We start from the raw sequence: 70,478 nt of genomic DNA on the forward strand, positions 1-70,478 counted from the left end.
AAAAATAAACATTATGTGACATGCTGCACCCTTCTATGAGCCAGTGAATCAAACCTGTTTGCCGTTAATTTAATTTGGTCTACTCAGACCGTCTTTTGCAACACAAGCTTGATCTACACATAACCCAAGTTAGTTTTTCAGATCTGAAACTGTCTCAGACCTGCTTTGATCCGTCCTGCAAAAACTCCCCATGAATTTCTCGACCCTGAAGCTCTTCACAAAGTCGTTCTCATGCATGAGATGTTAGAACAGTTTTGAGTTCTGTTCAGACTTGCGAAATTCACCAACCCGAAACTGTGCAAGTTTACTGTTTATCCTCTCACCAAGGAAAACTCTCCTCCATTACTTTGCCCTCAACACAACAAAGCGATGCATATTTCAAACATCAAATTTCAAATTTAAACCTTACTGAACTTGAAGAAAGGCTTTAGGAGATGACCCACCTAACCTAGCATGCCGGCCCACAGTGAGCTTTAACATCTTATCACATAATTTACAGCATGAAAGGAAATGACAAATTTTAGAAAGATGACGACAGAACTCCCAATCCAGGACAATATGTACATAAAATGTTAAAATAAAACGTGGTCCTGTCCTGCCAACATTGGTCAGATGGACCTACCTCTTGGTTCATATCCAGCCCAATTACATGACCCATGAGCAGGAGCAGCTTACCAACAAAAGGAAGGTGTCCTGCCAAACTGTGTTCCTCATTTATGAGGTGTCCCCATCCACAGATGTGCACCAAATCTGAGAGGGACCACCTTGACTGCTCAAAACCCAGGGTTCTCTGCAGCATACTCATTATGAATGGTGGGACATGCCTTGAGGTTATATACCATTTTTTTTTCCCATGTAAACATCCTGCATGGCATTCCACATTCAAAATCATGGTATATAAATCCATTGTTTAACCAAACAGTGATTTTCAATAGCGATCCAGCAGCATGAATTTCATATTTCATACCTACAGTAATTGTTGTACGTATCGTACGATACGAGGCTGTATTGTATAATACGTATCGTCATGTTTCAAAAATGAGATACGATACACCACTTGTATCGTAAACAGGTGGTGTAACGTGCCTATATCTCACGTATTGTATGGTACAATGCCCTTCATGGTACGATACAATTACGATACAATTAGGATACATTTACGATACGTTGATTTTTTATGATTTTTTTTCGAATTTTTTTCTATTTTTTCTGATTATTTTTTTAAAAATACGATACAGTTACAATTCGTTGCGATATTTTAAGATATAACGTATCTTAAGGCCAGACCGATACGGCTTATGATACGCTTTTTACAACATTGTGTAATGCATCATGATTATAAGGTCCGACCAAGGGAAAAGGAGGTTGGATCTTAAATCCGTGGATCTGAGATTTTCGCATGGTGATCTAGCGGGGGAAGTCCTGCAGTTTGATTCTCGTGGGCAGTAGGCTGAAATTTACGCATAAAGATTGTTTAATTCTTCATGGATGTCACAGTTTCTGACGGCACAAATTATAAGAGCTTGTTTTTCATTGGGAGAACACTTGCCTTTCTTCTAATGAAGTGTTCCTGCTGCAGGCGAAGGGACCCGTGCATTCTAATCAAACATGGAACCACTGAATGCCTCTATTTTATTCGGGTAGAAGACTTTCCGCACATTATTCCATTCATTTTAGATCTGCCATGAAACACAAGAGAAGACACTGTGCTCCAAACAAGTGTCCTATTGTAACAATCAAATTTACCTCTAAGGAAGCATTCAACTGTTCTAATTCTGTTCTCGAAACAAGTGTTTGATTCTAACAATCAAACAAGGGAACGAGATAAAACATTTCAAAGCTCCTCGAATTTGTCCATTGATCTGACTGAGAAAAACATAACAGCAGTGACTGAAATTGACATTTTAAAAAGTTCCAGGGGCAATTACGTCAAATGCAAGCAATACCAACATCCCTCGTAAGGCATAAAATTTTTGTGGGGAGCTTTTGTAGAAGACCAGGCCGGCAGATTCCTCTTTTGCTTTTGCCGACTGCCTTTTGCTTTTTCTCCAAATCCCACAACCTGTTCCCAAGTCTTTAATTTTATTTTACTCACATAAAATTTTTTCTTAAAAATTTATTAATGCCAACAAATTTTTCTTAAAAATTTATTAATGCCAACAAACTGTTCTTTTCGCTCAAAAACAGTACAAATTACTATACTTCAGATCAAATTCATTGTACATAAAATGACATAAACAGCCTTCTACCAAAATATGGTGCCCCCATTGAGGGACCATTCGCTGCTTTTCTCCACGCGACTCTCTCCTGACTGTTTTGTCATCAGCCACTAAAGGAAAAGAAAAGTTACCACGCTAGGAGGCCTAGGCTTGAGGATGAGATAAGGTTCGAAAATTTTAACCTAACTTGGTCTGTCTTGGACCTGCCTAGTGGATTCCTTTAGCAAATTGGGTCGCCACCGCTGAGCCTGGTGCTTGGTTTGATATGGAACTTGATTGTCTATTTCCACCTTACAGTGTCATCCAGTTTTGAGACGTAAATTCCAGGCAAAGGAAATGAGAAATGATTCTTAGTTTGGATTCAGCTTCATCATACTTAAAATAGCCTTCTATGTGAATCAATTTTGTGGTCATATAAAGACTAACTCAACACAGTAACTGATACATCCAGTAATGCTTTTTAATATTTAGAACTACCAACCAAAAAATGTTGCCGTTTTAGAGATTCATTAAAGGTGGATGAAATTTGAATTCGGTACATCTTGGCGTTCCGCGTTTGACTAGGTTTGGTGGAATATCATGAACTTTGGAGTTGGAAAATTTCAAAGTTTACTTGATGGTGTGATTCAATTCAAAACAGTTTGAGCCACAAGGGCCGAACATCATGTAATTTGAATGCAAAGAACGCCGCTACAGAAGGTCCAGGACTAGATGTGCAAGTTGGTCACAGACGGTGTAGTAGTACTTTTGTCATTTTCATTTGTGCTGCTGCTTCCTGTAGGAGTTTGGGCCGTTCCTTTGTCTCTGTGTGTGGCTGATCATCCTCTTAGACTAGCTGCTGATCTTCACCTCTGTAAGCCATTGCCTAGTGAACTACCAAATTAGATGTGACCCTTCCTCAGTTGTATTCCTCCTTTTTTGCTCCTTAACCTATAGAGTATTAAGCAGTTCCTCACTGATTCAACTTTCCTTGCATTGGGCTGTTAACCTATTCGGTTGATCTCGTCTAAACAAATTGCAGTTCTAAGCAAAATCTTAGCAAACTAACTGATGGTAGTTGCTTAATTGTTCTAACAAAATGAAGTTAATGAAAACAATAACCAAGTTAGAGGGCACAAAATGGTTTAATGATCAACATGATAACCATCTTCCTGTTACAACAACTTTTTTCTTTTTTTATGTTAACTACGTCGGCGTAAAATCCTGAAAGTCATATCTGTATCCTTCTAGGGTTCTACCTTGTTTTAGGATTTGGATGAACTTAAAGTGCAGTTTTTAACTAAGAGTGTTGTGATTACCACCATTTACACTCACTCTGTTCACTCTGTACAAGTGTAGGAGTAACACACAGCTGACACAAAATTCCAACATTCAAATTAGTGAAAAGGTTTAAAACAAAAAACAAAAGAAGGAAGTACCATTTTATTTGTTAATTTCTGGCTCGTTTTAACTGGAGGTTGCCGTGTATGTAGTGCAGTATCTCCTGGTGTGAGAGATGTGGGGAGTAAGGGTAGTCTGGTCGGTTTGAAATTTCAACGGCAATTTCGACATTTGAAAGAATCACGGGACTTAATATGGGGAAGATCTTTTCTTTACTGCAGGCACTCTCTCTCTCTCTCTGCCTGTTGGCGGATCGCTTCTTTTCTGCGGTTGTTTCTTAAAAAAAAAAGAAAAATCTGTAAAATTTCCTTCTTTTTCCCTTTCCCGTCTTTGGCTTTTGAATATGAAGGAATGAGTTAATAACAGCGAAGTAGCAAGTGATACGTCCCATTCGTTCCTTCTTCCTCCCTGCCATCTTATACTGAGTATTATATTTGCTTTCATCTCTCTCTCTCTCTCTCTCTCTCTCTCTCTCTCCACCTGATGCTGCTACCACATAGCTCCACGGCCTTCGTCAGTTGACCGTTGCGCCTCTCTCTCCGTCTCCCCCTCTGATACACAGATGCACACACGGAAACAGTAATGAGGCCTGCAACAAGTTTCTTGTGAAAGGTATGGACATTTTCTTTTTCTGTGAAAACGCTTCTTTTTTTGAATATTAGAAATTTATGCACGCGCAGCGCCTGGCCTTAATCATCTTTGTGTTTACTGTTTAGTTTCCCATTTCTTGCGGAGGTATAACATTTTTTTTTGGAGAAAATCCTTTCTTCCTGAGCTTCGTTTTTGAAATTTAGAACTTCTTATGCAGCTACGCGTGGTGTTAATCTTCCTTCTGTTTGGTATTCTATAAACGTTTGATCAAAATGGTGTTTTTGTACCTCTGCATTTCTCTCTCTCGCACGTCTTTTTTGTTTGCATTTTTTCCGTCTTTCGGTTCAATGCCGCGGTTATTGAGGATCATTTTTCCGTTTATTGGTTGCTAAGATTCCTGCCATCAATGAGTTTTCTAACTTTTGAGTGCTGCAGCTTTGAATTTTGAAGTTTGAACGCAAATCGTGCTCGGAAAAGCAGTAGTATGCTACGGAAAAGGCTTTATCTCCCTTCCCCAGAAAAAAAAAACACCTGTTGCTTTTTCCCCTTCGCCTGCGATGGAATATTTCAAAGTTTTACTGAAGATCTCATTGACCGGTTTACTCAATCATTTCATTCACTGAATCGCACTATCCTGTTCTTCTGTTTTTTCTGCTAGCCGATGAAGTATTGGTTTCCGCTATTACTTTAGCTCTGGTTTTAAAAGGGCCCACATTTCCCCTTTTGGGGGGAGTTTACAAGATAACTATGCATTTTCTCATCCTGGTTATATGGAAAGGTTTTTTGGTAAAGTAAACCGGTTGTTATTTTGCAAATGATGAGGATACGTGTGTTGGTGATAATCTGATTATCTACCAGATGATGATTTTCAAATTATTGTTTTGTCGAATCTTCTAAATTATAGAGTCGGATGCCTTTCTAGCCAAGCCACTTAACATTTTCTAGAAAGAAAAAACTATACCCAACTTGGGCTTTTTTCCTTAAATTTCTTTTTACTGAATTGGTTCCAAATTTTCTGTAGGTGTTGCCAGTTCGCGTTGATGCTTTGATTTTTATGTTCGTTTAAGAAGATTGCAGACAAAGAGGTTTTCCAGCTGCCTTTAGTTTTAAGGTAAATGTTTTCTTCTACAAGTGCATATCAGAGCCTTCTCTATACGTCCCATAGGTAACAAGGAAATTGTTCACAAGCAATCTCGGTTTGAAACTCGAGATTCTGTACTTTGCTTCATTGTCCTTCTTGTGCCTGTTTGTTTCTTTGGAAGGCAACCTTCGTATATCTTAAAATGTATTGTAAAATGTCTAGATCTTCATACAGTTGAAGTTAAGGTTCTTATTTTGGCTTATATTTATGGCTTTGATACTTAGATAAGAAGTATCAACTTCCTAGAAGTTCCTTGTCATTTCGTCGAAAGAGCTTACTTTTGATTATTTTAGAACATGATTTTATTATTGAAGAAACCAATCATATAGCTTACAAATCCAATCTTCCAAATGAGCAGCTGAGAGAACCATATGAGTTACAGGCGGTGGCATCTCTTTCATATAGAGGAATCTGGTTTCGATTCCAGTTTGGCAAATTCATAGAGGAAATAAGGATGGGATGCTCAAATTCTAAGTTGGATGATGAAGAGGTTGTCAAAATCTGCAGCGAAAGAAAGAAATTTGTCAAGCAGGCCATTCAACAGAGGATTCTATTTGCCACAGGCCATGTAGCCTATATCCAAGCTCTGAAACGGGTTTCAGCTGCTCTTCGAGAGTTTGCTGCTGGGGAAGAGAATCACGGGTTCATCTTTGAATTTACACCAACAAAATCTAAGCCTGAAACTATCACACTTGATTCACAATCCTTATCACCGAGTCCCATCAAACGTGAAACTGTTACAAATTATTTGAGGGCAGGTGCAAATCCATCAGTTCCAATAGAGGAAAGACCTCAATCTCCAGAGATCTTGAGGGTTGAATCTTATTCTCCATCTTATTACCGGAATGGAGGCGATGGTTTCTTCAGTGCACAATATCCTCTTTATTCATCGTTTTTTGGTGCACCGTACAACAAACGAAGCCCGCCTCCATTATCTCCACCTCGGTCTTCTCAATGGGACTTTTTCTGGAATCCCTTTTCATCTTTGGATTCCCAGATGTATCCCCCAAATAACAGCTTCTGTGGAATGACTGAGGATGAGATCAGAGGGATAGACAAGGTTCGTGAAGAAGAAGGGATTCCTGATTTAGAAGATGCAGTTGACGATGCTAAGAAAGACGAGATGCAGGAGGAGAAGGTGGAAGAGGATGCAGCAAGTAGTGAACCAACACTTCCAGATGAAACCTGCGAGGCAGAAAATGCGAAGCCATCATCAACCAAATCTTCTGAAGAAATCTCAGATTCCCTGTCTGACATTGTGATCGAATTTGGTCATGGCAAGATGGAACTTAGTGCTCACCCTGCTAACAGCGTTGAAGTATCAGAATTACGAAAGTCGGCAAAGCAGGGCGTGACAAGTGCAGAGGCTCCTGCTAACAAAACAGAAGCTGTGGTATTCTTTGACCAAGGCCCAGCAAACTTCTTTGAAGTCATTAAGAACATGGAAAATCAATTCATCATGGCATGTGACTGTGCTAATGAGGTAGCTACGATGTTGGAAGCAAGTAAAGTGCAACACTTCGCTGCAACTGAGCTAACAGGTTAGTATGCAAATCAGCAATTTTGAAACAGCTAGCCTGATATCTGCTAGTTTCATTTGCAAATACCACTGATGTGAATCATCTTGGAAGTACCATGCACTTAGCCGTGTTGGCGTAATTCTCATTGGCAATGGATAATCCTAACCGAATTGCAAGCTTTGAGACATCATCATATACAGATTTTGAGCATAAATTTTAGCCTCTCATTGTTTTGGACTAAACTATTTCTCTTCTTTCTTTGATGAGTGATAAACCTACCATGAACTAACGTTGGAACCTTGGTGTTCTTAAGATGTTGAATATGAGTTTCTTTCTTTAGCGAGTGTGGAAGACTTAGTTTGCCTTAATAGCTTACCTTAAAAATACTGAACTCTGAAGTTCTTTGGCACGATGGTGCAAACTCTGAACCATTTTGATTTTCTTCAGGTGTTAAAATTCTGAATCCAATTGCCTTGATTCGTTCTGCATCTTCTCGTTCATCATCTTCAAGAACTTTCCAAGCTTCTTCAAGTTCCAGGGACGATGATTGTGATACAATTAGTGACTTTTCTGAGGATCCTTGTATGCTTTCTGGAAGCCACAGGTCAACATTGGATAGACTGTACGCATGGGAGAAAAAGCTCTATGAAGAAGTCAAGGTACTCCTTATTTTTCCCCTCTTAGTTTCTGTCAAACAGCCTTTTATAATGTAAACGCAAATTAGGTGCACTGTTTATGTACCAGACCTATGTGTCTGAAGCAAGGAGCACAAAGGAAAGTTGTAACAAAAGCATGACGAATCTGGTAAAACTAGACATTCAGGAAACTGGAAAAATTGAGGCGCTCTAAATGTCTTAAATTTGGCATATCAATTGATTTTGGTATACAGTATATTCCGCCAATGTAGTTAATTGTCCATATCTGTTTTGCTGTCTGCAACAGGCTGGGGAGCGAATTCGCATAACATACGAAAAAAAGCGTAAGCAAATGAAAGAACATGACAGGAAGGGAGAGGACCCCTTCTTAGTTGATAAAACCAGACTTTCAATCAGAGATCTCCGCAACCGTATAAAAGTTTCTTTACAGTCAGTTGAGTCTATCTCAAGGAGGATTGAGACTTTGAGGGACGAAGAACTTCAGCCACAGCTAATGGAGCTGATTCACGGGTATGGTGATCATTTAGAAGTTAGTAAATTGAACATTTTATTCCATGACAGAGACTCAGAGAGTCTATAACTGGAGAAAAGGAATAAGCGTGCGCATTCTTCATCAAGTTGCCCACCATATGGATATACAGAATTTTTTATGCTCCTTGAATGTTGAAGTATCTAAATTCAAGAGTTCTCGTCTTCATTGTTCTTTTTCTTCTTTTCAAATAGGTTGGCAAGGATGTGGAGAGGAATGGCAGAGTGTCACCAAGCTCAGAAGCAGATCATGCTAGAAGCCAGCCAGCACACTCTACTCCCTTGGGTTCCTGCAGGTGTCTCGCCTGAATCTCATCAGCGGGCCACTTCAAAGCTCGAGGCGGAGCTCGTGAATTGGCAGACCACCTTCAGCAACTGGGCAGAGGCTCAACGTGCTTACGTCCGTTCCCTCCTTGGCTGGGTACTCAACTGCCTACGCCTCCAATCAGAAAGCTCGTTCACGCTGCCCAACTCGCCGCACCGCCTCGGTGCACCACCAATCGTCACGATTACGGCTCGTTGGGCTGCCATGTTTGATGAGTTATCAGAAGCTCCGGCTGTCAGCCAGCTGAGAAATTTCTCGGTGAACGTCCGAGATCTCTACGACCAACAATGTGAGGATTTGAAGCAAAGACGGAGGTCCGATCAAGTTGTCAGGAACCTGGAGGCCAAACTGCAAATGACCAACCTCTTGCTCGATCAGATCGAATCCGGCGCATTGCCGGAATCCGGCGGTGCCGCAGCAGAGCAGGAGCTGGCTATTGAGACTTTTCAAAAGCAGTTGGAGGACGAGAAGGCAACGCAAAGGGACTTAACCGAACGATCGGCGGAAACGGCCGTCAGTGTTGTTTGCACCGGATTGACATCGGTGGTCGACGCCGTTTCAGAGTTCGCCGCTAAGTCTGCCGAAGGATACGGCGAGCTCGAGAAGGTGTGCGAGAAGATGAGGCAGATGGCGGGTGGAAGATCTAACGGTCAGTCATAGGTCTGCGATTTGCAGAACGGTGCCTGTAACTTTACAGAACGGGTGAAAAAATCCCTTCTCGTTTAGCCGTCCTTCAATGGTCATTAATCACTATGTATAAAAAGCAATTAGCGTTATTCCATTTATTTTTTCCTTCAAATTTCAAAGTAGCCTTCAAGCTTGTTATGACATCCCACCATTGCATCTTTAATAACTTGTGTTCAGTTCAACCATGGTAAATTTAACTCGACGGTGGTTAAAATAATCGCTTGAAATACATCGAAAATATTAGGTGGTGATTGGAAACTTTCAAAATCTGAGTGAGTTTTATATTATTGGAAAAACCTGAGCGTGTTTTTGTTGTTAAGTTTTCATTCTAAAATATCCACAATTTAACAATTTGCACCATAAAAATAGTGCAAGCATGCTTTCAGTAATATGCACTTCGTGCTGGAAATCGGTCATCTGTTAACCAAAGGCTTTGAAATTCCTTTCGCAATTGACCCAATTAAACTTACCTCTCATATATATATATATAGCCAAATTAAAGTTTTAAAATTTTGACTAGGATTGAAATAGCTTTTTTCAAAAATTTTATATAAAACAAGTAAAATATTCTAAAATTTACTTGTAAATTTAAAAGATTTTTTTTTTTTTTGAGGTGGGGTGAGAGCCCAAGCGGGTCCAATCTTGGCTCCGCCCCTAGTAAGGCCCTTCAGCCAACAAAAGGGGGCAGACTTTGATGCTTGTCTCTCTTATGGGCGGGCAGAGCACAAGTGTCGCCTCATCTGCTAAACTATAACCCTTATGTACTGTTCTTTGTTTCAACATAACATTCAAAGGAGCATATCACTTGCGTATAGGAAAAAAAATACAAATTTTGCTAGTTCCATTTTAATTGGATCTTTCTTCGTCAGAGTCAGCCTTGAATTTGAATTTGGACTTGAAATTTTGAAACCAAAGGTGGAATTGATGGGGTAAGATATGACTTTTATATAAGTTGAATTAGATCCTATTGGATTTCAAGCTCAAATTTGGTTTCAAGTACTTAGATCATATATCGAATCTAAGTCCAATGGTAGTTCAGATTCTTTTTGCCTTTTCAGATCTGACTAGATGGATTTGAGTTAAAGTCATTAATCAAATCTTCGTGACCCATTTATTCCCTATTTATATGGTTTGTCCTATCATCCAAGTAAAAATAGAAACTCATATGGCATGAGAAAATATCCAGTATTAGAACTTAGAATTTCGATATCCTGAAACTTTAAGACTTCCACTCTCAAAGAACAGTAAAAAGAAATGATTGGTGGGGAAATATTGCTTTACTTTTAATATTTAATATAAATATATTGGCATGCAGTAAAAGGAAAAGTACGATAAATATGAATACGAAATCTAAATTGAGAAAAAACTTGGAATTGTTTTTAGCATCCTAATTTTCACGATATATGCAACAGCTTTTTCAGAATCTGCATATTTAAAGTTTGTCATGATTTTACAATTGACCGACATTTGAATATCTCCTGAGAGAAGTAGCAAGCCTGATGAGCAGCCGCCGGCGGAATTTGCGACCGATGACCGAAGCATTCAGTAAAATGCCCGAAATTGATCCGGATCAGGATCTGGACTTGGGCCGGACCCGGTGGCAGCCCTAGAAGTCGTTTCAATTTTCAGGGACTTGGCAGAACCCTTCTTCAACCTCTCAAACACCACTCTCATGGCTGTGGAGAAGCTTGTACATGTCTTCCTAACCACGCTTTCCCTCCAGTTTTCTTAGATTTTCTCCGTTTTCCACTCCAAACCCCAGTGTTCATCGTCTAATGGTTTCTCTGTCCTCCTACCCATTTGCATTTTTTAGCTAAATCCCCTCCAAAGTTCTTCTTCCTATCTTTCTGAGCGCATTGAAGTATGGGCGATCGTGGGCAGTCTGAGAATCTCGTTCTCGTGGCCAGAAAACCATGTTTTGGACTCCCAACGGGATGCCCGTCTTGCTTGCCTGTCTATATTTACCTCAAATTCTCCGGCATGCCATTCGAAGTTTGTTTCGATACTTCAAAACCGGATTCAGGTTAGTCGGTACCCTTCATGTGAACAAAAGAATATATGAGCGGTATTTTCTTGCTTAGTTAGATGTTGTCCATTTTAAATTTTTTGTACGATGTTACATCTGAAACTCTGAATTTACCATGTGATCACATATAATTTATGTCCAGGGGAATATCGAGATTGCGTGTAATTTGTGTCTAGGAATCTCAAAAGTAGTTCTCGGTTTGTAATACTGCTTGTCAGCTTTCAGTTTTAGCTTGATCATGGTAGTATTTATGTATGTCGATTTTAGCTTGATTTATATTGCCAAATTTATTTATGTTGGGTTGTGGGGTCTGTGGAATAATGAGGAGACAGGGAAGTGAGGTTGAGGAGGAGAAGGGATTTGTTGGTTGCCTGTTACATCTTCATATTGGTGGTCGGCCGAGTTTTCAATTTGGTGCTCTATTTTCATTGATTTTTTTTTTTTTTTGGGGGAGGGGGCGCGTTTGTCCTAATAGCATCACAATTTGCCAAGCGCTGGACAATAGTATTTCTTAGAAATCCTTTCTGTTCTATATTTTCTATTTTTCTGTTCTGGGCAACAGAATTGTTGCATGGCTGGAGGAGGAGCTTTCTAGTGAGTTCTACACTTTTATCTGTTATCTCTTGGAGTTTGGAGCATTTCTCTTGTTAATTTTCTTTATAAGGCCATAAAGGGCTGAGAAGATAATGAACTCGAATATAGTAAAAATATATATTCCGTTGCTGATAAAGAAAGAAGCCATATATTGTGATCTACCAATATTATCTTACTGGAAATGTGTTATTTAGTTAACATTATCACGTTTCCCTTTTAGTTGATGTTTGTGAAACATCTGATAATATCATAATACTGTGGCTCCAGTGATGAAGCCAGAAAATTTCTTTCTAAGGAGAACTAATAATTCAATTGAAACTTTTAAGGGGCATCCATTGTGTAAATAAGTAAATCTATATGAGGTGCTAATGCATAAATAAGCAATTTATGTGGTCTGGTGTGGATTGCCTATATCAGCCCACATGTGCCTCTGCTCTGGTGCCATAATATAGTCATAGAATAGATATGGTTAAAATACACCCAAATAATACTTTTCTAAGTTGAAAAAGGAATTTTATTGAAAATGCAAGGGAGACTTATTGAAAGAGCTTTACCATCTTGAGGAAATGTGCTTTGAAAGGGCACATCGCCGTGCTTGGGCCACTCTGGAAGCTGCAGTTGGCCTCATTCTTGGCAAATTTTATATGGTGTGCAATATCTGCAAATGATACAGTTTGAGGAAGCGTCCTCCATAAATGCTTCATTGGTGCTTCTTTGTCATTGGCTTCTTCCCAGTTTCTGTTTCTATTGGACTTGACGAGTTCTCATTCTAGCTGTTGCTTCTCCTTGTTTTCTCATTTGCTTCACTTTTTGTTGACTTTTGATGAGATCAGAAGGCATTATCCTAGCAGGTATTAGGCTGGTGGAGAGGCATCATGCTAGGGCTCTTATCCCTTATTTTAGCTGCTGTCTGACAGGGATACTCTGTGTTGATTATTGTTCTGTAACCTTCATATAGAAATCATATTGGAAACATCACAAAAATGGTTTCCTCTCCATATCTTCACCTGTATGTAAGTAACATAATGTAGCTGTCAAAAGTTCGCAAAAATATCGTCAACTATTTCAGAAGGCCTATTTGTCATTTTCAAAAGTCATCCTTCTTTCTTTTAATGTTTGAACAATCTTTCTCAGCAACAGAGTTTGATTTTTAGATGTCTTAGTCAATGTCATCGATGCGAAGTAGATACATTCATGATGTAGTTGGTATCAGCTTATGCAGTTATCTTTTGCCTTTGCTGCCTTTTTTACACTACCACGTGGATTTGAGGTGTTTTCTGTGGCCTTACATGTTCCACGAGTTAGATAAGAGTTTATAAGACATAGCAAGAGAAGTGCAGGCGGTCCTCTGTGACTTGCCAAGAGAACAGCTTGTGAGAGCCATACACATCCACATGCATGCACTAGAATCCGGACATGTTTATATGTTTTATTGTTTTCTAAATCATTAACTCATGAGTTATTCTTAAATGTGTTCCAATACAAAGTCTGGTTCTTATATTGCCTCATTATCTTTGTTTTTCACATCTTCCATGATTTTTTTAAACTGAGATTTGAGGAGGGAGGCAGTTAAGTTCTTGTTTAGTCTGTATATTATGTGAATAGCATTTGGAGATTTTCCATTTTGTTCTTGCTTTTCATGGACAAAACTTGATCTTTTATTGGTCCACTTTTTTGTCATCTTGCTGCCTCTATCATCATTTTCTTTGGATCTGGTCCACTTATTCTTATCTCTTTTTGTGTTATTTCTTCACCTATCTTGTCAAGCTTTACCTTTATAAATGGCAATCTAGGTACTATTTTTTGACATATATTCACTAAACATCCTCGGTTATAGTTTTTCAGTCATTCATTTTTTTTTTAATCTTTTGGTTGCAAGATTACTCATGAGTAAATTGAGTATTTCAAGCTGCTTATGCATGCATATTTTGATATTCAAGTGAAGAACTTAAGCAAAGGCGTTTATGGGATTTTCAAGATGTGTTAAATATCTTGTTCTCTAATGGTAATTGTAGTCGTGATGCACTAATTTTGAGCTCTATGATTTTGTCATTTCGTTTTTTTTTTTTTTTTTTTTTTTAGTGCATGTACTGGTATGTGTTTGGCGTGAAATTAGGTAATTGATGCAAGCTATGCCGCTTCTTGATAATGATGATGCTTCTCTATCTCATGCTTATTATTTATGAATTTGCACATTTGCATCCTGATTGAGGTGCCTCCATGTTTTGGTCATGTGTGTGTGATACGCTTCTGTCTCTGCAGAAGACATACCATCAGTGGAATATGGTGATTATGTAGCATTCAACAGTGAAAAGGGTGGAACTATTGAAGGATTGAAAGAAGATGGAATCCTTGATATGGATTCAAAACTTCTTAGTCACTCAATTCCTGAGTGGTTAGCAATGAAGGCAATGATTGATTCATGGCTTGCAGATGCTTTAGCTTATGAACTCTGGATCGGTTCTGGTGGTAGTGCAGTTCGTCAAATCTATTACTCTGATCTCCCTTGGATAATTGGGAAGGCTCTTCACTGGAAGCAAACTCAAGCTGCGAAGCAAAGGCTTGGGATCACAATGTCTAATACTGCTGAAAGAGAGGCTGAGGTATACAATTTCAGCTCGCATATTGATGATTGATGTTTCGTCTCTTCAGACAGTTTAGCATGTAAGACTGTCTTACTCTGAAGAAAAAGTTGTTTTGTTTAATTTGTAATAGAAAAAATCATACTCAATTTCTTGTTTAAATAACATTTATTTCTTTAAATGTAATTTGTTATCTTGATTTTTCTTTGAAACGAAAGCTAAAACTGGTCTTTCAACACCTAATTTAGTACCTGACTGGAGAAGTTTAATTGCTGGGAGAGTTTATCTAAGTGCATCTGAAAATACCCTCCAACATCTTTGTTATTGCTGCCTGGCCGGAAAACATAGAAACTGCATACTTCAGCTTGCATTCTCTTATTGAGGTCTAAATGACATTTGGAGTTTTTATCTAAGTGTTATTCTCAATCAATCACTCCCTTCAGAATCTCACTGTTTCTAGGTGCTCAAAGGATTTTGCAAGCATCATCAAAATGCCCCTAAAAGATTGCACACACTGTGGTCTGCAGGTCTACTATTGTTTCCAGCTGGTTGGCTCCTCTTTATGGGTCAAAATTATCCGAATAGTAGCCAACAAGCAATGTTAGCACCAATTGTTTAACACAGTTGTTTTGCATAGATTTTCAGGAAGGCTACAAAAGCATATGAGGCACTCTCTGCAAAACTAGGGGAGAACAATTTTTTCTTTGAGGATAGGTATACTAAAAATTACATTCTTGTTTCATTCTCTAATCTCTATGTATTCCAGTCTGGTTTTAAAACTTGACTAAACAAGTTTGAGTTACCTCAGTTGCTTTTATGTTTTTCAGGCCAACAAGTTTGGATGCTGCTATGCTTGGGCATACGCTGTTCGTTCTTCATGCTCTATCTGTGAGTTCTCCATATGGACATTCTGTATCTAATACGTGTACCAGTACGCTTGATGCTAGAAGAGAAATGTAGTCATTTATGTATTGGTGTTTGTAATGCTGATTTGCATTTCTGTTGTTTTCTAAAGCATTTTGTAACTCTTCACAACTTTATTGTTTTGTCTTCTGTGAAACTTCTTGCATATTGCAAACCAAAGATTCTTCTTTTACTGATGACTTCATCTAATAACCTAGGATTCATCTACATTGAGGTCTCAGCTCACAAGACATGAAAATCTTGTCAGATATTCAGAGAACCTCAAGGTAGAGTTCTTGGAAGATAGTTCAACATCTGTTCCCAGATCTCCTTTTGAACCATCAACATCATCAATGCCAAGCAGAAAATCTGCACCATACGGAAGTAAGTATGAGATAACCGTCCAGCTAGAAGTGTAATTTAGAGAATATATTTATTGGTCGTGATTGTTTCGTGTCCTTTTGTGAAAAGGTTGAGCTATGAACTCTGCAATTTTTTGTTTGGTCGTGATTTTTTTTGGACACTTAAATCTTTTCTTTGTCAAATGTAGAAAGTGCTGTACCACTTTCATTTTCTGACTATGCTCAAGTTCCCCATTAGTGTTCTTGGACGTTCATCCATGTTTATGGAAGTGCTAACCCACATGTTCATCATGACACTAATGTTCAGCTAGTAAACCCAAGAGCAAGCCTAAGAAGGAAAAGACAGAAGAAGAGAAGGCATTCCGCAGAAGAGCAAAGTATTTCTTGTTAACGCAGCTTGTCGCTGTTCTTGTTTTTTTGACACTTATGGGTGGCTCGGAGGAAGCAGATATAGAGGTTGATGATGATGAAGGCATTGATTACGAGGACTAGGCTGGTGTGGTTGCCTTCTCCCCTCCCCTCCAAGCGTCAAATTTATTATTGAGTCTGGTTCTCTGTCAATTCATCAAAGATATTTAAATTATTGTAAGGTAGCTACTGTTCAGGATTTTTGGTTGAATTACAGATTCATTTGTCGTGATCTTCCTTCATGTCTTCATATTTCATACTTGTGACCGGAATCATGGTTAGACACTAAATTAGTTAAATCTCTGCTTCATGGCAGGCAGATTTGTAGGGTCTTGATCCAGTTTCAAGCGCTCAACTTGAGAATCCTTCAACCATGGGGGACTCGGTTGTGAATCTTTCTGAGCTTGCCTGTCCTTGTAGCTCATGGCTTGGCCTGTGCCGTGGGCTAAACTTGGCTTGATCCTTGGTTATGCAAATTTTCTGTTTGAATCAGATATTAGACACATCCATTTTCCCATTCAAAACATCCAAATACATCATACGCTGTGCTTCCGGAGGGAAAGACCTCGGATGCAATTCGAATCAGAGTTGGGTTTCACTTGTCAGAGCTAATTCTGACATGGGCCAATATTTAAATTCTAATTCAGTTTACTCCTCGTGCAAACCTATATCCAAATGCACATCCAAAGTGCATATATTTTACCATTTTATGTCACATCCATTACTTTATAGGGAAGTCCTAGATTCAGTAATGTCTCAGCATTCTTGGGCTTGGATTGGTTATCCTCAATTGGGCCTTTTTTGGTCCAGATATAACAGAATTGGTTCGAATCTGACCCCTTTTCTCCACTAGATCTGAGCAACGTCAATATACATACATTATATATATATATTGTAGTTTTTGTTTTTCATGTAACAGACACTGAAACTCGCAAATGAACCCTCTCTTCTGGACAATGGTTGCCAAGTAGCCGGCCTCTGCTTAGTTAAAATGCATGCGTTGGATATGGAACGGCTAAAATTTTGCTGAGTTCTTACTTGAAGTTATTAGATTTTACCTGAAATCAAAGCTAGTTGCTATTTAGGTGCAGCTCATGATACTGTAAGCAACTTGGCCATTACCTTTAGCTGGCCTTGGATACTACTAACCGCTTTGCTCCTTCTAATGTACAACACACTCCTAAGATTATTGCTCACCAAGCTCGCTCTGGACTCTCATGGAAAATTGCAGGGAGCCCAAAGGGTGGTGGATCAGGGAATGCCCTATCTTTTGCCTCTCTCACGAAGCATATGAAAAAGTCCCACTCTCAGGGGAAGGATCTCCATTCCCAGATGGCCCTCATCTTTCAGGTGCCCCCTTTATGGCCAATCGACCCAGGAGACTATCGGGCCCTGCTCATAGATATTTTTCTTTCCCCTCCTTGCTTCCAGTGAAAGACAAGCAAGTGCAAAGCAACATTCTGTCTACTCCATCTAGCCAGGACCTCACTATGGAAGTCGATCCTGGCGAGTTGAGTGCTGATAGCAAGCTTGCCCCTTCCCTGCTGAAGGAGGAAACATAATCCCTCCTGGCTGATCCTCATCTGCCTTGTTGATTGAAGGTACTACCCTTTCGCCCCTTCCTTTTATGAAGATCTTGAATTGGAATATCAGAGGGCTGGTCCGGAAGGAAGCCCAACGTGCGGTTTATAATTCTTTACATGTGAAAAGTCCTGACATAGTGTTTTTACTAGATTCTATGCTTTCTGGTAATCACATTGCTACTTTCTTTAATAGACATAGCAAGTATAATTTTGTTTCGAACCATGACCAAGCAGATGGTCGGGCTCGTGTTATTGCAGGATGGAACCCCACAACCATCGAGTTGTAGACATTATTCTTTGCAGGGATTGGATCAGTCTTATTGACAAGAAGCGTAACGGGTCCCCAACTTTTGCTACTTTGGAGGCTACCTTCACCCTCATCGATTCACCCATCAAGCTGCTCTTTGTACTCTTAGCAACTCTTCAAAAACTTGGTCCTCCCTGTTGGTGTGATTGGGGACTTTAATGCCGTCAGAGACAATAATGATAAAAGTGGTTGAGCCCATAATTCATCCTCTTGCAATGACTTCAATAAGTTCATAGCAGACAATAATTTCAGCATTGTTGACGACCCCAGTGACATTTCACCTGGAGCAATAATAGGAGAAACTCAGCTACGATCTTGTGGAAATTGGACTGGGCAATGGTCAACGCCGCTTGGGTGCTTCAAGTTGGGGATCAGAATAGTCTTCAAATATTACCTAGGTGTGCTTCGGACCACAGTATTCTGGTGCTCCGCTCTGTTAAAGTCTCTTATAGGAATCCTTTAAGAGGTTAGTTTAAGTTTAAGTTTAAATTCCTTAAGAATTGGAGCTTGAGAGATGAGTGTGTGGAAGTCATTTGCGAAGGTTGGAGCTATCAAGCCTTAGGGTGTGCCTTCATCCGTGTTCTATCCAAGCTTGAGGTTACTCGCAGCAAACTTTCAGCTTGGAAGCTTGGAATAATCTGCATTACGGGAATATTCCCCAAAAAATTGACTCCCTTCATAAAGAGCTTAATGTTGTTCAAGCAAGAATGGATAGTGGGGACTTATCCTTATCTGGCCTTGAGTATTGCATCAGACTTGAGTTGCAAGCTACTTTAAAGGAAGAAGAGCTGCTTTGGGCCCAAAAAGCCAAAATTAATTGGCTGAAAAATGGCGATCGTAACACAAAATTTTATCAACAGGTTGCATCAGAGAGAAAATCTAGGCAGTCTCTTTCTACTATATTTGTGGGGGACCTTACCATTGAGGCTCAAGACCAGATCAATGATGAATGTACCAAATTCTTTAAGGCGCTTCTTTGTGAAGATGCTGCCACTGGTTCTATGTTTGATCATTTAAGCCCTAGTCCTATTGTTTCTAGGGAAGAAAATTTAGAGCTCCTTGCTCTTATCTCAGACTCAGAAATCAAACATGCAGTCTTTAGTTCTAAGGCTGATAGTGTTCTAGGACCTGACGGCTTCTCGGCTTTCTTCTACCAATGCTATTGGCACATTGTTCGAGACGATGTCACCAGGGCGATTAAGGAATTCTTTGAAACAGGTCGACTAGTCAAGAAGATCAACAGATCCATTCTAGTGCTTATCCCTAAGCATCAAGGCACTTGCTCGCCGCAAGACTTCAGGCCGATTGCGCTCTGTAACTCTCTTTATAAATTCATCACCAGTCATTTGCTTCCGTATGAGACCTATTCTGGCCAGAATTATTGCAGATTCACAAGGAGCCTTTACCAAGGGCAGAAAATTACATGATCAGGTTGCCATGGCTCACGAGGTTGTAAATTTCATGTTTGTCCATTATGTCCTGTCTGTGTGCTACCAATTGGACTTATCAAAGGCCTATGATCGAGTGAACTGGAATTTTCTTAGAAACTCCCTTCTCTCGCTGGGCTTTCATGATACTTGGATTGCACGCATTATGACATGCATCTCAATAGTTTCAATTGCGATTTTAGTCAATGTGTGGTGAGTCAATACTTTCATAACTCTCGTGGCCTCAGACAAGGTGATCCAATGTCACCACTCCTCTTGATTGGTATCATGGAGTGTCTCCATAGGCGTATTCTGCATAGTGTAAACACGAATAAGCTTTGCGGGCCAACTATACCAAGGGTCGAGAAAGCGCCTGTGGAACTATTCTTTGCTTATGATATAATTTTCTTCCTCCCACTTAAAGTGAAGTTTCTTCAAGAAATTAAAGGTATTATGAGTGATTTCGAAATGAAATCTGGTATGAAAGTTAATGATGCTAAGTTGAGAATAGTAACTTTCAATGCCCATGAAGACTTGAGCAACATGGTTGTGGCCTCTCTTCCTCTTAATTACCTGGGGCTTCCCCTTTTTATTGGAAAATTTAGCCCATATCTTTGCCAACCCCTTATTACGGAAGCTCAAAGGAAGCTGGCAGCATGGAAGGCCTCGCTACTATCTTATGCGGGTAGACTCTGCTTACTTCAATCCTCTTTTATACCTCCAATATTTTTTTGGTGTTCCCCCTTCAAACTTTCGAAAAAGATTATTCAGGTTCTCGTGCCCCTTGCAGCTAATTTTTATGGGCCTCTAACCTTGGACGCCGCAAACAACATTTAGTTGCATGGAATAAACTTTGCAGACCGAAAGGAGAGGGTGGTGTGGGGCTTAGAAGCATTAAAGATCTTAACAGAGCCTACTTAGGAAATCTTGTTCTGCAGGTCAGTCATACAACTTTTTCTTAGGCTTCCCTTGCCTCAAAGAAATATCTCAGCAACCACAGTCTATGGACACGTAAGGGTAAGGCAAAAGATTCTTCGTTCTGGAGATGTATAGAATGGGGTTGGGACGCCATTAAAAAGGAGGTCAGATGGTCTGTGGGAAATGGATTTACAGCTCGAGTGTGGTTGGATGATTGGGGGAAAGACATTTTGCTGTTCAAAGTCCATTCCTTTGAGTTCTATACTTTAGCGACCATGCATGCTTTTTCTATTGCAGAGTTAAAGCTTGCCATTCAACACAACTTAGATGATAAACGATTGGCTAAGGATGTTCTTCCCAATCTAAGTTCTATCCACCTTTCTCAATCTCTTGATTCGTGGCAATGGAAGAGCTTAGATTGGGATAATGTTTCTTGGCAGCTTATTTGGGAGGATATCCAAAAAAAATGGAACACTTTTTATTGGAAAAAGACTATCTGAGATGTTGCGATTCCACCAAGGGCCCAATGATATGCATACATCGCGAGCGAAGGAAAGTTGAGCACTATGGACAGCCTCCAACGTAGAGGGTTTCATCTGCCGAATAGATGCCCTCTTTGTCTTTCTGATGAGGAGTCTATTAATCACCTATTTTTTCATTGTCCGATCACTTCTTTGGCATCTCATCCTTACAAAATTCCCGAAACCCTATGTTACTTTGAGATCGTTTCCACAAGGTATCTAGTGGTGGATCCCTCCTCTTTCAAGAGAGGATGGTTGAGCCGGTGTTGGCGAATTACCTTTCTAGTAGTAATTTGGAAAATTTGGGCATGGAGAAACTCATTAGTTTTTGAAGATCGTCCTATATATGCGACACAAAATATTGACAAAATGTAGAACGAGTGTTCCTTGATCTATCAATCTCTCAATTCGCCACCAGATCAGAGAAGAGAGATTTCACTTTGGGTTAAAACAAGCTTTCTTCTTGGCTTAAGTCTCCTTAAAGCATATTATGAGGTTCTAATTCAGATAGTTACTTCGAAAGTGGGTGATTTTGTTAAAGTTGGAGCACTGATCTCTACCAAAAGGCAGATTCGGAACAAGGAAGCGCTTCCTGGTTTCCTTTTCACATTCACTTCCCAACCTCTCTTCCATGAAACTACTAGCTTGGAACAATTATTGTCCATGATGCAAATTGAGGGGCAGAGTGTGCATATTCATTCTAGCAACATGCAGTGGGTTAAAGCTATGTGGGAGATGATCCGTGGTCAAATTCAACTTTTTCTATGCTTCCACAACATAAGTAGGCTGAAGTCACATCTCAAGTTCTGTTGTCATAACCCCTCTAAGGAACTAGATTTCTTTTTGTCTTATTCCTTGCAATCCAATGTTACCCTTCATTGGGACCCCTCCTCTTGTGGATGGAATTCGAACTCGTCAGTTAGCCCTGCACCATAAGTGACGTTTTTGGGCTTCTTTCTTGTGTACATTCCTTCCACTTTTTTTTTTGTATCTTTTATATCTTTTGTTAATATCTCAATAAAATGGTCGAGGGCTTCCCCCAACAGGATTGCATTGGAGAATAGGCTCGATCAGTACTATGGTGTATTTCTTTGTTCGGAGATCAAAGTTTATGAGATAGGTCCAGTTGTTCATGGCAACCCATGTTTGTTAGAGGTAAACAATGCACGAAATTTTATAAGGTTCACTTTTTTAGGTGCAAAACTTCGTTTAATGCAATTAATTAATTCATTTCCGCGTTGAATGAGAACTGTTTTTCCCTATTCTTTTTCTTTTTGGGATTTGGGCCATTTGGCCTACTTATAAATTTCATTTTATAAGGGACTAATTTTTTTAGAATATTATAAAAATTGATTTCGTTTGATTGGCAGACGCATAAAACCATTGGGAAAAATCATATTTTTTGGTAAATTTGTTTCAGAAACAGCTGAGTCAGATGAAGTGCTGTCTATGAACGGTGTCCATGGTTTTCAAAGGGAATCTGATACTAACAACTAGAGACGACAGCCACCTGTAAAGAGGTTGTACAAATTTCTAGCTTAATCGAGTCACCTCATTCATGATTCAACTTCCAATAAGCTGCGAATATTTAAAAAATTTATTTTCGAAAAAAGTGGATGAAAATATATAAAAACTAAAATACAATTATTCTTAAAACGTTGAACAAACTAAAAACTGACATGCAGCGCCGTGGAATTAGTTGCACAATCAAAATATTCGTTTCCCTCGATTTGAATAAATTGATTCATGCTAATCACAATTAAAACTCTTTATCGAAGAAACTAATTTTATAATATATATGTCGACAAAAATATTTTAAATTATTTATTAATTAGTTTTTATAAAAAAAAATTGCAGTCCTGGGCATGTTGGTTGGCTGGAAATGACAGAAGTCCTAAAAGCTTTACAAGAGTTGAATGTTGGTTGGAAAAAGATTGGGCACTATAACATGAAATGCAGGCCTATGTCACCTGAATGCGGGGTGCGGGTGCCGGTGCCGGTGCCGGTGCGGCACATCTCAAAAAAATTAGGTGCGGCGGTGCGGTGAAGATATTTTATTAATATTATTATTATTATTATTAATTTTTTGTAGAAATTGAATAACACAATTAAAATTATACATTTTTATGATAGTGAGAAAAAATCAAAAAAGAAATGTTTGAAAAAAAGGCAAACAGATCGTTTTATGAAAGTCACCATTCTTTAGTCCTGTATCGTTTTTTTTGAAAGAGAAAAGAGAACATATAATATATCTATAAATGTATTAAATTAGATGCAACGGCAGATGGGGATTTGATTTTGTGGATTTTTAATCTGGTTTCATCCTGAAATCATATCCAGATCCAAACCATACACACAATAAACTTGGTTTGGATTTGACTCGGAACTTGATCCAACTCCCCTGGGTGCGGTTTGGGTGCGCCTCATCATCGGGTGCGCACCTGGAGCGCACCCGCACCCGCAAAGCACCCGGTGCGGGTGCGAGCTCCTGGGAAACGCACCCAGGTGACATTGCTCCTGGCTATCCAAGCCAGCCTGAAAACGTACTTAACCCTCAGCATATCAGCAATATCTACAGTAATGGCCCAATAATTGAAAGTGATGCAGTGGACGCTGCTGCAGTAAAGTTTGAATCGCCAGTAATTGACTGGTGTTTTGTGTCTCTGCATGGGTTTCATGAACCATCATAATTTTATGTTTGCATGCAGTTGATGCAAGTATATCGATCTACGAAAATTATCACTTAGTTACTTAGATCCAATCTCCATAATCTTTCAACATGTTTATGTATATAATGTCTTTGACTCGAAGGGTATACCAAATGTAAATACAGAATCTCTTGAACATGATAAAATATTCTGACGTAGTAATAAGTAATTTTGAATACGTGTGGCTATTTTTTATGCTATGCTTTCCGTGATATGTTTTCGATCCTGGCAGGGCGAAGCCAGAGTTTTTTTCAGGAGTGAGCCAAACAATCCAACTTCGATGCGGGTAGGGCCAAACTGAACCCGAATATAAAAAATACATTGCACCACTAAATTTTTTTAGTTTTTTCAATGTATTTTTTTTTTTAAATAGTTGGGGTGGGGCCATGGCCTAGGTGGCCCACCCCCTCCCTCCTCCCCTGGATCTTGGCCGACCAAAATGTGCAAGTCTAGCTTGCCGAGCGGACGATGGAAGTTATTTATCGTGGTGACACGACTTCTCGTGTATATGGTTTGGTTGGATACGCAAATTCACAAATTTACGCATGGGGGTCACCCATTGAACATTAGATTAACCTTCCATTCATCTGCTTCTAGCATGTTTGGAAGTTGTCCAGCCCATGTATCTTGGGTTATTGCCATCAAAGCTATGTTTGGAGAAGTAGAAAAGCTATACACAGAATTTCTGAGTGTCTGTGCTTTTCGAGATAAATCAACAACTAGAAAAGGCTCAAACACGACGGACAACTCCATAAGCTGTTGAGAAATTGTGAGAAAAGTCCTGCAACTTCAGTTGAAGTTGCTGAAGCAAAGAGACTCGATCACTACTGTGGTGTGTTTCTGTGTTCGGAGCTCAAAGTTTATGAGATATAACTAGTTGTTCATCGCAACCCGTATTTGTTAGAGGTAAACAATGCACGAAATTTTATGAGGTTCACTTTTTTGAAGAGTAAGATGCGAAATTTCATTGAATGCAATTAATTACTTCATTTCCGCGTTGAATGAATGAGAACTGTTTTTCTTTCTTTTTGGGATTTGGCCCACTTACGAACGCCGGACGTCACGTTTTCCGTCACCATGTTGCTTGAATTTAGGTGCTTTGTTATTTCATCTTACGTCAGAAGCAAGCTGGAGCTGAGTCGGGCGCTGGCTCTAGATTTCTCAAATTGAACAACCGAACGGGAAGAGGATAATCTTCAACTTTCGATATTTTTGAGTGCATTCAAACGAAAATAAAAGCATTTTCGTTAAAGTAAAATGTCACATAGGACCGAATGAAACGGACGCTTTCTTGTTAAAAGGATTGGGAAAATTTGTGGGACATTTTTATTACACTAATCCAAGCGATTTAAGTTCCAGATCCATATCTCCTTTTCTTTTGACTGTGGAGCTATGAAATTTCATTCGACGCGAGGTCCGTGCTGACAATATCCAAATAATGATGTACACATCTCATGCATGCCAAGTGTCAAATAAGATTTGATAGATAAAACTGCATTTATCTCTAACTAGGTTGAAAGTGTGGATTTTGATTTAGATCCAATTTCAGATAGCCTGTTTGGATGAACTAAAACTTGCTTTTAGAGTTCAAAAATGTAACACCATAAAAATTTAGTCTTGCATTGAAAATTGTGAGGGGCCTTAAAGGAGTCCTCACAATCTTAAATACGAGATTAATTGAGGTGATACAATCTGCCCCTTTAAGGTGGGTGGGTGTGCGACCTCAGGTTCGAGTATTGAACCAACTCTAATACTACTGTAACGAGCCGACCCACTCTTGAACCCGAGCCATAGTTCGGCAAACCCCAACCAGCCTCTTAACAGTTTCGGTTTCAATTCAAAAAAATGATAAAAACTAGAACATCTATCTATTTAATAACCCTCTTTATAAGTCCTTAAAATATCCTTCACAATATTTGGTACGTGGCATGGGGTCAAAAATCTTTCATGGCTCGGTTATTGATAGAGTGAATAGATTTGTCATTTCTTGAAATCTTTCTTCTGCATATCAAAATGCAAGATGTGGGTGGAAGGTTAGGGTCAAAATCCCAATTTTTGAATGTACCAGCTGTCTAAAATGGTGCCAATAAGAAGAAACTAGATATTTCCAGATATCTTACTCAAAATAATCGAGATTGGTCATTGGAATGGCCTATCGAATTATTGGAAGCAAATGGAAAAGGAACACTGAGTGGGATCAAAGGAACTAGCGGACTGATCACTAAATAGATACAAATCTGCATCCGCCAGACTAGCCCGTCCCCCATGCATCGAAAGGAAAGGAAAGAATAGTAACATGTAGAGGTGCGGGGTAGATGATTTCAAAATGGGCTCCTCCATTCATTAGATAAAGAAAATCGTCAAGATTTCGGGATCCGTTGCCGAACGCCGAATGGAGTCTAGTCGGGTAATTAGAGGTAAGGAACTGGGACATGTTTCCTACTACAGGGATGAGCTTTCTAATGTTTTGCTTCTTGGTTTTGTAGTGTTATATGAGGACCCTTCATTCCTAATGCCTAGCTGCTCTACACCAAAGTCGATCTTTTAGGTTGATTCAGATCACTCTGGTAGTGGTTGTTTCAAGACATCATCATCAATGGCATGACACACTTCGCTTTGCAAGTGCTTTGTCGCTTCGCTTTGCAATTCTCTATTTTTTTTTAAATAAGTAATTTTGAATCCTTGTTAGTAAACAAATGTCTATATTTGAACTTTAAAATATCAAATATGATCTCTTGGATTTTTCAAGTATGTCTCGAAGTGAAAATGGAAAGTGTTATGCAAATGATTTAATGTTATAAAAAAAGTCTTTTCAATAAAAGAAACATTATTATTGTTAAAGATAATGTGACAACTTATAAGAGAATAACATCTATAAAAGCAAAGATGTAATAAACATAATAATAACATTGTTATCAACGAGGGTGGTCCTCCACCTGAATTTGCAGAAAATCAAGTTTCTTGAGCATATTGTAAACTGAGAGTATAAATATCAAATCTAACAATATTGATGTTACACATTTCAAATCTAAAAATATTGATGTTACACAAGGCAACTAACATTTTTGCTCAACAAAAAAAATGTTATCATTGTTGATGATAATTTTGCAACCTGTAAGGGAATGATATCTATAAAAATAATGAAACCATCAAAAATAATAATTGCATCGCTATCAACAAAGAGATTCGGCGACCCAGAGTTGTAAAAAAAATCAAAGAGATATCTAAAAATTATTTTTAACAGAGAGTATAAATATCAAATCAAACACCATGATCCTTAAGGCCAATGGTGGCCTTCCGTGGTGGAAAACCACGTTAAATCTCGTGCTTTCATTACAAGACATCTCCCAACTTTTCCTGAAGACCAGCTGTGGCAGTCCAAATTATGCACCTCCTGAGGTAAGTGTTTGGTACTTAAATTCCATGATGAATGCATCTTCGTATGGTGCAGCACCTCTGAGCATATTTGTTTTCCTCTTCTTATGTAGGTAATATCTGGAAAACTTTATGCTGGACCAGAAGTAGATGTTTGGAGCTGTGGTGTAATTCTGTATGCCCTGCTCTGTGGGTCCCTTCCCTTTGATGATGAAAACATTCCAAACCTTTTCAAAAAAATGAAAAGTAATATGAGATAATGGCATCCTAATTTTTCACCCCAATTTCCTTAAAATCCTGCCATATATTGTGTTAATATTTCGTCATGCTATTACGGGGGGATATATACATTGCCAAGCCATTTGTCATTGGTGCAAGGGACTTGATTCCAATGATGCTTGTTGTTGATCCAATGAAAAGAATAACAATTCCTGAGATTCGTCAACATCCATGGTTCCAAGCTCACCTTCCACGCTATTTGGCCGTTCCACTACCAGATACAGTGCAACAGGCAAAGAAGGTACTCTATCTCAGCTTATTCTTTTGAGATTTTCTCTAATTACTTGTTTTTGATAATGCATATTGGTGGCCAAAACTCTTTTGCACAAAAATATAGGCTTCTTTAACTACATTCTTATAAAATTGCTGCAATTTTGTTTGTGCCGGTGATTGTAACCCAAAGTTGGCTAAGTAGGACCCTATTGTTTTGCTTCCTGAAGCTGGTGTCTGGTAGAAGACTAAGACGCATAGATCTGGACTTATGCAGTACTTTATAGTTTTAATTTACTATTCTTCCTGATATCTTATGTTACAATTCAGGGTGTATCTTATGTTATACATTCACCACATAAAAATATGTGAAGAGATTTTTTTTTTCTTTTTGAACTTAAAGTCACTCCAATTTCTATGAACTGTACAATTGCGCATTCGACTTGTTCTACTTTGAAGTTATTAAGCTGCTTCATGTTTGTAGATTGATGATGACATCTTGTAAGAGGTAGTTAACATGGGCAGCAGCCTATGTACTTTTTACTGTTTAGTTTCTGCCTACATGGTTGATCTTTACAACTTTTACAGGCAACTGTGGCATACTATTTGTTATTGGATAATCGATTCCGTGTATCAAGTGGGTACCTGGGAGTAGAGTTCAGGGAAACAATGGTAGGTTTCCTACTTATGCGACCATTAGTTTTATAATTTTATTCCCTCTTGCATGTCTGCTTCAAGGATACAACGAGATGTTCTTGGAATCTGAATGCGTGATTGATGTTATGTTTTTGGAACTTGACCTAATGAACCATTCTTTGTCTTTGCAGTCCTGGGCACGTCCGCGTGAGATGCTGACAGAAGTCCTAAAGGCTTTACAAGAGTTGAATATTGGTTGGAAAGAGATTGGGCACCATAACATGAAATGGAGGTGGTTTCCTGGCTATCATAGCCAGCCTGAAAACATACTTAACCCTCACCATATCAGCAATATCTACAGTAATGTCCCAGTAATTGAAAGTGATGCAGTGGACGCTGCTGCAGTAATTGTGGTGAAGTTTGAAACGCAGGTAATTGACTGGTGTTTGTGTTTCTGCATGGGTTTCATGAACCATCATAATTTTAAGTTTGCATGCAGTTGATGCAAGTATATCGATCTACGAAAATTTTCACTTAGTTACATAGATGCAATCTCCATAATCTTTCAGCATGTTTATGTATATCATGTCTTTGACTCGAAGAGTATACCAAATGTAAGCATCGAATCTGTTGGTTCGGAGCTCAAAGTTTATGAGATAGGACTAGTTGTTCATGGCAACCCATATTTGTTAGAGGTAAACAATGCACGAAAATTTAAAAGGTTCACTTTTTTTAAGAGTAAGTAGGTGGTATCGTGAACACTTTTATAAAAAGGAACTTTTTACACTCATTAACATGATACAACATGCTTTTGTTGATGTGACAAAAAGATTCATACTAATCATGATGGTTCTTCAAATAAAAATTCTCAAGTCAGAGTTAAGATTCATGCTTTAAAAGCCTCATTTTACTCTTTTTACTCTATCATAGAGTTATCTAAAATCAAATTATGGCACAATGTCTCTCTCTCAGGATTCCTAGTTACACGGCTGGTTTACATGAAACCAAACATTGGAAATAAATTGTCAATGAACCATTAAACCCGAGAGTAAATAAACCTCTTGAGATCATAAATAAGTGCAAACTCTCGCTGATGTTGTTGAGAGTAGCGCATCTATTGAAGATAATAAATAAATGGCAGGTCTTTAGTTCGATTTTCGTGGGCACTATTCTTTTATGCCTTAGTGACGGGGTACAGTACTATTGATGCTAATATAACCCAAAATCCTCGACGCAGGGTATTTTTTCAGTTGGGGTCGGCACTTTTCTGGGTAATAGAGTGTGTAAGTCTGTCAGTTTACTCGGAAAACTAGCCAAAAATTTCTGCCTGGCATTTAACGGGCAACATGTATACACAAATAAGTAACTTAATGTGGGATTGTGTATCTTACAGTAGCTCACTTGTGCTTCTGGAGATTCTGTTTTGTTAAAGTTGACTGGAATATTTGGAGCTATTGGAAGTTGTTAGTGCATGGTGGAGTGCTGAGATCATGTGGGTGTGTTGGGCCAAACCCTTAGACATGTTCTATGCTTGCATTCTTGTTCTCAAAGTGAATTGTTCTCCAACTATGAAAATCAATATAGAAATGGTATTTTTAGCATACAAAAGAATCTTATTAGCTAAAAAAAATTATGATTTTTAATTTTTCTAAATCATAGTTACACACTAAGAAATGCTATTCTTATATGAATTTATAACGATAGCACGTACATACATGTATACTGTTGATTTTACAAGAATATAAATCAAAATCAAATGTGTAAAAGCTAGCAGCGATTGATCCGTTCAATAAAAAGTATACTCAATTCATTTTATGTTATCTTGGCGTGCTAGTTGGTCCCTGGTTCCGAGTCGAAAAAAAGTCAATGTCCGACCCGACCTGACTTTGGTTTCGGTCAGGACGGGTCGGAACTAAGGAAACGACGAGCCCTTTAAAATCGAATTAGGTCCGACCCGTAAGACGGTCGAGGAGAGGACAAAAGCGGTTTTTGGGTCGTTGGATGGACGAAGGATCGGACGGTCGAGGGGTGCAATTTGGGTCCTCTCTCCCTTCTCCTTCCCCTGGTCTGTTCGCCGGAAACCCTGCACCGATTACTAGTAGAGAGAGAGAGGGAGAGGGGGAGAGAGGGGAGTTAGGGTTTCGTCTTTGGAACGGTAAGGGACTCGTTCTTTTCGATGGTTTCTCTTAATCCTGCGTTCTTTTTTTCTCTCTCTGTCTGGAGCTGTCGCTCACTCCCTTGTCCTTCTTTTTGGTTATTGGTTTCGGCACTGTGTACTTTTGTAGGTGAATTCGGTTGCTTGAGCTATGTATTATAGTTCTTTTGGGATTTTAAGCCAATGAGCCTCAATATGTCTTTTTGGTTTGTGGAAATTTCAACTTCTGGTTTCCCGATTGTGCGATTTGTGTCGAGTGGCATATGTTTTTGAACCATGTTGTTTATCTGCAGTATTTTGTTTTTACTGTGTTGTGTTTTTTCTACTCCTGTTCTTTCGCGAGATTCTCCATTCTTTTTGGAATGTGGCTATGGTGTTTCTTTCTTGTGGGCAAGTGACTTGAATTTTAACTTAGTGGTTGTGGTCCGATATTTGTATAGATAAGAAATTCATTTCCATGGTCGGAAAGTTAATTCTTTGGCCAATTTATAGTGGCTTAATAAATGGCGGCATTTGAGATGTATTATGACTTCACATGCTAGTTAGGAGCTAGGGTTTTAAGGAAGCGAGTTATTTTGCGCCATTCTTGCTAATGGTTGATTCTGGACTCTGGATACTATTTTTTTTGGGGGAGATTTGTATTATTCTAGTCTTTGTTCCTGATCTAAGATCGACTTGTGTTGCCATTTTGTTTCCTTAATACAGCTTACAACATTTTTCGTCCGTGCACATCAGAATTGTTTAATTGTGGGCTTCCTTTTAGGTCTGGTTATTAAAAAAACTTATGACGTTTCTGGGATGTATTATTTTCTAAGCTGTCCTCTTGGCAGCAGGGTGTGGATTGAGTTTTAATATTCAAGGGGAAAAGGTGAAGCTAATATTACGGAATGATGGTTTATTATTCACATCAAAGAGGCTGCTTATAGCAGAAAATGACAGGACAGCAAAATATTGAGCTGGTGTATCATGTCCTCTTGCGGATATTGGTCATTTGGGCATTTATATGGAGAACATGTAGGTCTCCACATTTGGTTTTCATGGAAATGGCAGTCTAAATGCTTGATTTTAGTTGAAAGGGGAAATTGCAGTTTCAAACACAGGGGGATAGCGGGGCATGCTCATAGCATTCAATTCGGCTATCACTTTTTCAATGTGCAAATGTTGCAGTTGCAGGAATTATTTCTGATTGTTAAAAATGTGATGCAATTTCGCATGAGAATTAAGGGCTTAGTGGTTGACATGCATAGGAATGTTGAAGATGAGAGGTTCTTGTTCAGGCCTAATATTAGTTGATTGATTGTTCTTTCTCTTTCTTTTTTGTTCTTTTTGCAGTGTTGGCATGGGAAAAGAGAAAATCTGTTTTTGTTATTATCAAGTGAAGCAAAGCTAATTCAAACCCATCTAGTAGCAGATTTTTGGAGTCGCCAACTGCGGACAGTTCTCTTGGTAATATATCTTGCTGTCGCTGTCATGATTCTGGTATCAGATGCCAGACACACTTTTTTGCTTTATACCTAATTTCTGCAATTCATTATCACTCTGTTTGGTTACTTGTTGCAGAAGAGGGAGTTCGTTGGACTGTCCAGTTTTGCTTGCTCTGGAGTGGTTGGCCAAGATATCATCATTTGTGATCCAAGAATATAGTTCTAATTTCATTCTTCAGAAAAAAATATGTAGTATTTTATCAATACCGCATGCATCATATTTATCTGCTTATGTAATCTAGAGTGCACAACATCCACATTCACTTTAACATGCTTGAGATGACAACTGAAAGTCCAGTGAGATTAGTGGGAAATGGAGGAGCTAGGACATGGTCATCTTCCAAAGAAATGGCAGCCATTACATCTCCATCAGATAATGTGGCTGCTGAGGAACTGGGAATGCTTTTAAGAGGCCATACGTTACATCAGAGTGGGCAAGATGGAGTTCCTAACCGAAGTGAGAGTGCTCCACCAAGTATAGAGGGATCATTTGCTGTATTTGGAGAACTTTTTGGGCAGCAGGACCCAAATTCTATTTTGGGGAGGAGTGGGCAGAGTTTAAGCACAACAAATTTCTCTGATTCAGATGGACAATACTACAATGATGCCGCATATGCATCTTATTATTACTCTAATATCAAATTGAATCCAAGGTTACCTTTGCCTATTGTTTCTTCAGACACTCGGCGACTGGTTGGCCGGCTCGGAGATGGTAGGAAGTTTAGCACTTCTTTTGATGACAGCAGTAATAAATCACTATTCTTCTCTCGGTCAGTTCTTTCTACTCACAAGGAGGAGCCAGAGGAGGACAGATCACCTGTTGGTAGTGTTACTAAACAGGTTTATCCTGATCCAGGAGAAAGGTCTAGGGCTTTAACATCTGGACGATCCCCAAATTCATCAGGACGCCATAAAAGTCTGGTGGACTTGATACAGGTATGGGAGAGAAAATGATAGTTACTCTTTGTATCTTATTACCTGAACCTTTTTTTTTTGGGGAAATCCAAATTAATATATATCATATTTCTTGCTCATTTTATTGCACCTTTTTCTTTCATTTAGTTCTTTCCCTTTAGTCGTGGCCAGTGAGGGGCATAGCTGTAGAAATGCAGTTGGGAACTTGTCAATATTCATTTCTGTGAATGTTCATATGACCTTGCATGTTGTCTTCTTGTCCTCATGCATGGCGATTCCATGCAATGCATATCCAATCTAGCATGTTCCTTCAAGCAACTAGTCTATTTCCTGGGTATTGAGCTCATTCTTTCCTTGAAAAGCGCATCAACCTTGTTGTGGCCAGTCAAGAAGGGACGCAGGAACTAAAATAAAAATTGAAAAAGAAAGGAGAAAAGCAATAAAGGCATTAGTTGTTTACATTGTTCCCTTTTGTTAACCTAAAGAAGGAAAAATTGTCACGGTGCTTTTTAGATAGCCATTCTCTACCGTATGGGTTAATTCTCGAAGTCAAGCTGCCCAATTATGCTGGAAATAAGTTATCTTTTTGTGCATCTCATTATGCATTTGGTTTCATTCATTAGTCTGAAATCCCTTTTTGCCATTCTGCAGTTAGACGTTGTGGATTCTTTCTTATGATTTTGTAATGCTTATTTTAATTAGCATATGATTTCCATTCTTATTTTGGAGATTCTATGGCTATGCATGTTCTGTCCTTTTGTTCTATAATTTTGTAATGAATGCATCATTTGTCTTATTTTTTAGACTAACTCTAAATTAAGTATGAAACTGATTTTGCTTGGAGGGGCCTCTAACTTGTTTAAATTGTTGTTGTCTTTCTTTATTTGTTTTTCATTAGCTGCTAGCTTCAGCTTCTCTTGTTAGTGTGCTTTTCTCCCTTGTTGAGCTTGATCTCTCTTTCTCTCTCTCTTTTAAGAATAAGGGAAGAGATTGCCTGTCACATGTTATTTATTCTCATTCATCTACACCAGCTACCCATGTTAATTTTGGGTACCCATCCTTGATGATGGTGTAAGCATGCCTGGATGATTCCTCAAAAGGGTTTTCTTCTCTTTGTGATTCTTTGGGTTCCTCCCATTCTTTTCCTTTTTTCAAATTGTTGTGACTATTTTTCAGCTACTATTCTTGGAAAATAAATGCAACCATCACTTCCCTTTTCTTTATTTTATCTAAAATTTTCTGTTCATTTTGTTCAAATTAAAAATATCATTTTTTTTTCTTTTATTCTCTTCTTGCTCACGTGTGCTATGCTGTTTGGGTTTTACATGTGCTTGCATAATCAGGTTGCTAGATGATAATATTTTGCTGGAAACACTAAAAAGGTCTAGGTCCATCTCTGCTGGTTTGTTGCCTGTGGTTATGGTGATGACCTTGTAGTGGTCTACTTCTGCAATAACTTACCGTTCCTCTTGTTAAGCACCCAATTGTATTGGTCAGGAATGGTTAGATGGAAGAAACCCTTTTTTTTCTGTACCAATTTGACATAGAAGTGACATTTAGTTTGCAAAGGGGCTTAGTTGACATTAAGATTCCGTATCTCAATAAAGAACTATATGCATGTATTAGTCAGAGACGTACCTTCTATCTCCTAGCAAAGAGATTTTTTTTTTTAAAATCAAAATTCGAGTTATATCTTCAAGTAATAAGTGGTTCCAGTAGGACACTAAGATCCTCGTCATTATGAGGTATCAATGTCATTCTTTCAACTTGAAATTATTTTTATACTTTTCTAATCAATAAGTGTTTGCTGTCCTATCTTGCAGGAGGACTTTCCTCGCACTCCTTCTCCTGTGTATAATCAACCTCGGTTAACTAATGCATCATTTGAGGAATCACCTAATTCAGATTCCCTTAGCTTATTGCATGAGCCTTCATCAAAGGTACCAGAAGGTGGACACACAACTGCCTCTTTTCTGGGTGTAAATGTCATGGAATCTACTTCGGATGCAAATGCTTTGCACTCAGTTCCTCATCCAACTTCATCATCTCTGGACAAGCGAATTCTGATCTCAAGTTCTGGTGATATTGATTTGAGCTGTTCAAATTCAAGCGCAGAAGATGCTTCACTCCTGAATCATGTCTCTAGTTCAGAAATTGATGAAGCACAGGCCTCCTTAAAGGGTTTAAATATCACCAACCTGCAAAATGTGTCTGACTTTAAAAGACAGGATGAACAAAGGGATTCTCAAATGCGCAAAGTATCACCACAACATGGCCTTATGTCACATGGACGATCTTTTCAGTCTCATGGGCCAGTCCAGGGAGAAAGCCGTGGCCATGTGGGGGTGGGTCAGCCTTCACATGGTAATTACAAAGTCTCTCCTGCTCTTGTTCAAACGGTTGAAGTTCAGCCAGTTCTTCAGCCTAGCGGAATGACTCCACAGTTATATGCAGCTGGGACTGCTTATATGGCTTCTGGAAACCCTCTCTATCACAATTTGCAACCAGCAAATATGTATACTTCCCAGTACAATGTGGGTGGGTATGCAATGAATGCTGCTGTTCTGCCTCCCATGGTGGCTGGGTATGGTCCTCAAAATATCATCCCTGTGACATATGATGCCTCTGCTACTGCAAACTTCCATGCTCGAGCTGCTGCTTCACCTTTGTCTCCGAACCTTGCTCTTGGGCTTGATATGCAGCAACTTTACAAGTATAATGGCCAGGTTGGATTAGCACTGCAACCATCATATGGAGATCCTCTCTTTTATTTGCCTTTGCCTACAGATGACACCTATGGTGCACGACCACAATACAACCCTGTGGCACATAGAATTCCTACTGGAAACCAAATTGAATCTTTTGATGCACAGAAAGTATCTTCTCTTGCTGCATATAATATAGATCAAAAGTCTCAGTTTTTGCATCTAGGAGCGATTAACACTCCAGATCCTAGAAAAGGAGCCTTTGCTTCTACCAGTTATTATGGGAACCCCCGGGTGTGGGTCTCCTTCTGCCATTTCCAGCATCTTCCGTTGGCAGTCCATCATATACAGGGATGCCAGTGACTAGGGCAAACTTTATTGCAAGACAAAGTGATGATACAAGACTTCCAGTGGTCTCTAACAGAAATATAGGAGCATCTCCTGGCTGGCAGGGTTCAAGAGGAAATGACAGAACTACAGAAATGAAATCTAGTTCCTTTCTTGAGGAGTTGAAGTCCAGTAAGACTCGTAGGTTTGGGTTATCTGATATTGCTGGCCGTATTGTTGAGTTCAGGTAGGCTCTGAGAACCATGTTACCTGCTTCAATGTGGATTTGAAAAATCTTTAGCGTGAGATTCTGATGCTCTTTCATGTTATGTACCATGTATCAGCACTGACCAACATGGCAGTCGGTTTATTCAACAAAAGTTAGAAAACTGCAGTCCTGAGGAGAAGGCATCAGTTTTTGAAGAAGTTCTCCCTCATGTTTCAGCATTGATGACAGATGTCTTTGGAAATTATGTGATTCAGAAGGTGAAGTAACCATCGATTTATCTGATGATCTATGCATTCTTGTTCATTTTCTAATTCATCTATTACTTTATGTAATTAGTAGTATCTATGGAGCAACTTTTGAACAATTTGAAATTTTATGTACTGCTTAGCATGCACTGATGAGTTCTGCATAATTGGCAGTTCTTTGAGCACGGGAATGCAGAGCAGAGGAAAAAGCTTGCAGATCAGCTCATAGGCCATGTTTTGCAATTGAGCCTCCAGATGTATGGTTGTAGAGTAATCCAGAAGGTATGATACCCATCACGATTTCTGGAGTTGAGAAAAAGTTGTTTTAAAGTATAGCATATCTTGATCCTAAACAAATTTGACAAGGTCATTGCATGGAAGGTGCTGCTATTGCACAATTTGTTTAAGTTATCCTCTTGACGAAAAGTTGAGAAAGATAGATTAGTAGTAAAAGATAAATTATTTATGAATTCAAAATAGTTAATACATTAGAACAGACAATACTATTGGAAGTAACAGACCTAAGAAAGCTAACTTAATTTCGATTGGTAAAAGTTGTTGATTGTGGAAGTTTTTTTTGGTTTAAGAGCAAATATCTTATACAAACCTTCTTTCTATAGCTCATGATTTTTATCATGCGATTGCCAAGAATTATTAAATGGAGTGAGCACTCAAAATTTCCATCTTTTGGCCTCTATTGTGGGAAAAGGCAGGCAGCCCCCTCTTCTACTCTTGGATTACGAGTTCACAATGTGCCCTTGTATATAAGGAGCACTGTTACATAGTGCTTAGATTTGGTGAAGGTACATATGAGGCAGAATCATAGGTCATTTGGTCATGGCAGGGATGTTACTGGCTAAAACAAAGTCTGTTAGGGTAGACTCCAACCTGCCTGGTTAAGTGATCTTTTTGTTGGGGGATTTGAGTAAGGATCTGGAGGGTGTATGTATATGTCTCTCTGTGTGTGTGTGTGTGTGTGTGTGTGTATACATATAATACAGGATTGGAGTCTCAGACAACAAAAGTATCAATTTATGGATGTCTCCAAGGAGGCAACAAAAGTATCAACTAAAAAAATAACAAATTAACTTGGAATAGAGTTTTAAGTTCACAATATAGACTCACTTTTACATTAAGAATGAGCTTTGGAAGTTTAAAGGTGTCTTTCTCGCAGTAATTGCAAGGATTCTTCAGTTGCCATGAGGGCCACTTGCTTTAATGCTTAATGTTGGAAACTGGAATCCCTTCAGTGGCTTACACTTTTTGATCATAGAAGTTGCAACTCTGGTTTGCACATCTCCTTTTTATCATAGAAGTTGCAAGTCCAGTTTGCACATCTCTGACCATTTCACTAGGCTAGATGTCCAATCACGCAAACACCATTCTCATGCTTGATCTGTATCCATTTGTGCTTTGAATGATGAGCTCCATCAGGAAAATAGGGATGATTGCCTTTTTAGCCAAACCTGATCATTGAAACTGGCAGCCAGTTACGACAATGTTAGCAAATCTTGGTATGGTACGGCGAAAAATTATATATATTTAATTCCAAAAAAGAAAAAACAAAGATAAGTAAGCAAACAAGAAACATAAATATACTAGAAAACATGTATAACCTTAAACAATATAAATATACAACTATGAAGCATAACAATTAACAAATAACGGCATAACAGCAACACAGGGAAAATCAGCAGGTTTTGAATTTGATGCATAATGTAAGCAATTGGGCAACAAGCATAACTTATATAAGCTCTAACGATTAACAATATGTACACTTTTATGAAGATCAACGATATGTACAATTCTACACAAGACTAACCTGAACAAGAAGGCAAATTGACAGGTTTTTAAGAAGAGAACATGTTAGAATCACAGATTATGAAGTATGGCAGCAGCGATAGATGATTATGCAGCAGATATTGAAGAACCGGTGCTGGTAAGACAGATTTTGAAGAAAGGCACTATGGCAGATTTTGGAAAAATGTCAAAACTAAGAAATGACGATAAATCTAATACCAAATGAAATGCAACAAAAATGGGGGAAATTACATACGAAAAATGTTTTTCATTAGATGAAAAGTAAGGGGAAAAGAGCATACAGAAAATAGAAAAGGGAAAAAATTGCAGAAACCCTAAAAAAAGTTAGTTGAAAAGAAGATTACGCCGTTGGCAACCTTGAACGCTGCCGCCGTTCATCACCGGCCACCGAAGTTCTCCACCTCTGACCGTCTGTGGACTTGAGGAAGAATAGGGAAGAATGTGGAAGTCGCAGAGGAAATGGTGGAAGAGAAAAGACATTGGGCAGATAATTTAAAAAAAAAAAATAATATGGTTTGATCAGAACCGTACCACGGCATACCCGCATACCCATTTTGGCGTACTGGTGTACCAGTATGGGTACGCGGGTCTCCCCCACATACCACGGTGACATAGGCAGCTGGATAACAAGGGTTAATCCAGCGTCTTGACAGCCTTAAACATAGTTGTTGTCTTCGATGGGTCGATTGCCCATTTTGAGGACTTGGAAACAATTGGTTGCTTTCAGGAAATAGAGATCTCCCAAGGAGCGAGCCAGCAACTCCTTGAAGTCGAACAGGTGAACCTATCGTAATCTAGGGTGGAGCCAGAATTTATTTATTTATTTTTTTCACCGGGGGGTGGGGGGATTGTATGTTCTAATTTGTATAGGGGCGAACCATAATTTTCAAAAGTTTTACATATGCCAAGTTCAAAATTTTCAAAAATATAAGTAACCTTTTTTCCAAAATGTGAGAAGGGTCCATGGCCCCTGCCAGTCCCCCCTTCCCCCTGTCCCTAATCGTGTTTTGTGTCACACGGACTGGCCGAAACATGAGAAGCACCTGAATCGACATGACTCGGGTGCAGGTGCATCTCTGGCATGCCGCTGCGTGTGATCAACCAAATCCGGTGCGTCAAACCACGTCGAGGTCATATTTATTCTTTTTTCAGATCTTTAAAAAGAAATGATGCTTCTAGTTCTCAGTTTTTCTGTTTTGGACCTTTTGGTGCTTCTATTATACTATTTTTGTTATTTTACTACATAATGTTGCAGTTTAATACTAGAAAGGAAAAGTATTAATGCTTAATTGATGGGAAAAAAACTGCAAGGTCCAATTGGATGCATGTTGTGTTTGTGGTTGCTTTCGTATGACGAATATTCAAGAACGAAATGCTGTTCAATACTGACATATCTGTGGTTTGAAAAGGTTCAAAATTGATGTGCCTCAAGAATGGCGATGTAAATGTCTTATATACGACAATTATAGTAATAAGATCCCCTCTTTCATTTTTTTTTTCTGTTGAAGTGCATTCCAAATAATGTGAAATTGCCTGTGTGACCTTGCAGGCTGAAAAATTGTGATCTATAATGTCTTATACATGATACTTGTGGGAATGAAGTCTTTTCCCTTATCATATTGTTCTTCTGTAAAAATGTAATCTGAAAAAATAATCTCACTGCCTGTGTGATCTTGCACACATGCTAGTTCATATGATGTCTGAATGCATGCTATGGTCATTCCCTAAATTAATGTGACTCAAGAATTGTGTCTTAAAATGTATTGTATTCAATGGTACACAAATAAAATCTTTTCCTCTTTGATATTCTTTTTCTGAAAAAATGCATTCTAAATATAATCTCAAATAGCCAAATTGACTTTGTGGTTTTGTGCACAAGCTAGTTGATTTGGTGTCAGAAATCAGACTAATGGTCGTTCTTGTTCAAATTGAGTTGGAAAACTATGTATCTGTTGGAACTTGTGAGTTTTAACTTTTATATGTGCATTTGTCTGTATGTTTTTGGATGTAGACATGTCTTTTATTGATGACCAGCTAATATCAATTTCATGTGATGGCAACCTTTTCATCCATGAGTTCTAACCAATTTGTTGCACTGGTAGGCTCTTGAAGTCATTGAACTAGACCAGAAGACACAACTTGTCATGGAACTTGACGGGCATGTGTTACAATGTGTCCGTGATCAAAATGGAAATCATGTGATCCAGAAATGTATTGAATGCCTGCCCAGTGAAAAGATTGAATTCATCATCTCTGCATTTCATGGCCAAGTTTTCACTCTTTCTAAACACCCTTACGGATGCCGTGTTATCCAGGTGAAAATGATAGCATTAGTTAGTGCTTCTCCCTCACTCTCTTTTTCTATGTGTGTGCTTAGGTTGTGCATGCATGTGTATTATTTATTGACTTGCTGTGATGTGGCTTTCTTATTATCAGAGGATTCTGGAACATTGCACCAATGGGAAACAAAGCCAGTGTATAGTAGATGAAATTCTTGAATCTGCATATGTGCTAGCTCAGGATCAGTATGGAAATTATGTCACACAGGTGGTATTTGTTTTCTTTGCTCTTGGAATTTATCTGAAAGTGCCTTCCTTAAACTTTTACTTTTGGCTTTGATCCGTTTTTTGATATATATATATATATATATATGTATATATATATATATATATATATATATAAGAGTATGTATGTGTGTGTGTGTGCGTGCCCGCGTGTGCATGTGTGTGATGTAGAATGTCTTGTTAAATCTTGTTAGTCAATGAAACTTGTAATTGATCCTCATAATCTGTTGGGCTTTTTATGGCTTGCAGCATGTGCTGGAGCGTGGAAAACCACATGAAAGAAGTCAAATTATTAGTAAGCTGGCTGGTCAGATTGTTCCGTTGAGCCAACATAAATTTGCATCAAATGTTATAGAGAAATGTTTGGAGCATGGTGATCTTACTGAACGGGAACGTTTGATTGACGAAATTCTTGGTCAGACTGAAGCAAACGACAATTTGCTGGTACACATTTAGATCTTTATATGCTGTTTTCGCTATATAAGTAGGCTAATACATGTTTCCTTGACCTTTTACTAGTTCTATGCATTCATTTTTTTTCAGACTTGGTTTAGAAGTGGAGGAATGGGCATTGGATAGGTTTGGGCTAGGTAGGGCCACCTCTGTTACTGGCCTATGAAATCTCCACTACATGATAACAAAATGTCGGACCTGATCATCTGACGGATTCTACCTGACTAGCCGACCCAAATAATATATTGGGCTTGGTTGCATCAATTTCTCTCTGGCCCAAATTTGAATCCTACTGATACCTGCTGTTTGGCTAGTAATCTTGTGCTGGGTTGGGTGGAACACAGTCTGAATAATAATAATTATTTTTTTTTTCCATCTTACAATACATCTAAAATTTGAAAAAATTATATCGACCAGATGAAAAATCGCAAATAAGTATGATCTGTAAAGTCCCAACTCCTGACACCCATCTCGGTCTGTTTGTAGTCAAGCCCCAGGCCTGACTCGACATTGCCGGCTGCCTGATTACCTGACGGCTGACAGGTTACCCAGCTTAATGCAATTCCATTATTCAAATGCAATTTCTTTATAGACAATTTCAACATTTTCTTTTAACAACTATGACTGGTTGGACTGTCTTTTAAAGTTTAGAACTTAAATTATTTCATCTTGCTGCAGTGTTACTGTTGGGATAGAATTCATAAGGAAAAAATGTTCACGGATATATCTCACTTTTTATATTAAAAACCTTTGGCTTGCTCGAGTTTCCTATTGCTTTCAAGCGTCTATTGAGGAGTTGAGTTGAAACTGTGTAGTTTGCCAGGTAGAGGACGATTGAAGTTTTTTAAGCCGCCTTATTTTTTTGAAGGATAACTACTAAACATACTCGTTGGGGTATCTGCGAATCAGATGTACACTAAATTGGACTGTCCAGGCCCAGCTCTAGTAAATGATGTTTTTGTTGAATCCAGATCCTTTCAGGTCTCATACCGAGGAAACCGTACTTAGCCCTGACTAAGATGCATAACTAGATCTGATCCATACCTAGGAAACTCGTTTAACTTTGTAAACTTGAACTCTATTGGCGACAAGTCTGGGGTAAAATCCTGATCCATTTACTAATTAAACTTTATTGTGCTGAACTGAATGCCTAATCTGCTGTTTCTTTTCTTCTATACCAAATGCAAGCTCTTCTGAGTTATGGGTGGGGTCTGGTCATACCTGTGACCTTGGAACGAACATTCATTATTGATGAGTAAAGGGTTTAATCTGTCCTTGGCTGCTAAGCGAGAAGCTTCTTGGAAGTGGTTCTACTTTCCTTGTTTGTTTTTCTGTTTCTTTACAATTGTCTGCTGGCATGCATATACTACGTGTGCGCTGTTCTGCTCTCTTTGGTTCGAATTCCTGGGCCATCTCGTGTCTTTTCAGTAAACTTGTGTTTTTTGAACTTCAAAAACAAAATATGTGTTCATGCACCACAGTAATGTTCTAGTATGTATAATCTATGTTGTCCTTTATGTGCAGATGATGATGAAGGACCAATTTGCAAATTATGTGGTTCAGAAGATTCTTGAAAGATCTACTGATCAACAAAGGGAAGTGTTGCTTAACCGTATTCGAGTGCATCTGCATGCCTTAAGGAAGTACACATATGGGAAACATATTGTTGCCCGAGTAGAACAACTTCTACAGAGTGAAGGTAATTTTGTTACACTTGTCTCTTTCCTGTTGTGAACTTTCTTAAATAGAACATGACAAAAGGTAAATCCAGCAGAAATGGCTTTAAGGGCAGTTGGCTTCATTTTGTGAAATCGTTGTAGTTTTTCTGTCTTTAGTAACATAATAATGCAAATACCTCCTGCCTATTTAAGAATTCCACCAGAAGACATCGTGTACTTTTGAATAATTTGATCACAAATTTCTCTTTAGATGTACATTTCAAATAGAGCATTTTCTTTTCTGTACTAGACAGAGATGGTACGATTTTGATTGGATTAGGCTTAGAAGATTACCATGTGCATGTGTTTTTGTATGGTCTTAATCGATTGTAAGTGTAAAAATCAATTTTATCCTTTTTTCCATCTGTTCTTTGTAAGTTGGGTGGTCTTGCTCTTGCTTTCCGAAAGGATACTAGAAAGGCACATAATATGCAAAACTTTTTGCTTAAGCAGCGATTGAAGTCCTAAGCTGGTGCATAAAGTAGAAGTTAGTGACAGCATTTACTTATTTTATATGTATGAGATGCTAATTCTTTCATAAACTCTTATTGGCTTATTTTTATTGATTGCTACATTGCCTGCTATTAGCATTTTGTCCAAGTACAATATAATTCGTAATTTGGAAGGGTGATATAGGTGCAAAGGAAATTCTCTCATTGTCAAAGTGCTTCTTTTCCAAGTGTAGCTAAATTAATCAGTGAGCTGTGTGGTATACTCTTCAACCGCAGTTGTCAAAAGAAGGACACATTGGTCAAGGCCCCAGAAAACTATTCAGGACAAGTCAGTCGACTAAAATAAAACGATAAAAATCATAGAAGCACAACCAGATGTACAAAATACGTACATACAAACAGATAAGCAATTGGATTGTGTCTTAATTTTTATTTTCTCCGTGTTTCCAGCCTTAAAACCAATTATATGATTAGTGAATAAACACAGTTGGATGGATGTGGTCTACATTGTTTATTTAAGAAATAAAAGGTTTTGAATCACATCATTTAAATGTATAAAAAAAAAGTGCATAAAAATTGATGGGTTATTTCTTGAAATTATAATCTAATGTATGATTTCTGGCAGAAAAGATTGTTCTGAAATTCCGAGTCTATGAATACCATCAAATTATGTAATGGCTATATTTTAAGAACAAAAGGTTGGACTAGAAACCTGCTAGTTAGTTGACTAAGTGACTGGGCGATTGAACAGACCACATGTTCACAAACTAGTCGGCTGGCTACCAGACAGGGTAACTAGTCGATGCTTGTTGCTTAGGTTTGTCATCACAGACCACTGTGCATACTTTTGTACGTAAGCTGCTTTCTTACTTAGAAATATCTGGTTGGTGTGGTATACTTGTTGAAGCTAATGAGCTGCTAAAACATCAATATGCCCAGCAATTTCATTTCATGCTGTTTCATGATGTGATTATATTCTTCAGAGTTCGCCACAATTTGTTTGTGGTCAGTTGTTATACCTGGTATTTATGGGCACTGTTGAGATAATAGAAACCTGTTCGTCTCCTTCTGGTTTCTGATTTAATCAGTTTGTACATCTTTAAGGATTTGGTTATTAACAGCATGATTCATGTACCTTTTCACTTTATATAGATGTATATCTTTTTTGGGGGTAGGTTGCTCATCCTTATATATGCGTTTTCTCTACAGAATTGTCTAATTCCAGTTCATAAACGTGCGTGAAAAATATCATGGATTGGCTTTTGCTTTCAAATTCAAATGGCAGAGTCGTGGAGGTGGTCAAAACTTGTTTAGCAGGAATAGTGGCCTTTCGGATAGATTTGCTGAGTCTCTCAGCTTCTTAATTGGTGTACCGGTTGGCACGTCTGTAAGTTGGCACGTCTGTAAAGTCAGTAAGGGGAGCTATGTCGTGGTGTAATTGTAACTAGTTAATAATATGGTTATGTACAGATCAGAATTCTGTAAATCTCATTTAGAAAGGTGAATGTGTACGAATCAGCATTCCCTTAGATTACCAAGCATGATGCATCATGCCTATCAGTCATCTTGTTCGTTTGTGATGATGAAATTATATGTGGGTTGCTAATGCGTTGGGTTGGCACTTGGCAGTCATCTTTCTGTATTGACATTTCAACATTTCAATAGTGAAGCGCAAACGTTTAAAATTTTGTTTTACGCTTGCATGAAAAGTCTGTTGGACATACTGAAACACTGCTGAAAACCTACCTGGAAAATTTGAAAACGAAAGTTGATGTTTCGACACTTTTTTTTATTTTTTTCATGAGACCCAACATCGGATGACAGTTTCGTCTTTTCATTTTCTCTCTCTCTCTCTCTCCCTAGTAAGAGGACAATTTTTTGGACTTGTAAGACAGATCGATTTCATGGATTCTCAAAAAAAAGCAAATCAATACAAAATCCTAGTCATTGAGGTGTAGTGACCAAAAAAAGGACCAAAGTGTGTTGTGGCTATTATGTTAACATGAACAAAGAAAATCCTAGTCTCTCTCTCTCTCTCTTGCTCGCATGCTGTAACCGGTACTGTTAGTGGAAATGTCAAGGCTATGTTTGAAACAATTCTTCATTGCTGCTCTGGAGATCTACAATTAGTGACAGTACAAGATGAAATTCAAGAGTAACTATACGATACCTCCTTTTTCAAAATTACCAGGTGTCTGGTTCTGCATTGTTCCACAAGATGAAGGCAACCAGGTTCCTAAAGAATGGAAGTCCAGCAGCGAATCTAGTGTCAAGGAAATCTCTGGTCATGACCTGCTGCAGCTGGAATATAAGCGCAATAAATACATCACAAGCTGGCCTTTGTTGATATGGGATGGAAAACCTAAATGGAAAGAGTACCTACAATCCTGCAATTTAAGTGGTATGTGATCTATGAGAAGAGCTAACAGATTAGACAATTTCATTTAGAGCCTTTCTCAGATTTGCGACAAACGAGAACACTGTCACATGTTAAAGTTTTGAGATCGAATAAAATTGTGCACTATCCAGCATATTTTGTCGATCAGCTATATCAATTGACGAGGTTTCAAATGGCTAATGCATTCTTGTGGGCTAGTTGTGAAGATGAAAGCAGTTCACTTAGAAGTCGTAATCACATTAAAAAAATCAATTTCAGTTGTTGGTGGTACCACTTTTCTTTCGCAAGCTGGATGTCCAAAAATTAACTCTAAATTTGCTTTGTCCACTCATCGAGTTCATTTGAAAAAATGGACTCAATAAGTAGACAAACCACTTGAGTTCATTTTTTTCAAACAAGCTTAGCTCAGAAACAAGCAACCAATCGAACCAGAATTTTCGAATTGACATTTGAATAACCAGAACCCCTTGTGAAAAATGCCCTTATGGTTTCTCCATCTGCGTGACGGATATTTGCATTTGCTCGTTTCTCATATGGTTATTTGCATGCAAAAATACATAAATTTTCTCCCATTTTATTAAAAGTGCAATTCTCATTCCTCCTGACCACTTTCCGACATGCTTTGCAGTGTGAGGAAACAATTTTATTCGAGAAAGCATGTGGGCACAAGAGACAGAGAGAGAGAGAGAGATCCGTGTCATCAAGACAAGGACGAATGCTAGTAGTTGATAAACATGCCAAACAGAGACAGAGAGAGAGAGAGAGATCCGTGTTATCAAAACAAGGACGAATGCTAGTAGATGACAAACATGCCAAATCATGCAACATCTATTAGAAATGGCACGGTAAGTATAATCAAGAGACCAAAAGAAAATAAAGAATCCCATGACAAAACTTGTCTACAATTCTCTCTTACTACGACGATCTTGAAATCTGAAACTCTCAACAGTGATAAGAATAGAAGAGCACAAAAAATTGGGAACTGGTTCAGCCAAATCCAAGACAGATTAATCGAAGAGTGAGAAACCCATGTCCTCATCACTCTCTTCCTTCTCTTCCTTCTTCTCTTCTGCTGGAGGCTCTGCTGAGGCAGCGGAAGAGCTCGACCCTCCTGCTGCTGCTGCAGCTGCTCCACCAATGAAGGCACCACCACCACCACCACCTCCGATAATCACCTAAAACATGTCAAAGGCACAGTTTACTAAAATTCAGGGTAAGCTCGTTTTGGTCCCTCTGATATAGCGGCAAAACGAACAAGAAAACAGATAAATGTGCTCCATTGAATCACTTAACAGTTAAGACAACAACAGAAATACCATTTCCCAGTTTCTCCCCAATCGGATATTAAAGAGATGTATCCCATCACCTACTGAACTGAAAAAAATACAAATGGTGAAAAACGAAAAATAAGAACAAATAAATTCCTTCAAAAAACCTAAACTTCAGACTAAACCTGAACAAATCCACTCAGAAACAGAAACGAAGGGAACCCCAAATTCGGAGACAAGAGGTTCAAAAAAAAAAAAAAAGGAAAGACAACATAAAATTCGTCCGAGAATAATTTCCGCCAAATCGTTCTACAAGTAAAAAACCAAATAAGAAAAGAAGATGTAAACAGTAAACACTGCCCATCTAGACAAGCCATATGCAGCCAACGTACGTAAGAAAAGGCCACTAACAAAACGACTCAAAGGGGAATCAACAACCATGTTCAAGTAATTTACAGTTAAAAAAAAAGAATAAATGTAGAGTCACCGAAAGACTGTAGCCTAACGAAGAATAGAGAAGAGGGAAAGACTACTTCACATGGAAAAAAAGGAGAAAGAACAAAAAAAATTAAAAGAAGGCTTCCATGAACACACGCTCAAGGAACAACATCAAACAAAAAACAGATAGAAGGAAAAACCGAACCAAGTTCAAAATTGGTGACAAAAGAATAAAATGAAGGACGAGAATTGGTGAGCGCGGCAGATCAAAGAACCGATAAAAGAGCGGCTAGTCTTTCCACTCACCTGGAAGACGGCAGAGCTTGGAGTGACGAGTGAGAACGAGGACTGGACGGGGCCGGATGAGTCGGAGGCAAAGGCAGCCTGGACGAGTCTCCTCTGCAAGTCAAAGGTGGAGGAGGCGGAGGCCTCGATGCCACCGGAGAGCTGCTTGGCGCTCCATTCGTCACCCTCGCTCCTGCACACGAACGTGAAAGCTCCCATCCTCCCTAAAAAAGTCTCTCTCCCTTCTCTCTCTCTCTCCTTGTGGGTGGGAAGAGACAGGTTGGGCTAGGGTTTTTCTTCTGCTGCCCTTACCGGTCCCCAGATTCGGGTCGGGTTCAGTTTTTGCAACTTGGTTTAAGTTTATTAACCGGTTTCAATTCAGACTCAAATTTAGACCCTTCTTGTCAATGTTATTCAAATTAGACTGCACAAGAGAGATTTAACGACGCAATCAGATCAAATTTTAACAATCCAAGATGAATGCCGGACTCAAGTTCACATTCAATTATAAAACTGCAACTGAATGGCCACATTAAAAAAAGTAAAATTTACAAGTGCTAAACTTCAAGACCAATAAGATGAGACCTTTTCTCAATCTAAAAAAAGCAAATCAAGGACTTCAAGTGTGAATCTTTAGGTGATAAATAATGAAGTTAGCATTGGAAAAATGTTACCTAGTCTGCCCAGCTAAAGTATTAATTCAAGCCACCATGTTAGACATAATATTGGATTTTATTGGGTTTAGTACGGATTAGATCTGAACCACACTGGATCCATTTACCCATCTGACAGGCAACTGCAAGTGCATACCCACGGGCCGCTCCAGCCCCTAAAAGCAGTCCATTATTCTTCAACGGCTATATTTTCACCCAGCTTTATATCTTATTAAGACCTCCCCCTCAGTCTCTCTTTCCTCCTTGTTAACGTTCATTTCTCTGAGTTGGCAAATACAAGGTTACCACTTACCAGACAGGATTCCTTTGCTTCTCTCGTAAATGGCCACAGCAGCCTGCACAGTGCAGCGGGTCAACAAGGCATCGTCCGAACAGTTGCTTCGCAAATTTGCCGATATGGAATCAGAGCCAGCCAGACGGTCGAAGAAAATGAAGCCAGTTCCTAGCAGCTCACGCATGACCAGTGCGTTGATTGAAAGGAACTCGCTCCTGCCGCCGTCATCAAATCAGAGAACCAGGATGTTTTGGACTTTCAAGTGCAATAAATCAGGTAGGAGAGCAAGGCAGCTGCTCCGGAACCAATTCTTCTTGGCATTGGTTAAGCAGGTATAGATTTCATGACTCACTTGGGTCTCACTTTGAGCAACTTGTCCTCCCTTCCCTCCAGCGGTTATGAAAACTTGATTGAGACTGCAGTTGCTTGGTTGGTCCATCCCTTTTGCTTGGTTTAGCAGGCGGATGATAAGCCTAAACCACGCCAGAAACCAGGACAGGAAATGGGTAGGCAGGCTAAGGTGCTTTTGTTACTGGGTCTCCGGGTCAATATCTGTTAAGGATGTAAACTTTCAGGTTATGATATCGGGATTTGTTTTCTTTAACTGTAGAAAATAATTTCTGACTCTGATTTTTCATGCATTTAACTGGATCTGAAATTTAAACGCCTCTTATTGACGGAATAACTGTTGCCTTTCAGAGATGGGATCAGACAGTTGAAACAGCTTCTAAGATGCTGCTGGAGAAGCATTGCAATCCACACGTTCGACTGAAAGATGAGTCAGTGTGACAGCTGAAAGTGATTATTATGCATCGTGGTTAGGTCATTAATCATATTAAGAAAAAATGACCTACAGGTTACCAATAGAAGTTATAGAATCTACACCTTTTTCCTTTTGTTTTTATTGCTGACCCCCTTCCTTGTTCTTTTCAAAGATGATAAGCCGTGCCCAATTTATGAGTTAGTGGAAGCCTCTGTTGCTTTAGTTGAAGAAATTCACAAGTCGTTTGTTAGATGCTATTTGGAGACATGTAAAACTAGCAATCAAAATGGGTATCCGTGCGTATGTCATCGACCATTCCTACTTAGCTGTCACATGTTCTTTTGTTCAATCGATATAAGACCGTAAGAAAATCATTACGACTTGTAAAGACGAAGAAAAAAGAAAAAAGTACAGCAACAAGGTGAAGGGCATTAGACATTGGAATCGCCGGACAGATCTAACATCTTTCATGCATGTAACTTATATGACGGCACTAGTTAGAGAAACGGACACTAAAGACTACAGCTAAAAGCTGATACTTAAGTGCTTTGAGCAATCAACAAGGGCAGAAAAAAGTCGCTTAAACCATCATCTTCAATTACTAACATGTGAAATGTGAAGTCAGAAAATCAAGTTGTATTGCAGATATTTTTGCATTCCATGAACGTACCAGCTCGAAGGAAGTATGGGAAGAAAACTCAAAACCATATAACAGAGCCAACAGCATAATAAAATGGACAGCGATTTTCACCACTTTCAAGAAAAGGGAATCTCAGTGACGGAAGAGAGTTAGCTCCCAAGTTGTTAAAAAGGGTATGGCATACACCAACTTCATATTAGTAGCAATCCACGCAAGAACCAATCGCAAATGTCCGAGGACAATTGGTCCATGGTTCTTCCAATTATTATCATCAGACTACACAAAAAAAAAATAAAGAGACAGGCGCACAAGCATGTGCATGAGAGTGTTTGTGCGTGGGTGTGTGTGTGTGTGAGAGAGAGAGAGAGAGAGAGGGAGAGAGAGAGAGAGAGAGAGAGAGTTATCGTTCATATATACGACTTCCAAAGAAGATACAATAGATGAAACTCCATGTTATATTATAAAAAACAAAAATCAGAGTTCTGAGAGGTGAAATTGTGCAACATGGGTCCTTCACTGAAGGTTATGCATGCCAACGCTTTTACTGGATGTGGTCATGAAAAGGAGATCAAGGAGAAAACCTGCAAACAGTAAGAAAAGGTGATCAAATTAATGCATTAACAAAATATGGTTGCAGCAAATAAACTGACCTTCCTTCTAAAAATGTTCTCCAAAGATTTGGATGATCAAGCTTTAGCAAATCAGAGTCTAGACAGTCAACCTGGTGTGAATGTTACATGCCAGAAGAGGCACTAAAACCCATATGCAGTAATTTTGTAATGTATGTCCACCTCAGATTCATGCTTTTCTTCTTGCTCTATTTATCCATCGCAGTTTCATATAAATGTGGAAATTATGAGTGGTATTTGTTGAATAATTTCAGTATTTGAACCTCCATGATTGCCATATTTACAAGAAAATTGCCTGATCCAGAAGTGAGATGATAGACACACACAAAATAAAGGAAGCAGGAGATGCCAGCAAATCATCATAACACGGTTTCATGAGATACTTGCACAGTTAAAATTCTCTAATCTTAGAACTAATCATCTTCAAATGACTATCCATCACTAGGATGAACCACCAAACTGATGCATGATTTTCTACAAACCTAAGAAGCTTCATGCTAAGGATGAAGGTTTATGCACTCCAGGAAGTTTGTTGTTCTGCATGTCATACCACTTAGCATTCATTCTTACATGTACGAAAAACTGGCTGCTTATGCTCTTGTGTTCACCTTATTGCCTATACTTACTTCCACTCAGCACAAAAGCATGCTCTGAATGTAATGCTGTGCATATCTCCATACCTTCTTAGGACTTTCTTGTTAACCTACATTGGTAACTTCTTCCATGTACATAAACTATCAGACAACCAGGTGAAGCCACTGTCAAATGGATTTTGCAGTCCCAACAAAGCAGCTTCTTTAAATTTAAGTTTTGACCTTCCTCCTATCCGATTCTAATTCCTCAAGCCTACAATTCCCATCCTTATCTGACTCAAAACATAGAATTCCAATTCCCAGTCTAGTACAACTTGGTTGTTTTTTATTTTAGATTTCTTGTTTTGGAACATTTAAACCGCCTCATTCAAAATTCCTTTACTTAAAGGAAGGATCTTAAGTAAACCAAGAACAGATACTTCCACATTACTGAAACCTTAACATCATAGCAAATATCAAGAAAGCAAGAATTTCATAATAATGAATGATAAATGCAGTAATGCTACAGAAATGGTTCCATAGTAACTTCAAACGAACATGGAATCTATGGTTTGATAATAAGCAAGCTTGCTGCCATCACGCCACCTTTCAGAGTTTACAATCATGTGTGTTAACTCATTACCAATTAACTGGGAGCCTGTAATCTCCTGTTTTCTTTGATATAAAGGAACAAAGAATAAGGTGTTTGAAGACAGAAGAACCTACAGCTGATATTCAAGAGAATGTCATTCACAGTCAGCAAACTAAAGAAGGTGCATGTGTCAGGTGGCGCCTCCAATTGCAGGTTTTCTCCTATCCCACGAATGTATGTTGTCAACATATGCAGGCTCAACGGCTTACAACCAAATAATATATAATTTACCAGAGGCTCAAGGACTTACAACCAAATAGTATATAATTTATTATAGTCTCATGTTATGGAGCAGCAAAAAACACAAACAATTGGTAAGATTAGTGACAACAATAACACCAGGTTTTGATGCACTCCTGGTCTGCTGCAAATTTATGACAAGCATCAATCACAAGATACTAAGAATATGCTATAAGATCTTGCTATTCATTCCGGGTTATTGTGATGGTGCATTTGAAGACTATTTTTCCACTGGTAATCATGCTTGGGAGAAAGCTGCATAAGCAAGTCTAATCCAGATTTACACACAGGAAAAAGAGAAGATACATATTATTTTGAAATACAGGCAATTTTTGGAAACATTATCCAGTCCAGATTTAGAATGTTAGCATTAGACATCCTAGAATGTTAGCATTAGACATCCTAGTCAACAATGAGACATAAATTTTCACGTCCATAATCACAAAGCTAATTTAGCTTCAAGCTTCAACCAAGTACCAAACGAGCAGATTGAAAGGAAAAGAATCACTTAAATTAGTCAAAATTGTATATCACTAGTGGAAACAACCAACCCACAGGGTTTGGCCTTACAAATGTCTCCCTGGACGTGGAGTGTATTGAGAAATCTACATGCAACTCAAACATATAACAATTACAATAGGAGATAAACTGAAAAAGCTGTCATCTAGGCGTGTGCAGGATAATGTCTGCATGCACACAGAATACAACACAAGAATGTCTAAATCTATGGAAAGGGTATGGACAATTGCTACCACGAAGAAAAAATCATATAGGAACCAAAGTGGGGAAAGCAGATGTTTGGGAGAATTATCAAACAGTTGATATGGTTCACGGAAACAACTTGAAGTGGGGAACAAAGTGGAAGTGAAAGCAAACAAACAATTGAAAAAGAGAAGTGAGCTTCCCGGTTACCGTGGCACACAGAGATTGCAATAGAATGACAACCGAAAAGATGGAGATTTGTAACTGGAGTGACGCTAATTTGCAGTAGCTTCACAAACTGCAACGGCATCACGAGGCCATCGACTTGAAATTACTAAATTAAGGGCATAACTTAAGATTCTCAGAAAGCAGAAGTTAAACCACAACATCATCCATCACATCCCACTTCCAAAGTTTTCATTTGTCAAAGAAGTTTGCTCAAGCAAATGGAGATATCACAAAAAATAGCCTCAAAGCACACAGTAATGTACAAGCGGGCTTCCTATAGATTATCCAAACATCTTTAGAGATGACTCCCAACATATTGAGCTTCTACCGCGGATGTGGGTAAAAGAAACTCAACCTTGAAGATGCAAAGGGAAGATTAATTACAAAGAACAGGTATTTGTGTTAAGGGAGAAAAGGGCGAGAAGAGAAAAAGGAAAAAAAGAAAAAGATAGGTACCTCGAATAAAAGGCAGAACAATGAAAAGTGAGAGAAGGGTTCCTTGGTCTTCCTCCGTCTACTTCTTTTCCTGCTTCTTCTTGGAGCTGACAGGGGGAACATAGATCAGAGAGGCCGCCATGGCTGCCGGGAAGACGACGTAACGTGCTATGTTCGCCAGCTTTGCCAACAACGGCTCTCCCCTCATGAACGCCATGTCTCCCTCTCTCTCTCTCTCTCCCCTCTCTCTGTGCGACCTCCACAAATAATACAACTTGGGGCAGACCAAATATGTTGAGGAAGCCCCCAAGATCAAAACTGAACTTTTCCTAGAGGTGGGTTCTGGGTGAGAGAGAGAGGGCCCTTGTGATCCCAACCGCGAACTTTTGTCCCCTTGCAAGGCTACTGTAAATAAAAGCAGGATTTCTTGGGGGCGAAGAATAGAACCGGCTTAGATTGGCCAGAGCATGTTGACTGTTGATCGAGGCCAAGAATTTGCTACATAGAACAATTTGGCAAGGCCTTGTTAACCGTCATGAACATTAGTTAAAAAGGAACAGAAATTTCAGAGATCAACAGACTACCTCAATCAGTGGCGGAAATAGATTTTTTTTTTTTTTTTTTTTGGAGAAACAACCATTCACAGATTTTTGTTTTTTTAGACAACCATTCACAGATTTTTGTTTTTTTAGACAACCATTCACAGATTTTTTATATATGAAAGGAGCAGTCATACATGTAACTGAGCAAATATTTGAAAATGTCATTGTGTTCCCTCCTCTCTCCCCCTTTGCATACTCTTTTTTGTTTTCTGCTGCCTTTTTTTGCTTTTGCCAACTCTGTAAAATCGTTTATACATTGACACACAATTTTCCTTTTCATGTATCTTTCCATTTGATTGCTCTCTCTCTCACTCTCCCTAAATTTTTCTGTCTATTCTCTACTTAAGGGAGAATTAGATCCACCACATGCATGTGGTCCATGTATTGGCTACATAAACACTTATTCAAGATCCCAAATGGGCAGTAAACTGTAGTTTGATACACATGATCTGGTTCCGTACCAAGATTATGTGTTCAAGTACTTTGTTGAAAGAAGAAACAAATACTTCAATTGACGGGTCCATCTACAACAATTAAGTCTGCAGGTGGATTTTTATATATGGTTGCTCCACAATAGTTTACAATTAATGCATGCGTCACTTCCATCACTGTAAGTGTCTTACGCTCCAGAACTCAGAGAAACAAGTGGGTGAATAATGATTTTGACTATAAATTAATATTAAATGATAAAATGGTCATGACATTTTTCCTTAACTGTTTATCATATTGAACCATTCTTGTGAAATAGCTAAGTAACTTTAAAATGCCAAAGTCACCATTCAATTTTTCATAAAAACCATATTTTAAAGGCATTGTCGCGTTACATCATGGTGTTTCAACATAAAAAAAAAAAAAAAACCTTTGTAGTACAAAAACCGGTCTCTTTTGAAAAATATTGTATTACAGCTTTTTACTCTTTTCCAATAATTTTTTATGATTTTTCTTCCCTCATAAAGAATTACCCATCGCTTTTTTTTTTTTTTACTGTCAACTTTGTGCCAATAGCACACGAGAAGAACCTCGCTATTTTTTGATGGCTGTAATGCTGAATTGCCTGCAATATTTTGAATGGAAACTTTCGGCGGTCCTATTCCCCTACAGTTGGTCATTGAACGCCAAGGAACCCTAGAATGGGCCATCGCGAACCTCCGGAGGCAGGAGCGCAATGAGGGGTAGGCTTTGCCCGCTCTCGGGTAAAGATCGTCGAAGCTTCTGAAAAACCTTCTGTTGAAGGGCTTCATACAACAGAAGCAACTGTATTGGAGGAAGGACCGATGGTGGCAACTCTATCGGAGGAAGGACCGATGGTGGAGATCCCTCAAGAAGCATACGACCGGATGGTGGAACCCTTACATTTGCAGCCATGACAGGATTGTACGAAGGACAGGGGCGCACGCTCTGGAATGGGTTACAACTACGCGTTCGAAGCCTTGCGGAGCCTGTGGGCACAAAGGATAAACTCTAAGTTCTCCGTGATTGGCAATGGCCGATTTCTAATCCGTGTGGAATCGGAGGTTGAACTGAAGCTGCTTCTGAAGACAAGACGGGGCAGGATTATGACGGAAAACCAGCCATATTCCCCTGCCGCATCAAGGGACATGCTATCGCCGACCATAGCAATTTACGAGTTTTTTCTTTCTTTTCTCCACATGTATCCTCTGCTAACAAGAAAGGAGATTACCACAGATTGTAGAGAAGATCAGTCAATAACAGCCAACGGTTTGCCCTTTTGGTTTTTGGTTAGGGATGAAGATGGCAACGATGTTGTTGCACAGCCATCCAGATTTTATCAAGATAAAGAAAGAAATCTTTTTTGTAACTAGCAAACTGCCTTATAGCATAGATCCTTAGTACGTTACATATATCCTTTTCAACCACGTTATATTCTGTGTTTGTTCTCCTACTTTGTAGCCAACGATGGCATCTATTCCATCTTCCTCCACGCTGGTATAGATTTCTTATCCTTATCCTTATTCTATCAACCTCTCCAACTTTGTTTCTCTTAAGCTACGACCAGAAAACTTTCTCTTATGAAAGACACAGATTCTCGCTCTTATTGAAAGCCAAGATCTTCAAGGCTTTCTCACCGGAGATGTTGCTGCTTCTGCTGAATTCGTCATTAATGCATTCGTCATTGATGCAGTTGATCCCTTAGGCCAGAAAAAGACTCTTAATCCCCAGTTCACAGCTTGGAAGAAATCAAATGGCCTCCACATTGACCGAAAGTGCTCTTGGTTGAGTTGTTGGTCAAGAGCCATCAAGGGACATTTGGAGCTCTCTTATGGATGCCTACTCTGGCAAGTCAAGAGAAAGAAAGCTTCATCTAACTCATTTGCTTATGTCTCTCAAAAAGGGTGATGACTTTGTTGATGAATATATTAACAAATCCAAAGCAGTTTGTGATGACCTTGCTGCCATTGGGAAACCTATTGGTTGCTCTAAAGACTTGGTGATGGATATGAAGCCTTTGTCGCTGCCATGATTCGACCTCCTGCTCCATCCTATAAAGAAGTTGTCCCACTCCTTCAAAGTTTTGACACTCGCCTCAAAGGTCCCACGCCCCCTCTTATGGCTATGGTAAACCAACGTCAACCAAACCATAGTCATGGTCGAAGCAAATGTTTCATCTCAGACTTCTACGGATTCTATCGCTAGTCCTGTGAGAACCATGACCACCAGATCTATGGTGGGGACATATAAGCCTAATCCAAGGTATGCTAATATTCATATCTTATATGGGAACATTCTCAAAGAACCCACTAATGTTAATCAAGTTTTGCATCACGCTGGATGGAAGAAAGCTATGGACGATGAGATGAAGGCTCTCATTGAAAATAGAACTTGGGTTTTAGTTCGTTATGACCACATGATGAACTTGGTAGGATCCAAATGAGTGTTTAAAACCAAGTTAAAATCCGACGTGACCCTAGACAAACTGAAGGCCAAACTTGTTGCTCGGGGATTCTCTCAAAAGGAGGGAATAGATTTTCATGAGACATTTTCTTCGGTTGTGCGACAAACCACGGTTTGAATGGTTATCACTGTTGCTCTTGTAAAAGGATGGGCTCTCATGCAGTTGGATATTAAAAATGCTTTCTTGCATGGGATGATTCGTGAAGACGTGTACATGCGGCCAGGGGCGGAGGGAGGGGGGCGCCCGCTCGGGCCATAGCCCGGGTGAGCCCAGGAAAAAAAAAATTACATTGAAAAAATCAAATTTTTTTAGTTTGGCCCGACCGATCGCTCCTCATCGCTCCTTTTGGCCCGATCCTGGCCCAGCTCGCAAATTGTCTTGGCCCAACCCTAAAAAAAATCCTGGCTCCGCCCCTGCATGCGACAACCCCCTAGATACATAGATGAATCCAAACCTGATCCTGTCTGTAAATTATAGCGAGCTTTATATGGTTTGAAGCAAGCGTCACGAGCTTGGTATGCCAGGTTAAGTACTTTTCTCCTTGATTATGAGTTTTCTATCAGTTTTGCTAATCCCTCCATGTTCACCTTCCATCAAGCACCTGTTACTTTCATACTTTTCATATATGTTGATGATATGATTCTTATGGGAAGCTGTGCTTTAGCATTGCACAAAATTGTTGATACTTTCTACAGTGAGTTTCTTGTTAAGAATTTTGGTCGCCTAACTTATTTTTTAGGGGTTGAAGTTGCCTGGACAAATCTGGGCCTCATACTTTGTCAAACAAAGTATGCAAAGGATATTTTGGAAAACGCTAAGATGGAAGACTCTAAGCCTTGTAACACTCCCATGAGTACAAAAATACATAAACTACAAGCAGAAGATAAGTCTTTTGACGATGTTACCCTTTATAGGCAAATTGTTGGTTCACTTCAGTATCTTTGTCTTACTCATCCGAACATCTCGTTTGCTGTCAATTACATCAGCCAGTTTATGCGACTAAATTGCGGAGTAAATAAGGCTCTAAATGAGGTATTTCATTAGTGATTCTTTCAGGTCCTTGGCTTGTCACATGAGTCTAAATTTCATATTTCCGGATATGAAAAGAAGTATAAGCCCTGTTACACTCTCACTTTCAAATGATTAAACATTTTCTGCGTTATGTGAAAAGAACTCTACATTTTGGACTTCAAATTTTGAAGCAAAGTACCTTGGATATATATGCCTTTTTAGATTCTGATTGGGCAGGTTGCTCCCATACCAGACGCTCAACCACCGGTTTCTGTATATACCTTGGTGTTAATTGCATTACTTGGAGTGCCAAGAAACAAAATACTGTTTCTCGATCCAGTGCTGAGGCTGAGTACCGTGCCATGGCATCGATGACAGCAGAGCTTACATGGGTTCAGTTCCTAATGAAAGACATAGGGATTCGAATAGATAAGGCTCCCGTGCTATATTGTGATAATAAAAGTTCCCTCTTTATGGCAGTGAACCTTGTGGCTCATGGAAGAAGCAAGCACATTCAAACTAGATGGTGCTTCAACCTTCATATCTTTTTCTTCTTTTTCATATGGTTAAAATGTTTTACAGAAGCATGAGCATTATTCCTTACATAAACCAAAATTCGGCGCACTTCCTAAGCTGGGGAGTACATTTGTATAGCTAATTTAATGCTGCTTGCGTGAGGCTTCAGAACTAAATTGATTTATCTTCAGCGACAGAAAGAACTACAAAATTAGGCCTAGTGCAAGTTGAGAGACGCAAAAAGGCTACCTCATTTTAAACGCCAGTGACGCGAGATTCATCTCAGGGCTCAAAGTTGGTTGACTTGTGTCTTGACAGCCTGAATTAGGTCCACAAGTGGAACTTGGTTGTCACGACACCTTCATTTTTATATGCGAACTCCCTCTACATATATTTTCCAGTATGGAATATTATATTAGTTATTCATAATATAGTATACGTGGTGCACATAATAATGTAAAATGCGTCATTCAGGTTCATCTTTTAGCAATACGTCCACTGTGGTTGCCTTAGTAGCTATCTTCTATTCAAGTTTTGGCATAGCTAGGGTAGTCTCATGTGCTTTAACCAAAAGCATTGCTTAAAGACGCGGCAGCCTAATTAATGAGACCAGTATTCTTGAATCTTATTTAGGCCGCTATAAATTTTAATTTGACCCGTTTATCAAAGATTGGAAGTTTGATATCTAAGTGCCAGGAAAGTGAGGCATACTCCAATTTTGTCTTCTTCATGGCGACGTATGATGGTCATGGAGATTATGAGCTAATAAGCATCGGATCAGTAATGGTGAGTAGGTGAGAAGTTGCAGCGTTTTCATACAAGCTAAGCAGCCATCTCTTTGGAATTGCAAATTGGCTAACATATGACTCTGCATTTTTCACTTAGGACCATCAATGAAGTTTTGTATATTATAATGAATTATATAGTGAACGTGGTAAGATCCACTTCATTTAGTTACAAACAGAACCATGAATTTACGAAAAAATTGCAACGGGTACAAGTTTTGTTTCTCATGTGCGAACACATATTCCATGTCACTGTTCCCCATTTCTCCAAGACCTTGTAACACAATTATATAGGGAATGGGAACGGGAAGTCCACTGTAACATTAATTAGCCATGTGAGAATCAGATCCTCAATATGGAAGACATAAAGTTGGATTCCTAGAGTCAGATTCTCAAATCTACAAACCACTGAGTTCTTTCTCAAACAAACATTTATGAAACCAAATTGGCAGTAGAAATGGTGCGTTAAAAAGACTCACGATTAGACAAAGACACACATTTCAAGCTATAAAATTATAATTTAAGGCCTAAAACTCCACTTCCGAGTATGCTTCCCACATGCAAGAGCGCATCTTTGCACCCAAATTGAGAGGCATTGCTAGGAGTGGCTCTTCTGCTTATGTTCTTACAACAACAAGCGGGAAAGCTTAACAGAGACAGCTAAAGGTGAAAAGATTATGTATGGCTCACCATGTGTATGGTTGTGAAAGCAATGCTGCATATGGCTTTGCACAATATATAAAAGCCAGACAGCAACAGCCATCATCAATGACACAGTTGTCTTCTAACGCTCAACTTGAATGGTCACATGGGTGATGCTGTGTTCTCTCTGAATGTAAGCAATGACATTGTTGAGGACAGCGTCTGCGTCTGCCTCTGGTTTGATCTTCACATGGCATGACATGAGAATCTTCCCCACCGTGATGGCCCAAACATGGAGCTCATGAACGGCGACCACCTCCTCCATGTCAAGGATCCCCCTCTCTAGCCTCCCTGCGTCGACTTCTCTCGGCGTGCTCTCCATCAGCACTTCCAGGATGCTCATCAGCATCCGAATCGTCGTTGCCAGAACGACCAGCGAGAAGAAGAGGGTGCAGATGAGATCGACGATCCGCAGTTCGGGCTTGAACCAGATGATGGCACCGCCGATCATCACCCCAACGCTCTGAATCGAATCTCCGATGACATGAAGATAGGCACTCTGAACATTCACATTCCTCCTCCTCCTCTTCTTATTTTTCGGTTTCTCTGTAGCAGCACCTACAGATTTCACTCTCCTCGATCTATGGGGATCTTCCTCAGGCTCAGGGTGGTGGTTGTCCCCTCCTTCCTCATTATCATGATCATGATTATGGCCATGGCCGTGAGCGTCATGACTATGACCATGGTCATGTCCATGGCCATGACCATGGCTGTGTCCTAACAAGAAAGTCATGACCAGATTCACAACCAAGCCTACTGCAGCAATAACGAACATCAAAAGGCCATGAACCTCTGCGTTTCCGTGTATGAGCCTGTATATGGCCTCATAGACCAGGATGCCGGTGATGAGCCAAATGAGCTGTATGGAGACCAAGGTGCCTAGAATCTCCACCCGGAAAAAGCCGTAGCTCCGGCGGTGGGTGGCCTCCCAGCTGGAAGCCCAGAGGGAGAAGAGGGAGATGCCGAAGGCAACGACGTCGGACAGCAGGTGGGCGGCGTCGGTTAGGATGGCGAGGCTGTTGGCCTTGATCCCTCCGGCGACTTCTGCTCCCATGAAGACGAGGCAAAGGACCATGGCCATCCAGAGCTTCCTCGCGGCGGTGGACCGCTCGCTAGCGTGTTTGGAACGGCTGTGGCTGTCGGAGAAGCCGCACCTCGCACCACCACAGGCCTGCTTGCTGACCTCCTTGCCCGGCGCGGCCAGCGGAAGGTCATCTGTCGACATCTCGAGTATGTGAACTTCGTGGGAGGTTGATGACTCCATTCTGAATCTCTGATCGTCTGCACTATCTACCTGCTAGAGAGAGAAAGAGAGATGTCAATGTTAAATTGCAGACTGTGGATGCCATATAACTGCAAGGTCTTTGGAATTGCATTGGTTTTGCTCACCCCTTAGGTCCAAATGTTTAATATGATTACACATTTTCGAGGCAAAATAGACCAATAGGCTACCACTTACGACTATCAGTCTTTTCTATAAGCACAAGATCGATCTAATGTTCTTCTCACGCTAGAAAGGATATTCCTCTCTCCTGTTAAGTACACAAGAATTCCATGATCACTACCTTCTCTTTCACACCACCTTTGCGCCTGCGGATCTTACGCCATGATAAGAGCGATTAAGTCTGGTGTTTCAGGTAAACTGGCTATGAAGTATCCATCTTTACAAACTGGGATTGTATATAAGCAGTACCGAGCATGAGGATGAAGATGAGTTCCAGAGTGCAAGAGTAGGTGATAGAGTCTCCATACCAAAGCCAGCTATTTTCTTATTGAGAAATTGAAAAGGCGAAACTGAATTGGCTGGGCCAACCACAATAAAGAGTAGGTGACAGCACGAAATTATTATTGGCACATGAGCCCACGAAAGAATCACAACCCCAGTGAACCAAAAACGGCTCTGCCCTCCCTTGGTTGGATGAGTATATAGTTTATTCATTAAATATAATAATACGCCAACTTGGGCATTAATGCTGGATTAATTACGGGTGATGAATGACATCGTCACTTATATTTCGAACGAGTCCTCCTTTTGGATTTTTCAACCATATTGTCAACATCATTTTTCATAATGAGAAGTACCATTTAACTATGAACTCAGAAAATGGCATCGGTTTTTTCCGGTTTCTCAATATGGGCTCGAGTTATTGGTGCCAAGAATGAGCTGATGGTGATTTCTTCACTTTTACCTTCTAGGAAGAAGCTCTACTCAGCTAAGTGATATCAACAGTTACATCCGTTTTTTTCAGCTGAAAGTACTTTTCAGAAAATTACGAAAACTGTAAGTTTCAAGTCAGATAGTTAAAGCTTAGAGTCTTTATTCCTCTAGCTGATATCAAAGTTGGTTGGCCTCGTACCAAGAAATTCATAAATGACACACCTTTCAAAGATTATGAAAACTCAGTAGGCCAGTAAAAGCAGAAACTTCCTCCCAAAGAAAAAAAAAAGGCCTGCAGATCTTTCACGTGAAAGGGCAAAGTATTAAATAATAAACAGACTACACTAGATTGCATAGTCGACTCTAATCCACTCATCGCTAATTTCTGCACTTCTAAAAACAACCCTTCTAAAAACAACCTTCAGGCCAAGATTTACTGAGCAGATGGAGCCAAGGAGGTCACTGCAGGCCCCTTGATTTTCGAACAAGTAATCTAAAAACATATCTACTTGTCTTTTTTTTAGCTATCCTTCAATTAAAAATTTTACATACAGGAGGCACCTAATTTCCACTTTAGTTTTTTCATTTTTTTTCCCCTTTTGTCTCCGCCACTGCCCATGAAAATGACTGCAAATCAAATCTAGTTTCGTGTATGTGTACGCATGCATGAAGTTGTAAAAGGACCTTGAAGTTTCGGGTATGCTTCAAAAAGCATATGGCTAGTTTCACATCATTTTCTTTTTCTTTTCAAATCACAAAGAAAGTCTCCGACAATAGGAAAAGGAAATCCAATGAATGTACCGGCTTTTTGTGGGAAAAGATGACAAAAAAAAAGGTATATAGGACAATTGAACGGCTCTTGCTATTTGGAGCTAAACAGTTCATTCATAAGAATAATGGGTGATTGAGAGAAAAAACAAGAAAAGAAGGTGTGAAAAATGTGATATTTTTCATTATTTAGAGCTAAACAGTTCGTTCATAAGAATAATGGGTGATTGAGAGAAAAACAAGAAAAGAAGGTGTAAAAAATGTGATATTTTCATTATTTAGTATTAGTTTACATTTTTTTTTCTGTTCATCATGATGAAGCAAACGTCAAACAATAGTGATAGAAATGCACGCACAAATGTATACATAGAGAGGCGCACATAGGTATGGTGTTTGTGCACGGTGATTGAAAATTGCGAGGATTTGTTTATGTTTCAAATATTGTGTTTCACACTTTCCATGGTGTGTCCCCCATCTGCTGTGGGCTCACAGTTATATAAGACAGTAGCGACAAAACTATACTGCATCAGGTGAAACGTTATCAACCGTTTCAATCGTCAAAAATATAGTAATCTTTTATCATGCAGGAAATATTGTCATGTCCCTATTGCATTCTTATCAGCAATATCTCCAGAAAAGACAAGTCATTGGACTCCAACCGCTTGTCTGACGCAATTTTCTTAACTTTTATTTTGTTTTTATGTCAAAGAGGCGTTACAAAGAAAGATCCTTCCATTTTATATCATTGGAGCAGATGCTCCAAAAACTAGTCTTCCTAGGTGTGACATCAATGAAATTTTTCAGAGCCTTCAAAAATTTCACCCGTGTTCGACTCTAAGATGTCATGATTTCAACAGTTTCACCAGGTCAATACATTTCGGATTACTTTTCTAAGGTTTATATATTAAACGCATCTTAATGCCAAGATGGTGAGCGTTGGCGCCCACCTGCCCATAATAAATGCAGGAAACGTTTGAGCGTTTCAATAATGTGATCTTCTTTTAAACTCTGTTGTCTGCTGAACAAAGAACCTGACCTTGATCTCTTTGCAGTTGGAAAAGAAACTGCCGGAGGGCCGGCAGTGAATATCTCTAATTGGAAGCATGGAACCGGTCGTCGACCTTGCAATTTGGCTCTTGTATGGTGATAAAAGGGACATGTTTAACGAGGGAAGTCATTTATCACGAATATATCTATGGTTTATGAGTTAAAACTCTCTTCCGAACTGTCAAAACTGGGAAGGTATTACTGTTCTGTGGGTACCTCTCTAGTTGGGATTATTACTCCCATCATTATGATTCCATTCCTTTACAGTGAGTCCTCCAGTCTCCATGGTTACCCATATGTTAGAAATGTACCTCTAGTCTTTCGTATTGTACTGCCTTCATTAGGGAAGTACAAAGCACAAGGAGTTTGGTGGGCATCTTATCTTTAATTGGTCCCATTTGTATCTGTTCACTGATTAACCTGTGATCACTATGCAAGCTGTTCTGCACTAGAGATTCTTACAGTGAAAGATGGAAAACAGGAAAAGTAAAGACACTATCAGTGGTGTCGGCGTCACCTTCCTTGGCTAGTTGGACATCCCAATCAGCCATCAGCCCACTATTTTTGAGTCATTTTCTTGCTACTTGTTAAGCCATATACATTCAGCTGAGCCATATACATTCAGCTGAGCCATATACATTCAGCAGACGCTAAATAGATGTCCTAAAATCTTCACTTAGGCGATTTTTCTGTAAGTTTGCTGGACTATTGCTTATGCATTGAGAGAGTCATAAGCTGCTGTTAGGCAACTGTAAATGAGAAAAATTTGACATTCAGCTGACGCTAAATAGATGTCCTGAAGTCTTCACTTAGGCACACTTTTCATTAAGTTTGCTGGACTATTGCTTATGCACTGAGAGAATCATAAGCTGCTGTTAGGCAACTGCAATGTGAAAAATTTGCTCCTCGGTTACTTTCTGTGATACTCCTCTGAAAACTAGAATACGCTATTCTGTATATCTATCTCTTGCACAAAATATTTCTCCGTTGAGTGGTCATGCAGATTCGGGACGGAGGCAGAAAACTTTTGTTGGGGAGGGCCCGTCATACATAAGAAAAAGTAAGCATATATACCTGCATGTGATCGCAAATACAACCTGTAATCGTATATATTTTGACAAATACAGTAATTTGTAGCAAGCAATAAACATATCATTTAACAAATAGTGTATGTATAAACATACCATATGTGATTTTATACAATACACATTTTTTGAAAAAAACCGGTACGATTATCTAGGATTTGAAAATGTGTGTGTACATATATATATATATATTCCTGAAAACGACTTAGTTACTTTTCCAGTTGGGGAGCTCCTATTAGGCTGAAGTTTCATTCCAGAGTCTTCGATCGATTTTCATACCAATCCCTTAAGATTACATGTTTAAACAGAGTAAAGATACATGGAATAGCAAAAGACAGAGCGCGGGATCCTCTCTCTACCTACGTGAGATAAAAGTTTCTTCTAGAATCAATAACAGTTTCACCAATCCAACATAGAAAGCGATCCATAATTGCCCGTCATTCACAGAGAAATGAAGAGAAAACAGAGAGAGAAAGAAAGAGAGAGAGAGAGAGAGAGAGAGAGAGAGAGAGAGAGAGACTTTCTCTTTTCTGGTGGACCAGTCGTATTACAGCGGCCGGCCCACCTGTTGGTACAGGCTACAGAGTCAAGAAGAGCTTCGATTTGGGAGGAAAACAGAGAAGAAAGAAGAGTAATAGAGAGAGGGCGAGAGAGCCCAGGGTGTTAGCGTCGATGCTTTGAAGTAACCCAAAACGTTTTCGGTTAAGAATTGGAACAAATGTTCTTCATCATAAATACAAATCAGAGGCCGTCAAATCTAGCAGTTCGTGCAAGAGACATTACAAAACTGTTCTTCCATTACTCACTGTCTCAATCTTTCTAGAAAACTTTAGGGCCTCCATGGCCTGTCTTTACAACTTTAAAGAAACCTACCATGTTCCACCAAAAAGTTGATTCGACGAGAAGTAGTTACTGGAAAAGATTTTACCAGTAAAAGACTATCCCTTCTAAAATCTTGGCGGCCGGTACCGCGATTCTGTCTCCATCCGTCAGCTGTCTACCTGGCCGGCGTCGACCAGGCGATCAAGGCTCTCACCTGGGCTTGCCGCTTTGCCTCGTCCACTAGCGCTTCTCTCTGGACAGACCTGTTCTTGTCAAACACAACGTCTGCATGTGCATCATTAAAACTTTGTCTACTTACTCTCTCAAATCGCTAATTAACTTAATTTAGCACTGTGTTAGGTGACTTTTGAAACGTTGAAGATATGCTCACTGTCTTTTTCTATACGCACTTATGTCAAGCATTTTCTTCATTCTTAGGCTGAAGACCGCACATTTGTCTGGAGAGGAAGATTACAAGCACGCCAGAGTGAATTGACATCGACATGAATGCGCGTACTAATCTATACCCATAAGCAGAAGCTAGTTAGCTAGCCAAAGCTACCAAACCTTACCATCTTCATCGTAGGAGTTGAATTTTTTCTTGAACACGTTGTTATATTTTATTTTCATCGATGAACAGATGAACCGGAGGAGAAGGATTTCCGGCATTTTTTATCCACTGAATCTTATATGAGCTCGTTTGATGGGGAGGAAGCTGCCCACTTGCGTCAGGCGCTAGCAAATGAAGTATATATTATTTTTTTACAACTTGAAGAGTAGATTTACAGTAATATCCGCAATTTCGCCTGGTTTTCAGTTTCACATTGCTTCCTCCGCAATTTTAGGAACCATAAAGTGGAAGACTTGAGGACTTGAGGTTATAAAGACAGCTACCTAGACATGTCTCTAAGCCAATACCTTTTTCTTCTTGTCTGGTGCAGTCACCACTGTTCTCGAGGAACATTTGGCATACAAATTAACCAAAGGGACATGGGATCCTTTAAACTGGGAAAAAATGTTGTTGGCTCATATTGTGCTCGATAACTAAGGTTAGTTTGATTTCCCATGGATCTCAATTGGATAGAATCTGAAAGGTGATAGTGGAAATCCATACTTGTATCAAACTGGATTTCAATTTCTACACCCAATGTGGATTTCAATCCAATGTAAAAAGTGTGGATTTGAAATCGCATTTGTGGGGTGGGAGGTTGGACTTGAAAACCACGGATCTGAGATTGCCAGTAACCAAAAGCAACCTACGTTTTTGTGTTTTTTAAATATTCTAAACTATTTAATAGCTAATACTCAAAACTATTTAATAGCTAATTTAAAAATTTAAAAAAAATCTATACAAGTCAGTAATGCACAAAACCAAATACTGACAACACTGCTCTGTTGCTTGCATGGTGTCATCAGTAAAAGGATAGAAGCTAGAATATTTTTGAAACAAATGAACTTTCCAAAATATATGTTTCAGGATCGCCACATTTTAGTTTTTGAAAGTTATAGTGTGGTTATGGATATTATGCTTAAATCCAACAGTCAATGCCTAATTGGCTAATATAATAATTCAATATTTGATTGTATAACATAAATATGACGTTCTTTATACAAACCATTTCAAAAACACAATGTTCATATAAAATGGCACTCTTAATATTTTAAGTTCTACCCTTGTTTTTTAGTGTTTCAAGCATGCTAACTCGCGGCATTGTGGTGATTAGGTATGTTATTGCATATAATATAATTGATCTCTTTCAGAATTGGGTTAAGCTGGATTCTTTATATGTGTGTGTGTGTGGAGTCAAAATTGAGGTTTGATGGAATTTATCCAACATCGCTATCAAATTTGAATCATTCATATTCAAATTAGCAATCAGATATATAATATCAAATCGATAGTCTCAGATCCCCAACATGGAACACGTCTAGATCTATAGTTTCAGAATTTGCAGCTATAAGCTTAAACTGTCATGACTTCGGGAGAAAATCATAACTGAAGTTGCTCCTAATTTGGTCACCGTGCTGAGAAAGCTTATAACTGTAAATAAACAGATCTAACGAGATCCAGTTCATTTAAACTGGGCCTCAATAGCAAGGATCTTCAACCATATGAAAGGATACTATCAATTTTGTAACTATATTGGATGATGGCAGGCAGAATTTTATTTTTTTGGGGAAACTTAATCTGATGATATTCTGGTAAGGTCACAACTTTCCCAAATACTCCAAAACAGGGTCTCAAGTTCAGACAAACTGCTAACTAGGACCATGTGAGATTTACTGCATACTTTCTTACCTTCACTTCTATTGGCTTCAATTTAAAATAAAAAAAGGGAACTCGGTTTAGAAGATGAGGACTCGACGATAAGGAAACTAGAATCAAAGTGGAAAAATGAAGAGGATTTAGAAATAGAAGAAAAAAACAAAAGCTCTACTTTCGATGCGTTTAGAGTGAATCGTCTAATATTTTAACTAAAAAATTATAAATAACGGATTTAATTCACAAAACAATTTTCCAACACTCGTTTCATAGTTTCGTCCTTTTCGTGATTGTAAAGACAAAAGGCAAATGAGAGTCGGGCAAGTATTTGAAACTTAAATTTAAACTGTGATTTGTATTTTTCGAAAATTTTGGAGAACAGCAATCTCTTAAATATTTTGTAATATATATTCTTTTTCGTCCGTGAATGATTAAGAAACTATTTGTATTTTGTCCAACGCTAAAAAGTCACAACAATTCATAAATTTCTCAAAAATGAATGAAAAATGTTAAAAAATGAACAGAAGAACAGCGGGAGTGTTAAATAGAAAAGTAATACATAAGAAACGCATAAGAACAATCAAGAATCCAACAAATTATTATATGGTGAATGCCAGAATAGGCGGTTTACATATACAAACAATCTCAATCCAACATATTGTTGGTGAAGGTTTAGTAAAATATGACAAAATCCCGCGAGAACCTGAAATTCAGAAGGAAAAAGCTTTCTCGCTTTTCAGAACTTCCAGAGTTGCAGCACCTTCACTTAAAAGGCACTGTTGCCCCAAGCAATGGAGTTGGCGGGGAAACTCAGCCATCGTCGTCTTCATCTTTGAAGACTCATTAATCCCAACCACCCTTCAACATCATGTGGACATGTGAAAAGACAAGCAATTCCATGGCCCTAGCCTTTTTCTGAACTTTGCTGCTGTCCCCGGCCTAACTTTTTCCTTTTCATAAAGGAACGAAGGAACAAGGACGACCATTGATGCTCCATCTTGCCGCATTGCAGAACTGTTTCAAACTGTTTCAAAAAAGCCAAAAGGAATTTTAAGGCCGCTTGGTGTTTGTAAATCCGAAAATCACGTTTTATCAAATATGTACCTGAAAATGACATCTTATCCCATGCTGACCAGCTTAAACATACATCATACATGGGAAGGCTTCCACAATATCCAAAACCAAATTCTTAAGGTCACTTGGATAACAAAACTTCTTGAACACCCCCGAAAACTGGTTTTTGAAGACACGCCTAAAATCCAATGTTTTGTGAACAATGAGGCTGGGTTTTCAAACTGTTTATGAGAACTAAGACTTTGTAAAAACCGGGTTTTCTCAAAATTTACCTTGAAGATGCGATTTAGGCGATCACTCAAACAACTAATCACATGACTTGGACGTAGAGAGAGAGCCACCCCCATGGGGTCAAACTAGATGCAATCTACCCATTTGAAGGAGACAAAGCGTCTCACCACACATTTATTTGAGAAAAGCAAGAGAAGGCCTTACATGCATGTGGTAAAAATATCCAACCCTGGGGGGCTGGACAAAAGGACAGTAGACATTTGTAAGGCAATAAAAACAGTGCAATAATATTAATATTTAAGCGGGTCGAAATAACAAAAGGAGAATCCAATGCTCGATGGGCATATATCAGACAAATTTCTTGACAACGTTGAGAGGGCGGGACAGGCCAACGGAATCATTCCAGGAAGATGACAATGAAGTACGGCCACAAAGAGCAGAAGAATTAGAGAAGAAGAGGCCAAAGACAAGTTGACAGACAGAAAGGTACCGATTAATAAAAAACTATATCAACCAATTGAAATTTGAATGAATGAAACACAAACGCATATACAATGGAGATGTGGACTAGAAGTCTAAAAAAACTGAAGGGAACTTCAGTTACAGGCATGAGCTCATTCTTCAAAATTAATGCTTGAACAAACTCGCATGATAAGTTCAGGAAGATACATAAGAGAGAAATGGTAGCTCGCAAGCTGATCAAAAGCTCAAGAAAAGGTAGTTCGTTTGCGAAGTTATTATGCATCCACGGCCTTAGGTTTACATGTTAGCTGACATGGAGTTAATACTGCGCTTCTTATTATTGAAAGATCGTCCTTCGCTTTGTAACAACTATTAGTCCTATCTAGAATAATTTCATAGCTCGGTTTTTCAGATGGTTTTTCTTTTGGAGACTAACTAAAAAGGATGCGACGAGTCTCGTTTCCAAACATTTACGCAGGTTTTAGAAGAAAAACGTATGATATCGAAAGCGATCAAGACCTAAGGTCGGCCACCTCAAGCCAATAACATTGTATACGATGAACTTCCGTCAATGCAAGGTCCGAATATCTATAGAATCTTAAATACGGCAGACCTTGCGGGGCACAGAGAGAGAGAGAGAAAGTATGCTTTCAACATTACACATGTAATGCCTCCGTTGGAGGGACGTATATAAAGGTAAAAGCAAGCAAGATGATCCGCTCTAGCACATGAAACCAGTAAACCACGGGGCCATTAAATCACCCGTTAGATTCTTGCTTCAAACATCACTGAAGGAACTCCAACATGTCTCATTTACAGGGACAATTTCATCCAGTAGGCTCTGCAGAGAACATTGGATATAACAGGTAAAGCTTATATATGATCT

General features: G+C 39.0%; 6 protein-coding genes and 1 long non-coding RNA gene across 13 annotated transcripts; 4 read left to right on the forward strand and 3 right to left on the reverse strand.

Annotated features, from left to right (window-relative positions):
* Positions 1–3,897: 3,897 nt before the first annotated feature.
* On the forward strand, positions 3,898–9,162 carry LOC116265030 (protein ALTERED PHOSPHATE STARVATION RESPONSE 1-like). Of its 2 annotated transcripts, XM_031645545.2 has the most exons (6): positions 3,898–4,211; positions 5,212–5,301; positions 5,690–6,872; positions 7,299–7,510; positions 7,794–8,017; positions 8,231–9,162. In XM_031645545.2, exons 3-6 carry the CDS (start codon positions 5,786–5,788, stop codon positions 9,018–9,020), a joined length of 2,313 nt encoding a protein of 770 aa, XP_031501405.1. In that variant the 5' UTR covers positions 3,898–4,211; positions 5,212–5,301; positions 5,690–5,785; the 3' UTR covers positions 9,021–9,162. The 2 variants fall into 2 exon arrangements, with proteins under 2 accessions (XP_031501405.1, XP_031501406.1); XM_031645546.2 differs by lacking the exon at positions 3,898–4,211 and having other exon boundaries at positions 4,288–5,301.
* A 1,387-nt stretch (positions 9,163–10,549) lies between these two features.
* On the forward strand, positions 10,550–16,159 carry LOC116263903 (mitochondrial outer membrane import complex protein METAXIN). Its single transcript, XM_031643723.2, has 6 exons — positions 10,550–11,070; positions 13,930–14,270; positions 14,887–14,963; positions 15,077–15,137; positions 15,371–15,536; positions 15,822–16,159. The coding sequence occupies exons 1-6, from the start codon at positions 10,911–10,913 to the stop codon at positions 16,004–16,006; spliced, it is 990 nt and encodes a 329-aa protein (XP_031499583.1). The 5' UTR covers positions 10,550–10,910; the 3' UTR covers positions 16,007–16,159.
* Positions 16,160–29,881: 13,722 nt separating this feature from the next.
* Positions 29,882–44,649, forward strand: LOC116264105 (pumilio homolog 5). Its single transcript, XM_031644089.2, is given in 12 exon segments — positions 29,882–30,041; positions 31,374–31,487; positions 31,602–32,461; positions 34,264–35,431; positions 35,434–35,719; positions 35,817–35,958; positions 36,121–36,228; positions 39,870–40,082; positions 40,204–40,314; positions 40,581–40,775; positions 42,309–42,483; positions 44,164–44,649. Coding segments are annotated over 10 exon segments (3,087 nt in total). The 5' UTR covers positions 29,882–30,041; positions 31,374–31,487; positions 31,602–31,795; the 3' UTR covers positions 44,187–44,649.
* Positions 44,650–46,153: 1,504 nt separating this feature from the next.
* Positions 46,154–47,615, reverse strand: LOC116264449 (60S acidic ribosomal protein P3-like). The gene is made up of 2 exons (XM_031644674.2): positions 47,365–47,615; positions 46,154–46,527 (listed from the first exon to the last, which is right to left on the reverse strand). The coding sequence occupies exons 1-2, from the start codon at positions 47,560–47,562 to the stop codon at positions 46,360–46,362; spliced, it is 366 nt and encodes a 121-aa protein (XP_031500534.1). The 5' UTR covers positions 47,563–47,615; the 3' UTR covers positions 46,154–46,359.
* Positions 47,616–48,247: 632 nt separating this feature from the next.
* LOC116264789 (uncharacterized) lies at positions 48,248–49,375 on the forward strand. The gene is made up of 2 exons (XM_031645179.2): positions 48,248–48,623; positions 48,991–49,375. The coding sequence occupies exons 1-2, from the start codon at positions 48,339–48,341 to the stop codon at positions 49,078–49,080; spliced, it is 375 nt and encodes a 124-aa protein (XP_031501039.1). The 5' UTR covers positions 48,248–48,338; the 3' UTR covers positions 49,081–49,375.
* A 706-nt stretch (positions 49,376–50,081) lies between these two features.
* Positions 50,082–53,903, reverse strand: LOC116263783 (uncharacterized). 3 transcript variants are annotated; one of them, XR_007574580.1, is made up of 3 exons: positions 53,889–53,903; positions 53,174–53,650; positions 50,082–50,275 (listed from the first exon to the last, which is right to left on the reverse strand). It is a non-coding gene; the product is annotated as an uncharacterized LOC116263783 (long non-coding RNA). The 3 variants fall into 3 exon arrangements; XR_007574581.1 differs by lacking the exon at positions 53,889–53,903 and adding an exon at positions 53,737–53,751; XR_004174696.2 differs by lacking the exon at positions 53,889–53,903 and having other exon boundaries at positions 53,174–53,681.
* Positions 53,904–59,339: 5,436 nt separating this feature from the next.
* Positions 59,340–61,418, reverse strand: LOC116263960 (metal tolerance protein 1-like). 4 transcript variants are annotated; one of them, XM_031643807.2, is made up of 2 exons: positions 61,248–61,418; positions 59,340–60,979 (listed from the first exon to the last, which is right to left on the reverse strand). In XM_031643807.2, the coding sequence occupies exon 2, from the start codon at positions 60,944–60,946 to the stop codon at positions 59,765–59,767; it is 1,182 nt and encodes a 393-aa protein (XP_031499667.1). In that variant the 5' UTR covers positions 60,947–60,979; positions 61,248–61,418; the 3' UTR covers positions 59,340–59,764. The 4 variants fall into 4 exon arrangements, with proteins under 4 accessions (XP_031499667.1, XP_031499669.1, XP_031499670.1 ...); XM_031643809.2 differs by lacking the exon at positions 61,248–61,418 and adding an exon at positions 61,072–61,237 and having other exon boundaries at positions 59,340–60,976; XM_031643810.2 differs by lacking the exon at positions 61,248–61,418 and adding an exon at positions 61,072–61,237.
* Positions 61,419–70,478: the final 9,060 nt, after the last annotated feature.

Source organism: Nymphaea colorata, chromosome 11 (assembly GCF_008831285.2).
Source record: "Nymphaea colorata isolate Beijing-Zhang1983 chromosome 11, ASM883128v2, whole genome shotgun sequence".
Taxonomy (NCBI): Eukaryota; Viridiplantae; Streptophyta; class Magnoliopsida; order Nymphaeales; family Nymphaeaceae; genus Nymphaea; species Nymphaea colorata.

Bases quoted from the DNA above. Each gene is read 5' to 3' on its own strand.
- LOC116265030 (XM_031645545.2), top strand. From the start codon at position 5,786: ATGGGATGCTCAAATTCTAAGTTGGATGATGAAGAGGTTGTCAAAATC. The intron at 6,873-7,298 runs GTTAGTATGCAA...GATTTTCTTCAG, and splicing joins CGCTGCAACTGAGCTAACAG to GTGTTAAAATTCTGAATCCA. The intron at 8,018-8,230 runs GTATGGTGATCA...CTTTTCAAATAG, and splicing joins CTAATGGAGCTGATTCACGG to GTTGGCAAGGATGTGGAGAG.
- LOC116263903 (XM_031643723.2), top strand. From the start codon at position 10,911: ATGGGCGATCGTGGGCAGTCTGAGAATCTCGTTCTCGTGGCCAGAAAA. The intron at 14,964-15,076 runs GTATACTAAAAA...TATGTTTTTCAG, and splicing joins AATTTTTTCTTTGAGGATAG to GCCAACAAGTTTGGATGCTG. The intron at 15,537-15,821 runs GTAAGTATGAGA...ACTAATGTTCAG, and splicing joins AAAATCTGCACCATACGGAA to CTAGTAAACCCAAGAGCAAG.
- LOC116264449 (XM_031644674.2), bottom strand. From the start codon at position 47,562: ATGGGAGCTTTCACGTTCGTGTGCAGGAGCGAGGGTGACGAATGGAGC. The intron at 46,528-47,364 runs GTGAGTGGAAAG...GACATGTTTTAG, and splicing joins CAAGCTCTGCCGTCTTCCAG to GTGATTATCGGAGGTGGTGG.
- LOC116264789 (XM_031645179.2), top strand. From the start codon at position 48,339: ATGGCCACAGCAGCCTGCACAGTGCAGCGGGTCAACAAGGCATCGTCC. The intron at 48,624-48,990 runs GTATAGATTTCA...GTTGCCTTTCAG, and splicing joins TCTTGGCATTGGTTAAGCAG to AGATGGGATCAGACAGTTGA.
- LOC116263960 (XM_031643807.2), bottom strand. From the start codon at position 60,946: ATGGAGTCATCAACCTCCCACGAAGTTCACATACTCGAGATGTCGACA.